The sequence below is a fragment of the Phyllobates terribilis genome, unplaced genomic scaffold (genome assembly GCF_046119375.1).
Source record: "Phyllobates terribilis strain yellow unplaced genomic scaffold, ASM4611937v1 Scaffold_12__6_contigs__length_324123572, whole genome shotgun sequence".
Lineage (NCBI taxonomy): Eukaryota > Metazoa > Chordata > Amphibia > Anura > Dendrobatidae > Phyllobates > Phyllobates terribilis.
In genome coordinates, this window is record NW_027362772.1 from 31,052,685 (window position 1) to 31,124,773 (window position 72,089).

General features: G+C 42.7%; 1 protein-coding gene across 1 annotated transcript; it reads right to left on the reverse strand.

Annotated features, from left to right (window-relative positions):
- Positions 1 to 6,456: 6,456 nt before the first annotated feature.
- LOC141172982 (phospholipase A2 inhibitor NAI-like) lies at positions 6,457 to 47,613 on the reverse strand. The gene is made up of 5 exons (XM_073657594.1): positions 46,865 to 47,613; positions 18,148 to 18,267; positions 16,936 to 17,082; positions 15,677 to 15,814; positions 6,457 to 7,020 (listed from the first exon to the last, which is right to left on the reverse strand). The coding sequence occupies exons 1-5, from the start codon at positions 47,043 to 47,045 to the stop codon at positions 6,827 to 6,829; spliced, it is 780 nt and encodes a 259-aa protein (XP_073513695.1). The 5' UTR covers positions 47,046 to 47,613; the 3' UTR covers positions 6,457 to 6,826.
- Between the last annotated feature and the right edge of the window lie 24,476 nt (positions 47,614 to 72,089).

Sequence of the window (72,089 nt, forward strand, 5' to 3'; positions counted from 1 at the left end):
TATGCACAGCGTTCCTGTGTATGTCACTGGTGACCACTGTATTACCTATACACTATACACAGAGCTCCTGTGTATAATGTCACCGGTGATCACTATATTACCTGTACACTGACACTATATGCAGAGCTCCTCTTTATAATGTCACTGGTGATCACAGTATTACCTGTACACTGACACTATATACAGAGCTCCTGTGTATAATGACGCTGGTGGTAATAACAGAGTTGTTAGTATTGTGGTTTATATTCATGATCAGTATTGTAGTATTTGGTCACTTTGTGGTGGTAATATATGGTCCGATCATGGTGTCGTATTATTTGTTCCTTGTATGTGGTATTATTCGGTCACTTAGTGGTGGTAATATGTGGTCTGGTCATGGTATGGCGATATTTGTCCCTTTTGTATGTGCTATTAATGGTGTTGGTATAGTGGATTGTGTTGGGTATGACGGTCATTTGTTCTCGTTGATATTAACTAGGAAAATAATTTTTTCGATTAGAACACAGCCCCACTATCAGTATTTGGTTAGTGTCAGGGTTTCACAGCGACAGGGGCAACACTAGGAAGATCACGCAATATCTCACCATTGCCGTCACTCTGTCAGGATTTCGTCAGGGATTCGCGAGCCCACGATCCCGACTACTTTCTACGTAGGAATCGGTAAGCGACCAGTGAGCGTATGTCATCACACCTCCAGATTCCAAAGCATGGAATATGTGTATATGCCCCGTACGGTCACTGTCAGCTTCACGATAGCCCAATTATTATGATTCGCTGCCTCCACCGCCCAAGTTTGAAATATGATACGGGCCTGGCCAGACGCTTGCATTCCGCTAGTGTATGGCTTTGTGGGAGGGAACGAGTACAGAGCAAAAGAAACAGAGCTATTAAATTTTATAATTAATTCAAAAGGGAGGGAGTGTCAAGAAAAATATACAAAGATTTTACAAAGGGGACAATACAGTACAGAATATACAGTTACACAAAATAAACAGAATTAAAAAATAAACTTACTCTATACAGTTCGCAGGGATGACTAAGTATCGGTGGAAGGAAGTACTCCGATGCCCGTTCAGCGAACGTGATCCGTGCTACACAAAATATGTAACTTCCAATATGAGTCCTGATCCATCCTCCGTGGATTCTTTTATGCCTAAGGGGAGACGTGCCCACACACTCCCTGTGATGACGTCATGGGGGCTGTTCTCCAGCCTTCATATTTTTATTAGATATCTTTTTTTTGCAATAACATATCGTGGGTTGATCGTAGAGGCCCGAAAGTAATACCATATTTTCCGTTATGATTTTACCTTTCTCCAGAGACCACACACATTATAGCTATTTTGTTACTGTTGTGCCACAGCCCCCCGGAGGGGCTCACAGCTACTGGAAAATATCCGTATTGTTCCTTAGCTGACCCTGTCGCTAAAAATATAGGTCTCATTATTATCGGAATTATGGAACTTACAATATTCAATATATCGTGTCGGTGCCCAAAGGTCTGGAGACCTCTGTTAGATTCCCTTTGATGTCCTGGGAATAGAACTTCCTCAGCTACATGTAAATTGTTGCAAGCCTGTGTCTAATTATCCCCTGAGTCTGTCAGGGGAAAATACACTTGCATTTTAATTGGGCAGTAGCACCTCTTGGCTGGCACTTGTTTACAAGTCACTACTGCTGTGTGTGTTGATTTGCATAGGAGCAGATGGTTCAAGTGTTAGCTCTTGGTCGTTTGACAATTACTATAGGGGAGGGGGAATAAGGGGTTTGGGAAAAATTGTTAATACTTTCTTACTATCTCCATGACAGTCAGTATTCGGTCAGTATTTTTTCTTAGGAGTGGGAGCCAAAACCAGGAGCGGGCGATAAATGCAGAATTGGTGACTTGTTTCTATTATACCATTTCTCTGATTGTTCCTCACCTGGTTTTGTTTCCCACTCTTGAGAAAAACACTGGCCAAATACTGACCAAATATTGATAGTGGAGCCGTGGCCTTAGAGATTAAATACCTTGACCAGAGCATCAGAATGCACTTACAAGGGTTCTCCGGTGAAAACAAGTAATCACCTCTCCACTGGATAAGTGATAGGTTATTGATTGGTGGGGTTCTGACTGCTGGGACCTGCACCGATTGGCAGAATCTGGAGCTTTTATCCCCATTAGACTCGTGCTCATGTGTGACTCGACCACTGATCCATTCATTACCTCAGTGGCTGCGAGCGCTGCTCTATTTTTGGAAGCCCCCAAGAGAATGAATGGAGCTGCAGTCATATGTCCCACCTGTCACTGCATTTTAAAATGGGGATAAGTGTTCTGTCAGGGATAAAACTTCCACATTCTTCCGATCGGTGTGATTTCCAGTGTTCGGACCCAAACGATCAATAAGTGATCACCTATACTGTGTAGCCCATGGATCGGTGATAACTTGTTTCAACCAAAGAATCCCTTTAATGCAAACTACCGGAATTGTACATCCCAGTTACAGATGTGCCATAATTCATATTCATAATATATACAATAAGTCAAAGTTGATATATAAAAAAATCTTGTGCAACAATATATAGATAATAAATATAAATTAATGTATTTATTTATTATCTATATATTGTTGGACAAGATTTTTTTTATATATTATCTTTGACATATTGTATATAAATTATGAGTATGAATTATGGCACATCCATTCTCCTCTATTTAATTTTCTTTTAAATGTTGTCTTTTGAGGTGTAAGTTTTTTAACATGTCAATTAATCAATAAAAGTGATTTGTGTAAACATTACATCTGCCTAATTTTTGAACACATTTTGTTGGACAATATTGAGTGCCCCTATAACAATAATACTGTAGCGTCGGCGTCCCTGCCTCCTGCTAGGCAGGGACGCTGTTCCCCTCACCTCCACTCCGTGCCTGGCGTCTTCTTCCCGCTCTGCTGGCAGCGCGCGCTCCTCCCCGGTCACTGTGCTTAGGGCGCGCGCGTGCGCTCCCCCTCTCTTAAAGGGGCCGCTCGCGCCGTCCTAAGGAGTCCCCGGCCAATGGCCGGAGGATCTCTCCATATATAAGGCACCTCCTCCAAAATGGAGATGCCCGAGCAATGTTGTAGCATAGTTCATCACTCTGCTTCAGCCCTCAGGTCCCGTTTCCAGTTACCTGCCAGTTACCTGCCAGTTTCCTGTCTGATACCTGCCTGACTCGTGTCTATCTGCTGTTATTCCTGCGGTCCGAAAGTCTGCCTACCAGCCCTGCCAGTCTGTCTATGGATCCGTCTGCCCGCTCACCTGGGAGCGCTCACCTGCTACCTGCCTGCCAGCCTACCTGGAGGCTCTGCCGTCATGTGCTGTGACCACCTGCCCATCCAGTGACTCTTGCCCGCTCACCTGGGAGCGCTCACCTGCTACCTGCCTGCTAGCCTACCTGGAGGCTCTGCCGTCACGTGCTGTGACCACCTGCCCGTCCAGAGACTCTTACCCGCTCACCTGGGAGCGTCCACTTGTTATCTGCCTGTTAGTCTACCTGGAGGCTCTGCCGTCACTTGCTGTGACCACCTGCCATAACAGAGACTCTTGCCCGCTCACCTGGGAGCGCTCATCTGCTACCTGCCTGTTAGCCTACCTGGAGGCTCTGCCGTCACTTGCTGTGACCACCCGCTTGTCCAGAGACTCTCGCCCGCTCACCTGGGAGCGTCCACCTGCTACCTGCCTGCTTGCCTACCTGGAGGCTCAGCCGTCACTTGCTGTGACCACCCGCTTGTCCAGAGACTCTCGCCCGCTCACCTGCGAGCATCCACCCGCTACCTGCCTGCTAGCCTACCTGGAGGCTTAGCCATCACTTGCCGTGACTACCTGCCCTCTTACCCAGAGACTGTCCCCGTCACTTGCCGTGACCTCCTGCCCTCTTACCCAGAGACTGTCCCCGTCACTAGTCGTGACTGCCTGCCTGCCTTCCCTGGGTGTCACCCGCTTCCTTACCAGGACTGCCCCTTTGTATAGTTGCTCTGTGGTTCCACCTCCCAGACTCGTTACAAATACTTCATAAGTGCCCCCATTTAAAAATGTCTTCTGAGTCCACCAATGTACAACTCCCCTATACACAGTATGATGAGCCCACAGCTTCCCTATACACAGTGTGGTGGGCCCACAGCTCCCCTATACAAATTATGATGGGTCTACGGCTACACTATACGCAGTTTAGTGCCGAAACAGCTCCCATATACATAGTATGAGGGGCCCACAGCTCCCCTAAGCATAGTATGATGTGCACACAGCTCCATTATATGGAGCATGATGGGCCTCAGCTACCCTATACACAATATGATATCCTCATTGCTCCCCCAAAACACAGTAGGTATACTGTCCCCCTACTGTAGTCCCCACACTGTATAATCGTCCCTACAGTAGGCCCCACACGATAGGATGAAGCCTTCATTAGTCTCTACACTTTATGAGGGCCCCAACACTTTAAGTGGCCCGCACAGTAGCCCACAAACTTTATAATGGCACTCACATTAGCTCCCATACTGTATAATGATGCCCCCACTGTATAATGGATCCCTCAATAGTCACCACACTGTATGATAGCCCCCACATTAGCTTTCATACTGTATAATGTCCCTCACATTAGCTACCACACTAGATAATGGCCCCAAACTCTATGATGGACCCCTCAATGGTTGTCACACTGTATGATAACCCGCACATTAGCTCCAGCAATGTATAATTGTCACGAGTGTGTCAGAGGTGACAGGCAGTCGTCCTGTAGTGGGTTGCAAGAGATCTCTACGTTTGGCATTGTAGACAGCTGCTTAGATAGGGAGCTGTCTTTAGGATTGAGCGGCTACCTTTCTCTTTCTAACTGGCTCTCTGGCCTAGGTGTATATATACCTGGTGTGTCTGAGAGGGCGTCGCCAGCTATATTCATTTCTACTTGTGAAGCTTAGCAGGAGCAGTACCTCGTCCTCTCTGGAGCTTATGGTCATGTACACATTTGGAGTTCATCTAAAGCTAAGCCATTTTCCCCTGTTTTGTCTACCCTTGTTGTCTATAAAGTTTAGTGGAGATTGACTAGTGCTCATCTCCTTCCATCCCTAGCCATAGCCTTACACCAGGGAAAGAAGGGTGAGGCACACGATCGGCAATTGCTCAGGAGCCAATATAGGGACGTCAGTTGAGACAGGGTGATGCTTGACCAGACTAGGAGGTCTCCACTTCCCCCTTTCCCTAGTGTTTGGGCTCCCTCTCCCTTTTCCCTCTGTGTTGCACTAACACCTGGCATGACAATAATGTCCCTCACATTAGCTACCACACTAGATAATTGCCCCCAAACCGTATGATGGCCCACACATTTGCACCCACGCTGTATAATGGCCCCCACATTGGCACTTAGACTGTATAATGGCACCCACGCTGTATAATGGCATCCACATTTGCATCCACATTGAATAATGTCCCCTACATTGGCACCCAGACTGTATAATGGCCCCCACATTAGCACCCACGCTGTTTAATGGCCCCCACATTTGCACTTACATTCTATAATAGCCCCCACATTTGCACCCAAGCTGTATAATGCCCTCCCACGCTATATAATATCTTCCACACTATAAGTAGTGCCCACACTGTATGAGGGCCCCCAACACTAGACCTTACAATGTATGAGTGACCCCCATACTTTATGATTCCTTGTACCACATGTTTTAATTAAAGTAAAACATCATATACTCACTTAAACCAGGATTCTGATGAAGCATCCTGCAAAGCGCCAGTGCGCGCACTGGACATCAGAGTCCCGGCGTGGTGCAATGACATCACTGTGTGTGCACTGGCGCTTCTGTAACTGCAACACTCAGCCCTTCTGTAGACCGCAGGTATAAAGCATCCTGGTGTCTACAGACTAAGGAGCGTTAGAGCAGAGAGATTGCGTCTAACGAGCTGTTAGTGCACCCAGAATGAAGAATAGAGGGGTCCGGCTACCGTACATTGTGTCACTGCACACAAAAATCCCGGATGGCTTCTGAGTGCTGTCCAGTTCTTTCACAGACCTATAGACTTGCATCGACGAATTTGATCTGACACTCAGATCAATGTTTGTTTTTCTGTTTATTCCCTTTTTTGGGAGTAATTTTGTAATCCAGATCTTTGTGGCTAATTCATTATTTTTTCTTATTTTATTTTTATACGACAAAACTTTTTGCACAAAAGTTAGCATTGCAAGTGACATTTTGAGGAATCCCATGACAATAATGAATACCAAAAGACAAGAGTGACTCAAAAGTGACTAAAAAAATAACATGCAAGTGATAAATCTGACCCTATGTGTTTGTTTTTTGGGGATTTTGGTTTCAGTGACTAGCTGTAAAGTATTTCCAAATAGGTCATAAATCAAGCAAAATACAACAAAAAGCGATTTTTTTTTTATTACAAACAACTTTATTAAAAAAAATGAAGACGGATCATCATGAAATGCAAGAGGTCAAGTAGAGAAGCTTTGGACAGTCCTAAATTGTTTTCCTGCATATTTCTTTCTTTTTTTTTTTTACGTACATTTGTTCCAAGTGACAACCAATATGGCTGCCATTACATTTCTTAAAAGGGTAATAAATCAAATTCTCTTAATTCCTGAACTGGAAAATCTGTCCATGCTGCTACATCAGTAGGATAGTTCTACATAGTCATGTTACCACCTAACTAGAATGCATCAAGCGTCCCCTTTGGTAGCTGTGATGATGGACATTGTGGTTGTCTCCACATTTTCAGAGCAGATATAATTGAGAAAGCTCTTAATAATGGGTCATGTTTTCTCCCATGAAATATAATTTGACAGTAAATTTCCTCAATCCTGGAGTAACAGCAGAACGAGAGCAATAATTACAGAAAAGTTCAGCCCTAAGTACACAGTGATGGCTCCACCGCTGCAGAGATAAGTCGATTCCATGCTAAGGATCCCAATACTCATATTCTGGTTTCCGATCTCACAGATGCTTCTTGTACTACATCCACGGAAGGATTCCACATTGTCTGGGGATTCTGTCCAGAAATAAAGAGATACGTATTAAGATGCAAATGAAAAACAATAAGAAACCACTACATGATTCGGACAAGCAACCAAAACTCCAAAGATATGTAAATGGGTTTCCACTGGACATGTGCTAATTTTAAGGTTGCATTTTTCTTATTTTGCAAAGGAACCAGAGCTCCTCTAGCAATTATGACTGGATGTGACTGCTACCTAAGTTCCTCGTATACCTACACATCTGACATCATGCACGGTAGTTATTATTCATATTGCTACGAACCTCCAAGATGGTTTAATGTTGCACCAACTTTTGGCTACTGCAAATCATACAAAAAAAGTTCAGTCCTTCAAAAAAATTATCTCCTGTCCACTTTGAAGGTCTAAACTTAAGGTCAACCACCGATTAGGGCAAAACACAACTTTGCTCTAGCTGCTCGGTCTTGGTTCTGTTGCTTAGGTCTTATTTAGCGAAACAGTGGCACTGGGTTGAGTTTTGTTGATCTGTTGATCATGGAAGTATCACTATCTTATCCCCACTGATCACAATTAAAGATGAGCAAACCTGAAGTTAAAAGGTCTGGGTTTGTACCGGACAGTTAGTGTCCGGTGCTAAAGGTCGAGCATGGATTTTCCCCCGAAGTGCGTGGCATTCTTCAGAGTTCCGGGGGAAGTCCGATACAGAGAGCGAGAGAAAATTTTTTCCAGCTCAAAAGTTTGGGTCTCCATTATTTTCAATAGGGTTCTGGTACTGGTTCAATTTGGGTACAGTTCTGGTACCCGAATCGAACTTTGGAAAAAAGTCCAGGTTGGGTACCAGAACCTGAACTTATATGGTTCCACTAATTCCTAATCATGATGGGTTGTCTTGCAACTAAAAGTTTTTTTTCCAAGAGGTCAGATTCGTTTAAACCAACCAAAGAAGCGCCTAAATGTCACCCATTCCATGTAGCATCTGCTCTGAAGTTAATGTGGTTCCCGCTGGTCTTTATTAGTGATGGGCGAGCACTAAAATGCTCGGGTGCTCGATGCTCGGATCGAGCACATTGGAATACTCGGGTGCTCGACCAGAGCAATGAGCCCAATGTAAGTCTATGGGAAACTCAAGCATTTTTCAGGCAGCTCCCGCCGGCAGTCTGCAGAGGGCCTAAATAATAATATAATAATCTTTATTTTTATATAGCGCTAACATATTCCGCAGCGCTTAAAAATTGCCCAAATCGAAAGTCACAAAGCCTATTTTTATAGGACCATCAGGCGGCCTTTACTATTCTTAAAGGGCCAGCAGTTGTCCCTCACTATTCTTAGAGAGCCATCAGCCGGCTATGTTTTATTGTTCCCATTACTAAAGAGTGGATTTCCTATACTGTTATTGCATATGCAGTGAGTGGCAGGGCTTCCCAAAATTTGGACGCACCCAAATACCTCTTTGAAAATTTGGATGCACCCCAATACCCCTTTGAAGAGACTTAGAGGAGGCCCTCCTGAAAACAATGTTCCCATTATTAGGAAGTAGGTCTCTTATTGTGTTTGCCTATGCAGTGAATGCAAGGGTTGCCGAAAATTTGGAGGCACTTCAATGACCATTGGAAGAGACGTGGAGGTCAGAGGGCCTCCTGAAAACAATGTTCCCATTATTCGGAAGTGGGTCTTCCATTGTGTTTGCCAATACAGTGAATGCAGGGGGTTGCCAAAAGTTAGGAGGCACTCCAATGCCCCTTGAAAGAGACGTGGAGGTCAGAGGGCCTCCTCAAAATAATGTTCCATTAGGAAGTGGGTCTCCCATTGTGTTTAAATATGCAGTGAATGCAAGGGCTGCCAAAAATTTGAAGGCACTACAATGCCCCTTGGAAGAGACTTATAGAAGGCCCTCATAAAAAAATGTTTCCATTAAAAAGGAGTGGGTCTCCTATACTTGTAATGCCCATGCACTAAGTGTATGGGCTGACAAACATTTACTCCTGGGGGGGTACACATGAACATACTGTATAAAAATTTTTTTTACGGGCATCATAAACACCCTTTAAAAAAATTATGTGGGTGTTGCATCACGGACCATGGTCACCCTGGTGATATGGTGGTGGAGGATGAGGATGAGGAGCAGGAGGAGGACAAGAGCAAATAGCCAAAATCAGGAAGCGTATACCCATGTTTGGGTGTGAAAAGGTGCATGGGAATACACCTCCCAAAAAAAGACACTGGATTTGTGTTTATGTTACTCTGCTATCATTCAGTGGTGTTGAGAAGTCTGGCCCAATCCAGCCCTTCTTCATTTTTATAAGAGTCAGTCTGTCAGCATTTTCAGTTGACAGGCGGATGCGCTTATCAGTTATAATTCCACCAGCGGCACTAAAAACCCACTCTGATAAAACACTGGCGGCAGGGCAGGCCAGGACCTCCAAGGCATATAGAGCCAGTTCAGTCCACGTATCCAGCTTGGATACCCAATAATTATAAGGCACAGAGGAATCATGGAGGACATGGTACGGTCGGCAAGTTACTCCCTCACCATCTTCCCAAACTTTACATTCCTTGTGAGAGTACCCCGCGCCTCAGGGCTTGTGCGATGGGAGGGGCTGAGAAAATTCTCCCAGAACTTTTACAATGTTCCCCTGCCTTTGTTGGATTGAAGTTGTGTCTTTCTCTCCTGTAGTCCTTGGTTGTCCAACGAAGTGTTACCTCTTCCGCCAGCGTTTTCAGATGGGAATTTTTTAATAGTTCTGCAACAAGGGCCTTCTGGTACAGCCCCATTTTTGTAGACCTGTCCGCCTCAGGAATAAGAGATATAAAGTTCTCCTTGTAGCGTGAGTCTAGAAATGTCACCAACCAGTAATGACTGTCACCCAAAAATTTGAGAACTCGAGGGTCTTGGTAAAGGCAGCCTAACAAACTCAGCCATGCGTGCCAGACTGTTAACAGGCAAGACTTCCGTGTAATCACCAAGAGGATGACTGACCATCCTCTCCTCCTCCTCCTCTCTTTCCTCTGGACATCCACGCTGAACAGACGGTATAACAGCTGTGCAGGTAGTACGGTCTATAGCGCATAAAACTAGTTCCTGTTCTTCCTCCTCCTTCTCCTCTTCTTCATTGTCACCCAATTCACGTTGGGATGAGATGAGGCTGGGCTGTTTGTAATCACCCTGTATGGTTCCCTGCTCCATCTCATCGTGCTCCTCCTGCAATGCATCCTCTTTGATTGTGAGCAGAGAGCATTTCAGAAGACAGAGAAGCGGGATGGTGATGCTAATTATTGTGTCATCGCCGCTCACCATCTTCGTGGAGTCCTCAAAGTTTTGGAGGATGGTACATATGTCTGACATCCATGTCCACTCCTGAAGTCTTATGTGTGGAGTCTGAACTGAATACCGACGGACTTGTTGATGCTGGTATGCAACAACTGCCCGCTTCTGCTCACAAATCCTTCCCAACATCTGCAGTGTAGAGTTCCAACACGTGGGGACATCACACACCAGTCTGTGAGCCGGAAGCTGCAAATACTGCTGAAACATGGCAAGGGCGGCGGAAGCTGTAGCTGACTTTCTAAAATGGGCACACAGGCAGCGTACTTTATCAAGCAGATCCAGAAGCTCCGGATAGGATTTGAGAAACCGCTGAACCACGAGGTTAAGCACATGGGCCAGGCATGGTACGTGTGTGAGCACGCCTCGCCTCAGAGCCGCCACCAGGTTCCGGCCATTGTCACATATGACCATGCCTGTCTGTAGGTTCAGCGGTGTGAGCCACAGATCTGCCTGCTCTTTCAGAGCTGTCCACAGCTTTTCAGCATTGTGCAGTTTGTCACCTAAGCATATTAGCTTCATCTCAGCCTGCTGTCGCTTGGCCGAGGCAGTCCTGCAGTGCTTCCAGCTTGTGATTGATGTGGTCATTTCGAAGATGAAGGATGAAGAGGAGGAGGCGGCTGAGGAGGATGAGGTGCAGGAGCTGTAGACTAAGGTGGCAACACTGATTGACCTAGGGCCCGCAATGCTTGGCGTCGGGAGGACATGTTCCGTCCCAAGGTCCGACTGGGTCCCGGCTTCCTCTATGTTAACCCAGTGTACCATCAGAGAGATGTATCGTCCCTGCCCACAAGCACTTGTCCACATGTCCGTGGTTAGGTGGACTTTTCCGGTAACTGCCTTGTTAAGGGCACGGCTAATGTTTTGGGACACGTGCTTGTGTAATATGGGGACCGCACACCGGGAGAAATAGTGGTGGCTGGGGACCGAGTACCGAGGGACAGCCGCCACCATCAGGTTGCGGAATGCTTCCGTCTCCACGAGCCTAAAAGGCAACATTTCGAGCGCAAGCAGTCGTGAAATATGGGAATTTAGTAGTGTGGCCTGTGGGGCGCTGGCTGCGTATTTGCGGTTTTGCTCCAAGGACTGGGGTATGGCAACTGAATGCTGCGCTGGGATAAGGACGTGGACGTGCTTCCTGATGCTGCTACTTGAGAGTGTGCAATGACAGGCATCTTCACATGCACCATGGACAGGGGATTGGCTTGCATGCACAACAGCGGAAGAAGCAATGGTGCCACCCGCAGACACTGTTCCTGGACCCTGGGTTTTGGCCCACAAAGTCAGGTGCTTTGCTGCCATGTGCCTGATAATGCTGGTGGTGATCAGGCTGCTAGTTTTGCCACCCCTGCTGATGCTGGCCTGGCAGGTGGTGGAAATTGCCTTTTTGGGGTTATCAGCAGAGTTTTTAAAAAACAACCAGACTAGGGAAGACCTAACAGTTGTACTGGCAACTTCGTTCGTGTTGGTGTTACGGGGAACGGTTGCCTGACTCCTGTCTGCGGCCACCACACTGCTTCTTCCTTCCTGTTGGGGTACTCAGCCTCCCTCCTCCTGTGTGCTGCTGTCCTCGCTCTGCATGTCCTCCTGCCAGGTTGGGTCAGTTATTATATCATCCACAACCTCGTCTTCCACTTCCGCACCCTGGTCATCCTCCTGACTTTTTTGCAATTGTGACTCATCATCGTTCACCTCTTGTGACACTTTCCCACCATCGCCTTAGTGTGATCTTGGCTGCTCAAATATTTGGGCATCGCTACATGCAATCTCCTCTTGCCCCGCTTCAAGTGGACCTGGCGAGAGGCCCGAATCTATACATTGAAAAGTGAACAGCTCTTCGGAGTGTCCAAGTGTGGGATCAGTTGTCTCCGGGCACTCGGCATGGTGGGAGGAAGGAGAATCAGGGTGAGGAATATGCGGTTCAGACTCACGGCTACTGAGACTTGACCGTGTGGAAGACAGGGTGGTGGTGGTGGTGGCTTAGTGACTGGAAGCATTATCTGCTATCCAACCAACAACCTTTGATACTGTTTTGGGTTCAATAGTGGTGTGCAGCGGCCCCCTTGGAATTGGGACAGGAAGATCAGGCGAGAAGATGTGGTTGTTTGTTGTGGCACAATTTCTGCTTGCCCTCGGCCTCGGCCTCTGCAGGCACCATCACCAGTCCAGTTTACCGTCCCTTGCCACGCGTCTTGCCTATTTTATATGGAGGACAATATCTTCCACGCTTACTATAAATGGCTGAATTTGGAGCAAAGTTATATGTAATCTGTGTGATGGAGAAACCACAGTTTTAAATACCTGGCCTGTAGGTAACTATTTTGAACAGCAAACCGATGCCAAAAACTTTGCTGACACACTGAAAAAAATTTGAATGGAGGCCAAAAATGGCAGTATTTTCAGCGCAATTATGTGTGAATGTGATCCGTGTGACGGAGAAACCAGTTTTAAATACCTGACCTGTAGGTAACTCTTTTGAACAGTAAACCGGTGCCAAAAACTTTGCTGACACAGTGAAAAAAAATTAGAATTGAGGCCAAAAATGGCAGTATTTTCAGCTAAATTACATGTGAATGTGATCCGTGTGACAGAGAAGCCACAGTTTTAAATACCTGGCCTGTAGGTAACTATTTTGAACAGCAAACCAGTGCCAAAAACTTTGCTGACACAGTGAAAAAAAATTTGAATGGAGGCCAAAAATGGCAGTATTTTCAGCGCAATTATATGTGATCCGTGTTACGGACAAACCACAGTTTTAAATAGCTGGATTTTTTAGCGCTGTAATATGGAAAGGACCTGGCTGTATTCTGCAGTGCCAACAAGCAAATGGCGCAGAAAAACGGTGTTCTCTGGATTGCTTTTTAAGCAAATAATGAGGATTAAGATCCAAAAAATTATTCCTGGCCCCTGAGATCTTGGCCTTTGTCTAGAAATATCTAATAGCAGCAAAAGGCAGAACTGGAATGGAGCCTCTTGTACTATATGCACTGTAATCTGCTATATACACTGCCTGCCAGCCTATATTCACTGCCTGCCTGATATCTCTGCAGATGGATTAGTCCTCAGAAGGACTGTTTGTTGAGATGGATATGTGTAATGTACTTATTTTCTCCCTACACTATGCAATACACAACCAAATCTCTCCCTAGCTCAGCAGCACCTCTCCCTACACTGTGTGATCTGGAGTGACTGTGACGAGCATGGCGGCGCCAGGTCTGGTACAGACCTGATGACGCTGTGCGGCCAGCCAATCACTGTAATGCCACAACCAACATGGCTGCGGCATTACAGTGAGTGGCAGGCAATCCCTGCATGTTGATTGGCATTCTAAAGAGCGACATGTAGGGAGGGGATCCGAGCATCCGCCCAAGCAACTCGCAAGTTCTCGGTACTGAGATGCTTGGGTGAGTACCGAGTACTTGCGAGTATGCTCGCTCATCACTAGTCTTTATCTCCCTGCCCTATCAGAACACGAAACACGAAGAAAAGGTAGAAATCTCTCTGTACATCAATATCTGGCTGCAAAAGTGACTCACTTAAGCCAGAAGAAGCGGCTCACCACTGCAGGGGATGAGTGCGAGTCGTTGTAAAGTTCTGAAGAAGCACAGTACTTTGTATAGATTACTATAAAGGTGACTATAAAGGTGATGAGGACTAAGCCCAAAACAAATCTATCCACAGAGGACTCTCCCTTGTGAGTTATTTCCAGTCTTAAAGATCTTTCCAAAGTTCAACATTGATTTACAAACTACATATCTAACTACAGTTGATTCCTGGCCAAAGAAAAAATGTCCTTCTAGATCAGTAATAATAGAAGAAATAAGGGTGTGGAGTTAAGTCCAAGTGTTGAAAGCCCCAATTTAGGCTTAAAGTTGATCTGTCACAAAACTTTTGTTGTCTAATCTGTTAGTAGCATGGTGCAGAGATAGAGACCTTGATTCCAGTGATGTGTCATTTATTGGGCTGCTTGCTGTAGTTGTGAAAAAAATCACAGTTTTCTCTGCTACAAATCTAGCAGTTCTTTGAAGGTTTTCTCTGCTGCAAATCTAGCAGTTCTCTGAATGTTGAGAACTGTATAACCCCACCTACACCACTGATTGGCTGCTTTCTGCCTATATACAGTATATACAGAGAGCAACCAATCAGTGGGTGGGGTTATACAGAGCTCAATATTTAGAGAACTGGTAGATCTTTAGCAGATAAATTGCTGATTTTAGCAAAACTACAGGAAGCGGCTCAGTAAGTGTCACAGCATTGTAGTCAGGGTATCTACTCTAAATCATGCTGTTATGAGATGGGGTGGCAAAAACCTGGTGACAGATTCCCATAAAGCCTTCTGAATCCATGATTTGTACCCTGGTACCTACAATTAATGATCCCTACCCATGACTGCCTTGAATCAGGTAACATCCTGTGGTAGCTATGCTCATAGAAAATTTAATGTGTTTTATATCCTGAGAACAGGATGCAAAATATTGTTAGGAAGCAACAAAAAAAAACATTAACTAATCTGTCTGTAAGAAAGTGGAGGAGCTGCCCATACTTTCTGGGAAGATGAATGTCACATAGAGATAAGGGACTTTGGATACCTCAAACTAGCGGCACGGTAGGCTATCTCTGTCCCCCGGATGGTGGAGACGCCGGGGTCTCGTACCTTGCTATGCTTCTGTCTTAACCCTTATCTGATCCCTCCCCCACCAAGAAAAGTGTGAGGCTGAAATGTACAGGAAACGATTAACCAGACAGACAGTGGAAAACAAACAGGGATAAAAGAAAAATACAATCATACAAAATACACTCATCAAACAACAGAGTGGGAAACAGAGGGGAGGTATAGGAAGGGGAAATAGGAAGGGGAAACCAAATGGAAGAGGATAGGGATAAACACATGCAAACCAACTACAAGCAGAAATCTCCAGAACAACTCTCTAACCGCCTCCTCCAAACATTGAACTTCTCCTTCAACTCCAAACCAGGAAGTGGAAAAACTGTAACTGGCATTTCCCAAGTGCTAATGGCAAGCAAATATAACAGAGTGGAGTGGCCAACACAGAACAGCTGAGACAATTCAGGATGGAGAGCTCCAGGAGATCAACTGAAATGATTAACCCTTGCCATGACAGAGCAAGGAAAACCTGCACTGTTTAAAAGGATGGTGAAGCAGTTCTACTCAATGCAGGAGTTTGTGTAACCAGATGCTGTGATCTTCTGGCCCCTCTCGGTCGCGGGATTCCCATGACAATGATTAACTCACCCACTGCTACAGCCCCGCGGCACATTACATGTTTGCAGGAGACATACACCCAGAGGGTCACAGTTACAGAGCAACCGTTTGTGGTCAGTGTGTGGCCTGAATAACATAATGTTACCTTTTATTCTAGTGACTTGGAGAAGACATTTACTCTCACTTCCGATACAGTCGATGGTTTTGGTTGCCGTGCATGCCTCATTGGTGTCAGAACACAATGGGCAAACTCTGCCATTTCTTCGGGTGCTGGAGGGGGGCACTGCAAATGTATAGGGCAATTATTTTTTTCATTTTATAATGACAAGTATCAAGATTACAGGATAGAGTGATAGTTGTAGGATTTATTATAATGTGACAATGTAACATAGAGATAAGTAAATAGAGACAGATAGAGAGAGAGATAATAGATACATATATGGATAATATATAGATAGATAACAAATAGATAGATAGATAATAGATATATAATAGATGATAGATAGATAATAGATAATAAATAGAAAATAGATAGATAGATAGATAGATAACAGATAGATAATAGATAGATAATAGATAGATAATAAATAGAAAATAGATAGATAGATGATAGATAATTGATATATAACAAATAGATAATAGATATATAATAGATAGATAATAGATAATAGATAATGATAGACAGATAATAGATAGATAATAGATGATAGATAATAGATGATAGATGATAGATAATAGATAGATAATAAATAGAAATAGATGATAGATAGATGATAGATAATAGATAGATATTAGGTAAATAATAGATAATTAGATAGATAGATAGATAGATAGATAGATAGACAGATAGATATGAAATAATCTATTGTAAAAAAAATATTTTCCCCTTTAAAAAATATTTTTCTTCTTTAAGAGATGATATATATTCAGTTTTGATATAAATGCTCTTTAAATATACGACACCCATTAATACCAAGGTGTCCACAATTTATCAGCTCATACCCACAACTGGTTTATTAATTTTTTGGTGCGGCTCCATTTTTTTCCATAGATAGATTGGAGTGAGAAGTCTGTTGGGTGGTCCCATTAATGGTCCTATTAGTATCTGACAGTCAGTGACTAGTGAAAGTATAAGAAATATGAGACCACACAGGGAACACACCTGGATCCATACATAGTTACTGACAGCAGATGGCGCTGTTGTGTTGCTCCCCCCATACAGCCTGTATTATGAGTCTCATCCCTGCGCTCATTATCTGCTGCTGCTCATCCGCTCGCGCTGCACAAACCTCTTTCATATTATCAAAGTGGATATTTTGCAAATTTGATCTATTTCCAATAAATAAGATAATCTGAATCTGAATCCAGCTGTAAATGTTCAGACACAGGCAGTAAAGTACGTACATGGAGGCAGTGGGGGGCTGCAGTTGTCAGTGGAGCAGCAGGACACCCCCAACTTGATACTTTTATTCACGGTGGTGAAACTTCCCGTCTTATCACAGTGAGTGGTCGGACCGCACGATCGGTACAAGAATTCACCAGTTTTGCCATCTGCAGATTATAAAGAAGTGATGACATTAATGCAAAATGATTTTTTTCTCTTTTAGGGATTTAATACAAATATTCAAACATAAAGAATCAGCATAAAGCGGAATATTCCTGGGAAGCTGAGAGACAACCGCTATGGCTGCTACTACCGACCTCCGAGAGTCCGACAATAGTCATAGAGCGATTCACCCACAACGCCTAGTGTTCCCTCAGCTGCTCAGGGTAAAGAAAAGAGAGATGGATAGAAAGAAAGAAAGAGAGAGAAGAAGGAAGGAAAGAAAGAAGGAAGAAAGGAAAGGAATGAAATAAAAAAAAGGAAGAAAAAAAGTGCAAAGAAAGAAAAAAAAGAAAGGATGGAAGGAGGGACGGAGGGAGGAAAAAAGAAAAGCAGGAAAGAGAGAAAATGAAAGAAAGAAAAAGGAAGGAAGGAGGGAGGGATGGAAGAAGGGGAGCGAAAGATAGATAGAAAAAAAAAGGAAAGAGAGAGAGAGAGAAAAGAAGAAAGAAAAAGATGAAAAGAAAGAAAGAAAAATAAAAAAAATAAAAGATAAAGTAAATGTTCGAAAATATGTGAGTTCAAAAGACAGATAGCTGGATGATAGATAGATGATAGATAGATAATAGATAGATAGATAATAGATAGATAATAGATAATAGATAATAGATAGATAATAGATAGATAATAGATAGATAATAGATAATAGATAGATGATAGATAATAGATGATAAATAATAGATAATAGATAGATAACAGATAGATAATAGATAGATAATAGATAATAGATAATAGATAGATAATAGATAGATGATAGATAGATAATAGATAATAGATAGATGATAGATAATAGATGATAAATAATAGATAATAGATAGATAATAGATAGATAACAGATAGATAATAGATAGATAATAGATAATAGATAAATAATATATAATAGATCGATAGATGATAAATAATAGATAAGATAATAGATAGATAAATAGATAATTAATAGGTAATAGATAAATTATAGATAATAGATAATAGATGATAGATATTGAAAAGATGGGGATTCGGGAAGATCTTACCCATTGTTGTTTGCTGATACAAACTGGTACAAACATGGCCGAGATGACAAGTGACTGTCGGCCCCTCTGTGCAGGAGGAAAGACCAAGAGCCATACACTGTGTGCACTGGAGAGCAGAACCTGTACGGTATAATAATAATAATCTTTATTTTTATATACTGTAGCACCATTAATTCCACAGCACTATACAGACATTATCATCACTGTCCCCATCGGGGCTCACAATCTATATTCCCTATCATTATGTCTTTGGAGTGTGGGAGGAAACCGGAGAACCCGGAGGAAACAGACGCAAACACAGGGAGAACATACAAACTCCTTGCAGATGTTGTCCTTGGTGGGATTTGAACTCAGGACCCCCGCGCTGCAAGGCTGCAGTGCTAACCACTGAGCCACCATACAGTGCTAACCACTGAGCCACCATACAGTGCTAACCACTGAGCCACCGCACAGTGCTAACCACTGAGCCACCGTACAGTGCTAACCACTGAGCCACCATACAGTGCTAACCACTGACCCACCGAAAATAACACAAAAGGTTTTACCCCGATAGTAATGGCTTCTATATAAAGATGTTAGCAAAACAATAAACGTTTGCACTGCGGATCATCTTCACAGTTGCATTATTTCCTATTACAGACCGCTGACTATACGGCTTGTCAGGTGTTGGGTCGTACATGGACCGATGTGTTTTTTGTAGTTGATTCGGAGCACACATAACCCCCTGTGGATGTTTAGATTACATTATATAGTTTTTATTTCTCATGAAGCTTTTTAGTTTTTCCCCTAGAAACCATTAGATAAATTGCTGATTTCCAGTCCTTGTGGGTTCTTTCACACAGTCTGGCCGTATTTTAGTGTTTGGCCATTTTATAACTGTCCCGGTATTTCCTCTCTGTAATCACAGAGGCTTTTCCTTTGATCTTCTGGAAGTCTGGGCTTATACTGTATAATGTCACAGCTGGACCCCCATAAATTCCTGGCAGCTCTGAGGACAATGGTGACGAAACAAGTAAAAACCCTTCCCACCTTTACAGGAAAAAACAAAAAAATCTAGCTTGGATGTAAACACTTGGGTCATTTATTAGTTACATCCTTTCCTGGGAAACAATTGTAGGAGGTGTCTACAGCTTCTCCAGACCTCCAGGATAAAAAGTGATTCATCTTGTGTTCATGTATGGTCCGGGAAAAGCTGTAGACAACCCTTGAGCATGGAGCTAAATTTCCACCAAACTTTCCTTGAAATACATTCCTGGAACTCAATGTCATGGACCAGGCATTCAATGTTAATGTCACTTACTTGACCCATTTTATCAATCAGTAAAGTCTCTGAAGAGTCCAAGTTGACCTAACCTTCTTTAAGTGTTGAGATCAGTAGAGCATCAACTCAATGGTCAAAGAAAGAGGTCAAGGCTACAGATGAGTGAGCCCAAACTTAAAAATTCGGGTTTGTACTAGACAGTTAATGTCGGGTGCTAATCACCGAATATGGACTTCTCCCAGAAGACCCTTGCAATGTTCTGAGTTCCGAGGGAAGGAGAGAGAAAGAGAATATATTTTCCACATCAAAAGTTTGAGTCACCATTGTTTTCATATGGGTTCGGATTCTGGTTCAAGTTTAGGTTTATTTCTGGTCCCCGAACTGAAGTTTCGAATAAAGGTAGGTAGCAGAACCCAAACTTCCACAGTTAAGGCCAAACAGTTTTTCTCCCAGCTGGACTAGCAGTGAGGTGTCCACCAACACCAGAAAGGTAGCTTAGATTTTTTTTTTTTTGGACCCCCATTCTTCTCTCTGTAGAACCTTATTTCATCACATACAACACACTACATTACAAAGAAAGAGGGAAAATTAATCAAGGCATTTGCAGTTATCTGGAGTTAAAAACTTCACATTTTGTGGAATGGTTTGTTATGACTACAGGTGAGCAAATGAATTCAAGACAAATCAGAATCTGAATTATACTAAAAATTAGACTTAAAGAAGTTGTCCACTCCTTTCACATTGATGCCCTATCCGCAGGATAAGGCATCAATGTATGATCAGCCGGTGTCCCTCACACGGCACCCCCACCATTCAGCTGTGATCGGTGCCGGCAGCGGCCACAGGCCGGAAGTCCTTACCTGCAATGCTTGGCCGTCAAGTTGTAGTGGCCGGCGCTTGTTACTGCACATCCGCCTCCTATTCAATTGAACGGTAGGCGGATGTGCAGTACCCTTTGGCGGCCACTACACTTGACGGCCAAGCACCACAGGCAAGCACTTTCGGCTTGCAGCCGCCGCCGGCACCAATAGCAGCTGATTGATGGGGGTGCCGCGTGCGGGATCCCGATCATACATTGATGCCCTATCCTATGGATAGGGCATCAATGTGAAAGTAGTAGACAAATCCTTTAAAATTGATTTGCCTAAATCAAAGATGCACTCCTATGAAAGTTTTTATCCTCTTAATATATTGCAGTCATTATATTATATAGCACTGTGTACCATATTTTTCGGACTATAATATGCACTTTCCCCCCCTAAATTTTGGAGGAAAATGGGGGGGTGCGCCTTATTGTCCGAATGCCGGCTTCTTGGGGGGTTGCGGCGGTGATGGAGCAGAGTACCTTCCTCAGGAAGCCGGCGGAGGCAGATGTGTGACTGTGCTGCGGGCCCGGTGTCGGTGGTGAGCAGAGGCCCTTCTCCACGCAATGCACTCTGCTCTGCCTCACCGCTGACACAGTGACTAGGTGTCAAGTGAGGTCATAACATCATGGCGCGACGCACAACAAAATGTCACGTGAAGCCTAGTGAGGAGCAGAGCCGATGACTGAAAATGGAAGAGAAAATGGAGGAAAAGATGGAAATGACTGAGGCGGGAGAGGAACAGTTAATGGGTGGGGTGAATGTAATTTCGCATCTGAATTCAACAGAATTTGGCAAATTAACTTTTGACCAATTCGCTCATCTCTAGATCTGACTTTTTCTTTTGCTTTTTTTGCTGCTTTGGGTTGGAAAGTGTCCAGAGTTAACTATGCAAAATAATTTCTGCCAGATTTATTAATTAACTGTTTAAGATCTCATAAAAAAGAAATCCCACTCCAGTAAACTACTGATGAATAAAAAGTGCAGAAATGGCTCGGACAGAAGTGTTATAGGAGTTATCCAACATCGCACAACACTTGGAGAAATTTGAGGCAAATAAGGACAATATAGTCCAAGCAATACTGATTCCTAAAAACTGTCTTCATGATAAATCTCCCCCAGAATGTAGTGCTGGACGCACAGATAAGAGGTACGACATCTAGCGGACATACCAGTCTTATTATTTTTAAATTTGGTGGCCATTATTTATATAAAATGTATGTGCTGTCAAAATAAAAGAAAGGTAAGAAAGAAAGAAAAGAAAGAAAGAGGAAGGAAGGATGAAGGGAGGGAGGAAAGAAGAAACGAAGGAAAGAAAGAAATGATGAAAGGAGGACCAGAGGGAGGAAAGAAAAAAATCAGGATAGAGAGAATGAAATAAAGAACGAAAGATGAAGGAAGGAGGGAGAGAGGAACGAAGGAAAGAAAGAAAGAAATGATGGAAGGAGGGACAGATGGAGGAAAGAAGAAAAGCAGGAAAGAGAGAGAGAGAATGAAAGAAAGAGAAAGGAAGGAGGAAGGATAGATGAAAGAAAGGAAAGAGAGAGATAAAAAAGAAAGAAATGATGGAAGGAGGGAGGAAGGAAGAAAAGCAGGAAAGAGAGAGAATGAAAGAAAGAAAAAGGGTTAAAAGAAGGAGGGAGGGAGGAAGGAAAGAAAGAAAGAAAACAAGAAAGTAAGAAAGAAAGACATAAAGGAGGAAAGAAAGAAAGATGAAGAAAAGAAGGAAGGATCGACAGAGGGAGGAAAGAAGATAATAAGGAAAGAAAGAAAAAGAAGGAAAGAAAGAGTATGGAGGGAGCAAGTGAGTGAGGAAAAAAATGAAGGAAAGAAAGAAAGAAAGGAAGGAAAGTAAGGGAAGAAACTATATAGACAAAGGCAGAAAGAAAAAAGAAAGAAGGAGAGAGAAGCAGAAAAAAATAAAGAAAAGAGAAAAAGGAGAATAAAAGAAACAAAAAAAGAAGGAAAGAAAAAAGAGAGGAAAATAGAAAAAAAGAAAGAGAAAAAGAAAAAATAGAATTAAAAAAGAAAAAAGAAAGAGACAGAAAAAAAAATAAAGTAAATGAATGGAGAAAGAAAGGAAAGAGAGAAAATAAAAGGAAAGAAGGAGAAAGAAAGAAAAGAAGAAAGAAAGACAGAAAAGGAAAGTTAGAAAGAAATAAAGAAGGAAAGAAAAGGAGGAAGGAAGGAAGGAAGGAAGGAAGGAAGGAAGGAAAAACAGCTGGAGAATATATAAAGAATTAAATTAATAAATAAATGAATAAAAAAATAGAAAATCTACCTGTTCTTGCAAGAGATGAGAGAAGGCAAAGCAATATCCAAGGTGAGGCCATGTCAGCTGTATTCGGTGATTGCTCTCCCCAGTGTAGACCCCCAACAGTTTATCAGTGGTAATGACCTTATTTATGGAGGAGAGAGATAAACACAGGTCTGGAAGGAAGGATGTGGGGGAGGGTCAAAATGTCCAATTAGTGACAGTATATAGACAGTATATAGGTGGACATGGAGAAGAAGTGCTAGGATATAGAAACTTTTTTTTACATTTAAGGATCTATTGATTTCTTAAAAAAAAAATAAAACCTTTAGCACAAAAGACATTTAATGATTAAAAGAAATAGGTTAGAAAATATTTATGGGAAAGTCTAATGAGATATTCACAGTCAGATTGTGACGTTTTATAAATATTCTAATTATTCAGTTACTCAGGGGTCGTGTAATATCACTGACAATTTTAAAGCCCCTTTTCTCTGCAGCGCTGATATTTAAATCAACTCTATCAAAGACTTGCACCACGTCTGATCAATCCGGAGTAACTTTAACTATAAAACCTCTGTTGTTTCTTCACTTTTTAATACCACCTTCTAGTGGACGGAGTTTGTAACTGTTTTTACCATTCATATATCTGAATATATGGATAAGTAGATACTTATTCTGTAGCTGATACGTATCTACAACTCATGCAGTTTAATAGTGACAAATTTATCGATTTTTTTCATTATAATTTTTGCTTTTTTGTAGGAGGCTGAATGAATTTTCTATTTGGGCCAATTAATTATTTCTATTATTTTATTGGTATTTTATGGGTTATCAGTTGGAAAATCTTTAACCCATAAGGGAAATTACAGTACAACCATCGAGGGTAGGGGGTTATGTCAGTATAGCAATATATGAAAACTAGCAATTTAGCCCCCACCCAAAAACAAAAAACATATAAATAAAATAAAAAAGAATTGATAATATTTAATGATAATAATTATAATAATCTGTATTTATACAGCGCCAACATAGTCCGGAGCGCTTTACATTATTTATTAATTTATTATTGAATAAAAAATAATAGAAACATTAAGTGGAGGGAACAGTGAAGAAAACACAAAGGAAGTGTCACCAAGGTGTCAAGAGGCTCCGAACAAAGAGACACATTGTATCTGAGGAGCTCAGAAGGATACAGGGACATCCACTTGTGTTATAGACCTCCAGATCATGATACAATATCAACAATTCTAAGGAAAAGTCCAGATTTAATGCTTATGCCCCTCTTATAAATGCAGAGGTGGACTTAAGACAAACGGGACAAATGACCAAGGATCCTGGAAAGGGCAAAGAAGAAAGAATAGACAGATAAAACCTTTCTGTGCAACCATATGTGAGAGCTATAAGATTAAGTAGTGAATAGCTACAGTGTGTGGGGGAGGGGAGATGGAGGGATTAGTATTATAATTAGACTGAGTTAGGGTTTAAGAATGATGAGGGATATATGAATAGACACAAGCAGAAATATATCTATGCTTCTATTTATACCTATGCGTGTATCTATAAAATCCATATTTAACCAAAAGGTATAGATCCAAATGTATGAGATAGATGATAGACAGATGATAGATAGATGATAGATATATAGATAGATAATAGATAGAAAGATAGATAATAGATAGATAATAGATAGACAGATAATAGATAGATAATAGATAGATAATAGATAGATAATAGATAGATGATAGATAGATAATAGATAATAGATAGATAATAGATAATAGATAGATGATAGATAATAGATAGATAATAGATAGATGATAGATAATAGATAGATAATAGATAGATAATAGATAATAGATAGATAGATAGATGATAGATAATAGATAGATAATAGATAGATAATAGATAGATAATAGATAGATTATAGATGATAGAAAGATAATAGATAGATAATAGATAGTGTTGGGCGAGCACTAAAATGCTCGGGTACTCGTTCCTCGGGTCGAGCACATTAGAATACTCGGGTGCTCGACCCGAGCAATGAGCCCAATGTAAGTCTATGGGAAACTCGAGCATTTTTCAGGCGGCTCCCCCCGGTGGTCTGCAGAGGGCCTGAAAATTGCCCAAATCGATGGGAACAGTGCTTAAATGGCATGGGGACATCATGGGGAAGACCCCTGGAAGCATTTCTGACTCCCAGGTCACTGCTGTCAGCAACGTTGTCAGAGTATTACGCCACTTTTACGGACTCACAATAAAACATACAAATACGAAAACAAAAAAAAATCCTGGAAAATATGTTAAGGAACATCCTTTCCAGGGTAATGACTTGCATATAAGGCAAAATAAATAAACAAAAACAAAATACTCCTCCACACCTTGGGCTATGTTAACACATATCGTTTTTAATGCGTTTTTGCACTTTTGCATTGCTTTCAACCGTAATAAATGCATTCACCGAGAAATGTAATTTTAACATTTTACAACCTTATCTGGCCATGTGGTGTGTGAGATATCATCAGACACATCCTGTTTCATTTATGAAGGAGGGACTCTGAAAGTCCCAAAGCCTATTTTTATAGGGCCATCAGGTGGTCTTTACTATTCTTAAAGGGCCAGCAGTCGGCCCTCACTATTCTTAGAGAGCCATCAGCCGGCTATGCTTTGTTGTTCTCATTACTAAAGATGTCTCTTATACTGTTATTGCGTATGCAAGTGGGAAGTGGGTCTCCCATTGTGTTTGCCTATGCAATGATTGCAAGGGTTGCCAAAAATTTGGAGGCACTCCAATGCCCCTTGGAAGAGACGTGAAGGTCAGAGGGCCTCATAAAAAAATGTTCCCATTATTAGGAAGTGGGTCTCCCATAGTGCTATCCTATGCAGTGAATGCAAGGGCTGCCAAAAATTGGGAGGCACTTCAATGCCCCTTAGAAGAGACGTAGAGGGCCTCATGAAAAAATGTTCCCATTATAAGGAAGTGGGACTCCCATAGTGTCGGCCTATGCAGTGAATGCAAGGGCTGCCAAAAATTGGGGGGCACTCCAATGCCCCTTGGAAGAGACGTAGAGGGCCTCATGAAAAAATGTTCCCATTATTAGAAAGTGGGTCTCCCATAGTGTCGGCCTATGCAGTGAATGCAAGGGCTGCCAAAAATTGGGGGACAATCCAATGCCCCTTGGAAGAGACGCAGAGGGTCTCCTAAAAAAATGTTCCCATTAGAAAGGAGTGGGTCTCCTATACTTGTAATGCTAATGCACTAAGTGTATGGGCTGACAAACATTTACCCCGGGGAGGTATACATGAACATACTGTATGATTTTTTTTTACGGTCATCATTAACACCCTTTAAAAATTATGGGGGTGTATCACGGACCACGGTCACCCTGGTGATATGGTGGTGGAGTATGAGGATGAGGAGAAGGAGGAGGACAAGAGCAAATAGACAAAATCAGGAAGCGTATACCCATGTGTGGGTGTGAAAAGGTGAATGGGAATACACCTCCCAAAAAAGACACTGGATTTGAGTTTATGTTACGCTGCTATCATTCGGTGGTGTTGAGAATTCTGGCCCAATCCAGCCCTTATTCATTTTAATAAGAGTCAGCCTGTCAGCATCTTCAGTTGACAGGCGGATGCGTTTATCAGTTATAATTCCACCAGCAGCACTTAAAACCCGCTCTGATATAACGATGGTGGCTGGGCAGACCAGGAACTCCAAGGAGTAGAGAGACAGTTTATTCCACGTATCAACCTTGGATACCTAATAATTATAAGGCACAGAGGAATAACGGAGAACGTTGGTATGATCAGCAAGGTACTCTCTCAGCATCTTCCCAAACTTTGCACTCCTTGTTAGAGTACCCCATGCCTGAGGGCCAGTGCGATGGGAGGGGCTGAGAAAATTCTCCCAGAACTTTGACAGTATTCCCCTGCCTCTGCTAGATTGGAGTTGTGTCTCTCTAGCCTGTAGTCCTTGGTTGTCCAACGAACTGTGACCTCTGCCGTCAGCGTTTTCAGATCGGAATATTTTTAATAAATCCGCAACAACGGCCTTCTGGTACTGCCCCATTTTTGTAAACCTGTCCGCCTTAGGAATAAGAGATATAAAGTTCTCCTTGTATCGCGGGTCTAGAAGTGTCACCAACCAGTAATGACTGTCACCCAAAATGTCTGACATCCATGTCCACTCCTAAGGTCTTATGTGTGGAGTCTGAACTGAATACCAACAGCATTGTTGATGCTGGTACTCAACAACTGCGCTCTTCTGCTCACAAATCCTTCCCAACATCTGCAGTGTAGAGTTACAATGCATGGGGACATCACACACCAGTCTGTGATCCGGAAGCTGCAAACGCTACTGATACACGGCAAGGGCGGCGGAAGCTGTAGGTGACTCTCTAAAATGGGCACACAGGCATCGTACTTTAACAAGCAGATCCGGCAGCTCCGTGTAGGATTTGAAGAATTGCTGAACCACGAGGTTAACCACATGGGCCAGGCATGGTACGTGTGAGAGCTCGCCTTGCCTCAGAGCCACCACCAGGTTTCGGCCATTGTCACACACGACCATGCCTGGCTGTAGGTTCAGAGTGTGAGCCACAGATCAGCCTGCTCTTTCAGAGCTAGTAACTAAGAAAATGACGGCACTTCCACTACAAGAAATAGGTGTGAACAGGTGCTTAATAAGAGGAGCTACCTCCATGTACAATGAACAAAAAAGTAGCACTCTGTAACGTTGAGTATATAAATATGAAGTATGAAATATGAATAGCATTACTGCTGTAGAAAATAGAAATGAATGAGAAGTCTTTGCGCATAAATTGGCCAATTCATGTGTACCTGACAGCCGCGATAAGGCGTTTTTCGATGTCAGGACCTAACAATGTGAATACCACTCTAAGGGACATCCGTCTGCTTATGTGCGGGAAAGTAAGATCCTGATGCAATTAAAACCACCTGCGGCATGGGGGTGGAGTGCTCAGTCAAAGCTTAAATCTAGTAACAAAGAAAATGACGGCACTTCCACTACAAGAAATAGGTGTGAACAGGTGCTTACGAAGAGGAGCTACCTCTATGTACAATGAACAAACAAAGTAGCACTCTGTAACGCTGAGTATGTAAATATGAAGTATGAAATATGAATAGCATTACTGCTGTAGAATATAGAAATAAATGAGAAATCTTAGCGCATAAATTGGCCAATTCATGTGTACCTGACAGCCGCGATAAGGTGTTTCTCGATGTCAAGACCTAACAATGTGAATACCTCTCTAAGGGTAAATGGACATGGAGGTAGCTCCTCTTTGTAAGCACCTGTTCTCACCTATTTCTTGAAGCGGAAGTGCCGTCATTTTAATTGTTACTAGATTTAAGCTTTGCCTGAGCACTCCACCCCCATGCTGCAGGTGGTTTAAATTGCATCAGGATCTTACTTTCCCACACATAAGCATACAGATGTCCCTTAGAGAGGTATTCACATTGTTAGGTCCTGACATCGAGAAACACCTTATCGCGGCTGTCAGGTACACATGAATTGGCGAATTTATGCGATAAGATTTCCCATTTATTTCTACATTCTACAGCAGTAATGCTATTCATATTTCATACTTCATATTTACATGTGCTAAAATTTCACATTTATTTCTTTTTTCTACAGCAGTAATGCTATTCATATTTCATACTTCATATTTACATACTCAGCGTTACAGAGTGCTACTTTGTTTGTTCATTGCTCTTTCAGAGCTGTCCACAACTCTTCAGCATTTTGCGGTTTGTCACCTAAGCATATTAGCTTCAGCACAGCCTGTTGCCGCTTGGCCGAGGCAGTGCTGCAATGCTTCCAGCTTGTGACTGATGTGGTCATTTCGGAGATGGAGGCTGAGGAGGAGGAGGCTGAGGAGGATGAGGTGCAGGAGCTGCAGACTGTGGGGGCAACCCTGATTGACCTAGGGCCTGCAATCCTTTGCGTCGGGAGGACATGTTCCGTCCAAAGGTCCGATTGGGTCTTGGCTTCCACTATGTTAACCCAGTGTTCCATCAGCGAGATGTACCGTCCCTGCCCACAAGCACTTGTCCACGTGTCCATGGTTAAGTGGACTTTCCCGGTAACTGTGCTGTTGAGGGCACGGCTAATGTTTTGGGACATGTGCTTGTGTAATGCTGGGACGGCACACTGGGAGAAATAGTCGTGGCTGGGGACCGAGTACCGAGGAATTGCCGCTGCCATAAGGTTGCGGAATACTTCCGTCTCCACGAGCCTAAAAGGCAACATTTCGAGCACAAGCAGTCTCGAAATGTGAGAATTTAGTAGTGTGGCTTGTGGGGCGTTGGCTGTGTATTTGCGCTAGCATTCCAAGGACTGGGGTATGGACAACTGAACGCTGCGCTGGGACAAGAATGTGGATGTGCTTCCTGATGCTGCTACTTGAGAATGTGCAATGACAGGTCCAGGGCAGGAGGCATCTTCGCACGCACCATGGACAGGGGATTGGCTTGCATGCACAACCGCGGAAGAAGCAGTGGTGTCACCCGAAGACACTGTTCCTGGACTCTGGGGTTCGGCCCAAAAAGTCAGGTGCTTTTCTGCAATGTGCCTGATCATGCTGGTGGTGGTCAGGCTGGTAGTTTTTCCACCACTGCTGATGCTGGCCTGGCAAGTGGTGCAAATGTTCTTTTTGGGGTTATCAGCAGAGTCTTTAAAAAACAACCAGACTCGGGAAGATCTAACAGTTGTACTGGCAACTTCCTTTGTGTTGGTGTTAGAGGGAACAGTTGCCTGTCCTCTGTCTGCGGCCACCACACTGCTTCTTCCTGCCTGTTGGGGTGCCCTGCCTTCCTCTCCCTGTGTGCTGCTCTCCTCGCTCTGAATGTCCCCCTGTCAGCCAGGTTGTGTCAGTTACTATATCATCCACCACCTTGTCTTCCATTTCCACACCCTGATCCTCCTCCTGACTTTCTGGCAATTGTGTCTCATCAATGTCCACCTCTTGTGACACTTTCCCACCGTCGCCTTCGTGTGACCGTGGCTGCTCAAATATTTGGGCATCGCTGTATGCAATCTCCTTTGCCCCGCTTCAAGTGGACCTGGCGAGAGGCCCGAATCTATAAATGGAAAAGTGAACAGATCTTTGGAGTGTCCAAGTGTGGGATCAGTTGTCTCTGGGCACTAGGCAGGGTGGAAGGAAGGAGGTTCAGGGTGAGGAATATGCGGTCCAGACTTACGTCTACTGAGACTTGACCGTGTGGAAGACAGGGTGGTGGTGGCTAAGTGACTGGAAGCATTATCTGCTATCCAACCAATAACCTTTTGCACACTGCTCTGTGTTCAATAGTGGTGTTCTGCGATCCCCTATTAAATCGAACAGGAAGGTCGAGCGAGAAGATGAGGGTGTTTGTTGTGGCACAATTTCAGCTTGCCCACAGCCTCGGCCTCTGCATGCACCATCACCATCACGTCCAGTTCCCCATCCCTTGCCACGTGCCTTGCCCATTTTAAATGGAGGACAATATCTTCCACGCTCATTACAAATGGCTGAATTTGGAGTGAACTTACAGTTAGGTCCATATATATTTGGACAGAGACAACATTTTCCTCATTTTGGTTCTATACATTACCACAATGAATTTTAAACAAAACAATTCACATGCAGTTGAAGTTCAGACTTTCAGCTTTCATTTGAGGGTATCCACATTAAAATTGGATGAAGGGTTTAGGAGTTTCAGCTCCTTAACATGTGCCACCCTGTTTTTAAAGGAACAAAAAGTAATTGGACAGATTAAACAATTGAAAATAAAATGTTCATTTCTAGTACTTGGTTGAAAACCATTTGTTAGCAATGACTGCCTGAAGTCTTGAATAGAGATGAGCGTTGTTCAACTCGAACTGTTCGCCAATCTCAAATTCGAGCTGTTTTGGGCGGTGTTCGAACGATTGGGCGAACACGAACGATTTGAAAAAAATCCGGCTGTTCGAGGTTATGTTCGATAACTGTTAGTGCACTAAAATCATAACTGGATTTTTTCACAGTAATGCTGATAATCAATGTTAATACGCAGTTTGAGTGTACAGCGGGGTGGGGGGAGGGGCAGGGGATGGATCTCTGCAGGAACAATGAAGATCTCCATTTTTTTTTTCTCTTTCCCGCATTTACAGTGGGGAGGTGCAATCTGTCAGCCTATCAGCAGCGCACACACGGAGCGAAGTGCTTTTTTTCACACAAGCAAGGGCATGTGTCATTGGCTGTGTATGTCACATGGCCTTGCCCTAGAAGACCCAGCCATTTTCCCCGTCGCCACCATTTTCTCACTGCTGCAGCTGCGTGTTAGATGGCACCACTGTTGCTGTGTGCACTCTAATTTCAGTGTTAATTTCAAGCCAATTTTCTCTGAAATATACAGATAGCTTGGGAGTAGGGAATAGTTGTGATTGCAGTCCTTTTGAGGAGTAGGTTACAACATTTCTTACGACTTTTAGCAGGCAGGTCTGTGCTCTGAAATAGATAGGTTGGGAGTAGGGACTAATTGTAATTGCAGTCCTTTTGAGGACTATTTTACAGCATTTCCTAGGACTTTTTGCCAGGCAGGTCTGTGCCAGTGCTGTGCAAGTGTTTTTCACAGCATTTGGCTAAATCTAGCTAAGCAAATCCTTTTAGGCCTCTTGCAGTGTGTGTTAGTCAGTGGAGTAGCGTATCTGTGTTGCAAGCTACACCACCTGTGTATAGAATACAATTTTTTTTTACTGCACCTAGCCAAGTAAAACCTTTTGGGCATAGCATCATTCTATTAGGCCATCTATACTAAGCTCCACCAGCTTGAAAATTAGTAATAATTTTTATCTGCATCTAGCTCGGAAAATAATTTTGGGCTTGTAGCAGTGTGTGGGACTTATTCTTAGTCCATCTATACTAAGCTCCTCCAGCTTGCATATTACAAATAATTTTTATCTGCATCTAGCTCGGAAAATAATTTTGGGCATAGTAGCAGTGTGTGGTACTCATTGTATTAGGCCATCTATACTACGCTCCACCAGTTTTGAAATTAATAATAATTTTTAGCTTCATCTTGCCTGGAAAATAATTTTGGGCATAGTAGTAATGTGTGGTACTCATTGTATTAGGCCATCTATACTAAGCTCCACCAGCTTTCAAATTACTAATAATTTTTAGCTGCATCTTGCCTGGAAAATAATTTTGGGCATAGTAGCAGTGTGTGGTACTCATTGTATTAGGCCATCTATACTAAGCTCCACCAGTTTTGAAATTAATAACAATTTTTAGCTGCATCTTGCCTGTAAAATAATTTTGGGCATATTAGCAGTGTGTGGTACTCATTCTATTAGGCCATCTATACTAAGCTCCACCAGCTTTCAAATTACTAAGAATTTTTAGCTGCATCTTGCCTGGAAAATAATTTTGGGCATAGTAGCAGTGTGTGGTACTCATTGTATTAGGCCATCTATACCAAGCTCCACCAGCTTTGAAATTGATAATAATTTTTAGCTGCATCTTGCCTGGAAAATAATTTTGGGCATAGTAGCAGTGTGTGGTACTCATTGTATTAGGCCATCTATACCAAGCTCCACCAGTTTTCAAATTAATAATAATTTTTATCTGCATCTAGCTAGGAAAATAATTTTGGGCTTGTAGCTGTGTGTGGGACTTATTGTTAGTCCATCTATACTAAGCTCCTCCATTTTGCAAATTACAAATAATTTTTATCTGCATCTAGCTTGGAAAATAATTTTGGGCTTATAGCAGTGTGTCGGACTCATTGTATTAGTCCATCTATACTAAGCTCCACCACCTGTGTTTGTAATAAAATTGTTTTACTGCATCTAACCTAGCCAATCCTTTTGGGCTAATACTACAGTTTGGCCACTCAGCTCTGCTCGGTTCCCATCCATCGTTTTTTGTGCAAACAACTTCAGAGTTGTCAATTAGTTAACCACCAAAATGAGTGTAGAAAGGCCTGCTGCTGGTGGAAAGAGGAATAGGCGTGTTGGGAAGGGAAAAAAAGGTTGTGCCTGTGGGGTAGGTGTTAAAGCAACAGTAACATCTGCAGAAGAAAGACCATCTTCCAGCCAAACTAAGATGTCTACTTCTTTTAGCGGACAATGTGATACGATCCCTTTCTTACGGCCACGCCAATCGCTACAAATTCCAGATGAGGCACAAAAACAGCAGGTGCTTCAATGGATATCAAGTGCTCCTTTAAGTGGGCTCTCCTCCACCTCAACTTCAACATCACAAATACTCCAGTCCTTAGAGGTGTCACCCCAATCACACTTGCTTCCTCACAGCTCCCAAGTCTCCAGCTGCCCATCTGAGTATGGGGTAGAACAGATGGTTGAGTCTGCAGAGCTGTTTACTCATACTATAGCCTGGAAATCAGAGGTCGGCTCCAGAGCTTCTGTGAATCCAGACGAGGAAATGATCTGCACTGATGCCCAGAATCTTTATGAGTCGGATCCAGGAACAGACGCAGAAGGTTCTGACCATAATGTAGACCCTCGTTCCAAAACTGTAACTCCTGTTGGTGGAGACAATGAGGAAGATGATGATGAGACTCAAATACCTGATTGGAATGACAACTTGAGTTTTTTGTCAGGGCAGGAAGAGGTTGGCTCTGAGGACGACGGGTGTGAGAACACACAGGGTGATGATGACGAGGTTGCAGATCCCACTTACTGTCAACCCACAGTCAGCCAGTCGATAAGGTCAGCAGAGGAGGTGGAGGAGGATGCTAGTGACGACAAGGTCAGGTTGCGCCTTCCTGGAGAGAGGCGTAGTACTGGAAGCACGTCAACAACTGCATCCTCAAACACTACTCTGCCTCTGACTACAAGTCGTGATGGCTCTTCAGGTCGCATGGGTGCTATGCCTTGCATAGCCTGGGCATTTTTTCAGATCGATAAGGATGACCCAACTCCTGTTATCTGTAACATTTGTCACCAAAAGCTAAGTAGAGGCCAAAAAATCCCTAGCTTGATTACTTCATGCATGAACTGTCACATGGATATGAAGCATAAGTTGCAGAGGGAAGCTCACTGTGCTACAATGCGGCCTAGCGGGCCGGGCCAACCACTGTCTGCCAAATCTTCTGCATCCGTGGCCTCTTCATCCTCTGTTACTGGGGGGGCAGCAGTCACATCTGTTTTGGGACGCAGACCTGCCACCTCTTTACCCGCAACAGCCAGCGTGATTGGCAGGTCATCATTTTCTTTGGAGGTGGAAACACCAGCTGGTGTTGAGCGCTCTCCGACATTGAGAGCACCACCTTTGGATCAAGGCAACCTAACATGTCCGCCTGCATCTGCCTCACAGACCGGCAGTTTGCCGGGGACACCCTTCTCAACCCCGTCTAAGCACAACAGCCAGCCCTCAGTCCCTCAGATGTGGACAAGTAAAAGACCATTTCCTCCTAGCCATGAGAAAGCAAAGAGGTTGAATTTCACCATCTGCAAGCTGTTGGCTACAGAAATGCTGCCTTTCCAACTGGTGGACACAGAGGATTTTCGTGACCTTATGTCCGTCGCAGTGCCCCAGTACCAGATGCCCAGTCGGCACTACTTCTCAAAGAAAGGTGTGCCTGCGCTCAACCAGCATGTCGCACACAACATCACCGCTTCTTTGAGAAACTCTGTGTGTGACAGGGTGCATTTCACCACAGACACTTGGACGAGTAGGCATGGACAAGAGCGTTACATATTGCTGACTGGGCACTGGGTAACTATGGTGACAGCAGGACAAGGGGCTGCTGTCGAAGTCTTGCCGTCCCCAGAAGTTGTGCGTCAATCCTCTTTATCTCAAAGTTCCTCCACTGCTTCTGCCTCCTCTACCTCCTCTCGGTCCTCCCCCTGCACCCAAAGCCTGTCTGGTCACGCCACACGCTTTCTAACGGCGCAGAAGGGATCCTGCACACCTCCTTACTAAGCTGGCAGCAGGGCTCAATGTCATCAGGTGGTTTTTTTCTTTGAAATGTCTGGGAAATGTGAGTCACACAGCTGAGGAGTTGTGGTCAGCTCTGGAGAACCAGTTTCATGAATGGATGTCTCCACTGGACCTGAAACCAGGGAAGGCCGTGTGCGACAATGCTGCAAACCTGGGTGCGGCCCTTCGCTGGGGCAATGTCACACACGTGCCTTGTATGGCTCACGTGTTGAACCTGGTTGTCCAGCAATTTTTAGCCCACTATCCTGGACTAGATGGCCTTCTGCAGAGGGCACGGTCGCTGTGTGCTCACTTCCGCCGTTCGCATCCCGCAGCTCAGCGACTTACATCTCTACAGAAGTCGTTGGGCCTGCCACTTCACCGGCTAAAATGCAATGTGCCTACCCGGTGGAATTCAACTCTGCACATTTTGCAGCGACTGTGGCAGCACCAACATGCCCTGGTGCAATACGTTCTGATGTATAGCCTGGGCCAACGGGATCCAGAGGTGTGGCAAATCACGCTGGAGGAGTGGTATCAGATCAGGGACCTATGCACCCTTCTGCACAGTTTTGAAATGGCGACGAAGATGTTTAGTGCTGACGATGCCATTATCAGCATGACTATTCTGGTGATTTACATGCTGGAGCACATGTTAAACAGAATTCGGAGTCAGGTGGTGCGGCGAGGAGGTGGAGGAAGTAGAGGAGGAGGAGTTGTATGCGGAAGGGCTAACATCTGCAAGGTCCAGACGGTCGGCAGCACCAAGGCGGCAGGCATGTGAGGGTGGGGGAGATGGATTTACCAGAGCACATGGTAGCAGCCAAACTAGTGAGGAAGGTGCAGGAGCCCAGGAAGAAGTGGAGGATGAACTAATGGAAGACTCATCAGATGAGGGAGACCTTGATCACATTTCTGTTGTGCGAGGTTGGGGGGAGAGAGCAGAGGAAGGAAGCATGATTGTTACTTCACCACCAACACAACTGGGACTTTGTGCTCCTGGATGCGCAAGACACATGAGTGCCTTCTTGCTGCACTACCTGCAACATGACCCTCGAATTGTCAGAATTCGAAATAATCCTGACTACTGGGTTGCCACACTGTTAGATCCCCGGTACAAAAGTAAATTTGCCGAAATAATTCCTGCCATAGAAAGGGATTCACGCATGCAGGAGTATCAGCAGAGACTGTTGCAGAATCTTACATGTGCTTTTCCATAAAACACCAGTGGTGCATGTAGTGAATCTCACAGTTCTAACTTGCCAACTGTGGGACTGTCGAGTGTTCAGCACTCAAACCGTAACAGAAACACAGTATCTGCTGGTAACAGCAATTTTGTGGAATCATTTCACAGCTTTTTTAGCCCATCCTTTGCAAGGCCACAGGAGACAAGAAGTCTGACACATAGTCAACGCCTAGAGACGATGGTACAGGAGTACCTCCAAGTAAACATCGAAGCCATGACTGTGTCACTGGACCCTTGCTCTTTTTGGGCTTCCAATCTGGATAAATGGCCGGAGCTCGCCACTTACGCCTTGGAGATCTTGTCATGCCCCGCAGCCAGCGTTCTCTCTGAACATGTGTTCAGCGCTGCTGGTGGTGTGCTGACAGATAAGCGCACGTGGCTGTCCACTGAGAATGTAGACAGACTCACGTTCATAAAGATGAACAAATCATGGATCCGCAAGGACTTTTCTACCCCTGTGTCTTACTGGGGAGAGTAAAAGCTTGAGCATTTCGTAAAATCACCTCACCAACTGTTTTAAGCTTTCAAATTACTAATAATTTTTAGCTGCACCTTGTCTAGAAAATAATTTTGGGCCTGTAGCAGTGTGCGGTACTCATTCTATTATGCCATCTATACTAAGCTCCACCAGCTTGCAAATTACTAATAATTTTTAGCTGCATCTTGTCTGGAAAATAATTTTGGGCCTGTAGCAGTGTGCGGTACTCATTCTATTATGCCATCTATACTAAGCTCCACCAGCTTGCAAATTACTAATAAATTTTAGCTGCATCTTGTCTGGAAAATAATTTTGGGCATAGTAGCAGTGTGTGGTACTCATTCTAACCAACCGTTTTAAGCAACTCTGGGGCAATTGATGCCACTTCACTGGTGTCTGTTCCACAAATTTTTGGAAAAAATGGAGACTCTTTTTGGAGTCCCCTTGCTTTGTTTTACGTGACGTTTCCATCGTCAATTAGAGGTGGGTTGGGTCTCCCCCCCCCCTTTTAACCGTAAGAAAATACATACACTATGGCTTGGGGTAACACAGATGGTTGAGTCTGAAGAGATGTTTACTCCGAGGTCTGCTCCAAAGCTTCAGTGTCTGCTAGTCAGCGTAGTAACCTAGCTGCGAAGCAAGCTGCACCACCTGTGTATCTAATAATGATTTTTAAATGCATCTAGCCTAGGAAGACTGTGGGGACCCCTAACCAAACCCAGACACTCAGCCCCCTAACGCCCCCCTTTCATTGACAATACAATCATGTAACTCTTACAACTGGATGGGTGAGGATTGGTGACAGCTTTATTAACTGTTTATACTCATTCCATTAGAAATACATTTTATTTCTAAAATAATTCAGCTTGTTGCAGCATGCCCTGTGTCTCCAGTCTCCACAACGGCAAGTTGGCCAACAAGTGTAACTCTCCAACATGTCCTTTCTATTTCCAGGCCACGGAGGATCCTGCTTACTCCTATGCAGGACTCCGACCCCCATCCATCACTCTTAACGCTTGTTCCACTCCGTCCTGGAGTCCTGACAGGAATATGTCCAGTCCAATATCAATTAAGTGAACACCGTCGGGCCGTATGAGGCCTGCTTTATCTCCTTCCAGTTGTCGGTGTCGTATCAATACACAGCCTCTGTCTCTTATAAATTTTGCCATCCGAATATTTATTACCTGCCTTGTCCGTTCGATGGCCGTGATGTCTCACGCACTTTACCATACCGTTCTCGGCACAATCTCTGACCATACTATAGTTAGTTTTGTGAAAAATTCTCTGAAGTGCTCAGTGTCTAGTTTCATTATAGCCATTGCTCTTTTGATAAGCTATGTCGTTTCCCCTGGCCTGTATAACTAAGATGACTGGACCTCTTGCCTCTCTCCCTACCTTGATTACCTCCATTAGTACCTGTGGCCATTGCAGGCCTCTAATACCTCTCCAGTTCAAATATGTGTTATGAAACTCCAATTTCCTCCCGCCTAGGCAGATTTTCACCCTTCTTTCTGCACAATATATACACGAGTACTTAATCATTGCATAGCAAAAAAAACAGCAAGGAAGTGGTATTTATATGTCATGTCCTGCTATGCACCTGTTCATCAGAAATTTAAACACACATACCATGTTAAAATCATATAGCATAGAAACAATGCATATAAATGTAAATAATCAAAAAGAAAAAGAAAAGAAGAAAAAAGGAACATATATAATAATAATCTATAAATGATCACTCATAATGATACATCAAATCATGTCTGATGTTTAAACCCGCTGGTACACATGTATTTAAAGTATAAATCCACCAACTTTCTCTATTAAGGAGCATTCTTCTAAAATCATCCACCAAATCTCCACCAATCGCCATGGCCCACGGAGGGACCACCACAGTCAGTGAATCCTTCCTTATTTAGTATAGAGTCTACCAATACTTTGGGCGTATTAGCCCAGCTGCGAAGCAAGCTGCACTGCCTGTGTATCTAATGAGAATTTTTAACTGTATCTAGCCTAGGCAGACTGTGGGGACCCCCAACCAAACCCAGACGCTCTGCATCTAACCCAGCCAATCATTTGATAGTATTGCTAGTAGCAGAGTCGCATGGCCTCTAAACCTTGCATAGCCTGTGCATTTTTTCAGATCGCTAAGGATGACCCAACTCGTGTTATCTGTAAAATTTGTCACCCACCAAAAGCTAAGTAGAGGCCAAAAAATACATAGTTTGAGTACTTCATGCATGAACCGTCACATGGATTTGAAGCATGAGTTGCAGTGCGAAGCTCACTGTGCTACAATGCGGCCTAGCGGGCCAGGACAACAACCATCTGCCCCACCTGTGTCATCCTGGGGAGACTAAAAGCTACTGCGTAGTCTTTTCCAAAAATTTGAGGGAATTACCACGGGAATGGTTTGGAAGAGGTATAAGAGTTTAGGTAGGACGTTCATTTTTAGTATTCTTATTCTGCCGAACTAGAAAAAATCCTTCACCGTCCAAAAAGTAAGATCTTTATGGAGTTGTTCAATAAAGGGCCCAAAATTAAGATAAAATAGACGGGAGAGGTCTCTATGAATACAAATTCCTAAGTATTTGATACCCTGTGAGGCCAGGCAAAGGGAAAGTTGGACTGGATGGAATCCTGCATGGATTTGGGGAGGGAGACATCGAGGGCCTCAGACTTCGCTGCATTGATTTTAAAATTTGACCATGTAACAAAGTGATCTATTTCAGCCATAACAGCAGGGATGGATATGTGTGATTGAGTGATATATACTAGGACATCATCAGCAAATGCAGAGCACTTGTACTCGGTGCCTCCCACCTCAATCCACCTAATATTGGGGTTATCGCGAATTTATGAGAGCAGGTGCTCCATCACTAGGATGTATAAGAGAGGGGACAGAGGACATCCCTGCCTTGTCCCATTGGTGATTATGAAAGGTGATAAAATGTTCCATTTATCTTCAGCCTAGCTGATGGATTGCGATACAGGGCCATGATTTTGGCTATAAAAGGGTCCACTAGACCCCTACCCCAAGCTTTTTAAGAGAATAATATATGGCGTGCCAGGAGACTCTATGGAATGCTTTCTCAGCATCCAACGAGAGTATCTAATTACAAATTTTTATCTGCATCTAGCCCAGGCAATACTTTGGGCCTAATAGCAGTGTCTGCTAGTCAGCAGAGTAGCCACCGCCTGTAGATCTAATCACAAATTTTTAACTGCATCTAGCCCAGGAAATACTTTGGACCTAGTAGCAGTGTCTGCTAGTCAGCGGATTATCCCACCTGTTAAGCAAGCTCCACCACCTGTAGTTTGGACGCTTAATTTTTTCAAAGGAAATGCTTCGGGCCCCGGGACACTTAGTGAAGAGCATCGGGGAGGCACCCCAAGGCACAGCATCTGGGACTGGCGGTAGGACGCCTTGCGGTGGACTGCCAAGCTCGATCCTTATAAAAGCTTTTCAACTGCAGCAGCTTAAGTGGACGCTACTGGAGCTGGAATTCCCGTGGCTGCTGGCATCAGACTTGCCCTCCAATAGATCCTTGTAAAAGGATTTAAAGTGTACTCATTCAAATTACAGAGACAATTTAAATTAAAAAGCTTAGACCTGCCTCCACTGCAGGGGGTCTCGCTCGACCCACCAGCGGACAGGCACCAGTATTAGGAGAGGGGGGCTGGCAGTCAGGGTCCACCGCAACTCTGGCACAAACCCGGCGACATGGAGGTCGCACGGGCAGGAACGGACTGGCAGTGTCAGCTTCGCACTTTTTTGGTTTTAGAAGGGCATGACATGCCTATATCTGTGCCTCCCCCTCCTTTTACTCCTCCACCTTTTTTCTTTTCGCATGACTATATGTACATGTCACTTTTCCATGTGTTAGTTGTGTCTTCTGAGCAGTTTGTCAGCTTTTGGACACCTTTGAAGGTGTTTTCTATGTGTTACTATGTGTTTTTGTTTGCTTGCCATTGGTTTTAACGGTGTTCGAAGGTGTTCGACGAACAGTTCGACAAACAGTTCGACGAACATACGGGTGTTCGACGAACCGAACCGAACTCGAACACTACGGGGGTGGCTCAACTCTAGTCTTGAACTCATGGACATCCCCAGACACTGGGTTTCCTCCTTATTGATGCTCTGCCAGGCCTTCACTGCGGTGGTTTTCAGTTGCTGTTTGTTTGCGGGCCTTTCTGTCTGAAGTTTAGTCTTTAACAAGTGAAATGCATGCCCAATTGGGTTGAGGTCAGGTGACTGACTTGGCCATTCAAGAATATTCCCCTTCTTTGCTTTAATAAACTCCTGGGTTGCTTTGGCTTTATGTTTTGGGTCATTGTCTATCTGTAGTATGAAACAACGACCAATCAGTTTGGCTGCATTTGGCTGGATCTGAGCACACAGTATGGCTCTGAATACATCAGAATTCATTCGGCTGCTTCTGTCCTGTGTCACATCATCAATAAACACTAGTGACCCAGTGCCACTGGCAGCCATGCATGCCCAAGCCATCACACTGCCTCCGCCGTGTTTTACAGATGATGTGGTATGCTTTGGATCATGAGCTGTACCACGCCTTTGCCATACTTTTCTCTTTCCATCATTCTGGTAGAAGTTGATCTTGGTTTCATCTGTCCAAAGAATGTTCTTCCAGAACTGTGCTGGCTTTTTTAGATGTTTTTTAGCTAAGTCCAGTCTAGACTTTTTATTCTTGATGCTTATGAGTGGCTTGCATCGTGCAGTGAACCCTCTGTATTTACTTTCATGCAGTCTTCTCTTTATGGTAGATTTGGATATTGATACGCCTACCTCCTGGAGAGTGTTGTTCACTTGGTTGGCTGTTGTGAAGGGGTTTCTCTTCACCATGGAGATTATTCTGCGATCATCCACCACTGTTGTCTTCCGTGGGTGCCCAGGTCTTTTTGCATTGATGAGTTCACCAGTGCTTTCTTTCTTTCTCAGGATGTACCAAACTGTAGATTTTGCCACTCCTAATATTGTAGCAATTTCTCGGATCGTTTTTTTCTGTTTTTGCAGCTTAAGGATGACTTGTTTCACCTGCATGGAGAGCTCCTTTGACAGCATGTTTACTTCACAGCAAAACCTTCCAAATGCAAGCACCACCCCTCAAATCAACTCTAGGCCTTTTATCTGCTTAATTGACAATGACATAATGAAGGGATTGCCCACACCTGTCCATGAAATAGCCTTGGAGTCAATTATCCAATTACTTTTGGTCCCTTTAAAAACAGGGTGGCACATGTTAAGGAGCTGAAACTCGTAAAACCTTCTTCCAATTTTAATGTAGATACCCTCAAATGAAAGCTGAAAGTCTGAACTTCAACTGCATCTGAATTGTTTTGTTTAAAATTCATTATGGTAATGTCTAGAGCCACAATTAGAAAAATGTTGTCTCTGTCCAAATATATATGGACCTAACTGTATATGTGATCCGTGTGATGGAGAAAACAGAGTTTTAAATACCTGGCCTGTAGGTAACTATTTTGAACAGCAAACAGGTGTCAATAGCTTCACTGACACACTGAAACAAATGTTTAATGGAGGCCAGAAATGGCAGTATTTTCTGAAAACGTATGTGTGATCCGTGTGACGTGAGAAAACACGGTTTTAAATAGCTTGATTTTCAGAGCTGTAATATGGAAAGGACCTGGCTGTATTCTGTTGTGCCAACAAGCAAATGGCGTAGAAAAATGGTGTTCTCTGGATTGCTTTTTATGCAAATAATGAGGATTAAGATCCAAAAAAAAATATTCCAGGCCCCTGGACCTATTTCTAGAAATATCTAACAGCAGCAGCAGACAAAACTGGAATGGAGCCTCTTGTGCTATGTGCACTGCCATCTGCTATATACCCTGCCTGCCTGATATCTCTGCAGATGGATTAGTCCTCAGAAGGACTGTTTGTTGAGACGGATATGTGTCTCTAATATAGTTTGGTACACCTACACTAACTAGAAACAAGCAAATCTCTTCCTATCTCAGCAGCAGCTCTCCCTACACTGCCTGTTTCCGGACTGACTATGACGAGCATGGCAGCGCCAGGTCTGATATAGACGTGATGACGCTGTGCGGCCAGCCAATCACTGTAATGCCACAACCAAAATGGCTACGGCATTACAGTGAGTGGCAGGCAATCCCTGCATGTTCATTGGCTTTGTAAAGAGCGCCAAACATGCAGGGAGGAGACCCGAGCTCGCTCCGAGCAACCACAGAAATACTCGGCGAGCGCCGAGCATCTCGAGCGGTGAGATGCTCGAGCGAGCACCGAGCAGTAGTGAGCATGCTCACTCATCACTAATAATATATCGATAATAGATAATAGATAGGTAATAGATAGATGATAGATGATAGATAGATAGATAGATAGATAGATAGATAGATAATAGTTTATGTAAGGAGACGGTGTTCACACCGTGCAGTAACTGAGGCAGTGACCCAAGCAAGTCCAACAGAAACAGCTTTTATTCAGCAACTTACGGCTAAACAGAAAGTTCTCCGGTTCGCAGCCGGGTTAACTTAAGTCCATAAATAACTGTTGTGATGGGCAACGGCCGCGCCGGGCCGCTTAGAGCCTGACAGGTGCAGAGCCTTCTCAGGCGTGGGTTCGGCTACAAAAAGGCCCACCGAGCTTTCCTGCTATACTCCTAGCAGGTCCCAACACTGAACAACGCTAATCCTTAATGCAGTGTTTTTAAAGGACCTGTGGGAAAAGCAACTGGAATACCCGGGTTGGAGGGAGGAGGCCGTCCCACTGCATTCCTGTAGCCTCCTCCAAGAAATGAAGGCCCTGCCGGGTTTTACTAATCTGCCTTATCAGATAGCCTGACCAGGTCAATGTTCACCTTCATTCCTGCATTGCACCTCAGGTGTGTCTGTGACTGCAATGCACTTCAAACTTCCCTGGGCAATGTTCTACAGAGAAACTGAAATTTTGAAGTGACAGAAAACACCCGGTGACTCGCGCATTCCTCTCCTTGGCGTTCCTCATCCATATCAAGGGTGAGCGGTCTGTCACCAAGCGGAACTGACGCCCGAGTAAATAATAACGTAGCGATTCCAAGGCCCACTTAATAGCCAAACACTCCTTCTCTACCACGTTTAAGTTTTCTCTGCTGGGATAAGGTTTCTACTCAAGTTGGTGACCAGGTGCTCTTCACCATTTACTTTCTGTGATAATACCGCCCCTAAGCCTACCTCTGAGGCATCTGTCTGTACAATGAAGATTTCCTTGATGTTGGGGCTGATGAGGACCGGCTGTCCACAAAGGGTCAACTTCATTGACTGAAAGGCTTCTGCTGCCGGAGGGTTCCACCGAACTATTACCGATTTTTTTCCCTTTCACGAGATCGGTCAGGGCCGCCGTTCTCCCAGCAAAATTAGGTATAAACCAGCGGTAATACCCAAGGATGCCAAGGAACGCCCTCACCTGGTTTGTACTTGACGATTTAGGCCTGCTTTTTATGGCCTCACCTTTATTGATTTGGGGCATGATAACTCCTCGGCCAATCACATACCCCAAATATCAGGCTTCCTCTAGTCCTATCGCACATTTTTTTGGGTTTGCCATTAACCCTGCGGCTCTGAGAGAATCCAGCACAGCTTGTACCTGGGATAGGTGCGTATGCCAGTCGGTGCTAAAGATGATAATATCATCTAGATACTCGGACGCGTACTCCTGATGAGGTTTGAGCACTATGTCCATAAACCTCTAGAATGTAGCCGGGGCCCCATGTAACCCAAAAGGTAAGACTACATAGTTATATAGACCCTCCGGAGTTATGAAGGTGGTCTTTTCCTTCGCCGATTCCGTGAGAGGTACCTGTCAGTAACCCTTGGTGAGATTGAGCGTGGTAAAGTACTGGGCCTGACCCAGTCTCTCAGTCAGCTCATCCACCCTGGGCATTGGACATAGGTCAAATTTCGACACTTCATTTAATTTCCGGAAATCATTACAGAAGCATAACCATCCGTCTGGTTTCGGAATCAGTACGATGGGGCTAGCCCACTCACTCCATGATTCCTTGATGACGCCTAACTGGAGCATTTGTTTTACCACAGCCATGATGGCTTGCCTCCGGGCTTCGGGTACCCGGTACAGTCTCATTCGTACTCTTACCCGAGGTTCAGTGACAATGTCATGTTGGAGAACCGTAGTCCTACCCGGTAGCTCTGAAAACACGTCGGTATTCTGCTGCACCATCGAGCGAGCCTCCCATCGCTGCAACTATTTAGTGAGAGCATCACTTATCCTGACCTCCTCTCCTCTGGACGCATCCCTGGCTGACGGTAGAGAATTCTCTGGCGGCATGCCCGAAGTGACGTCTGTAACGAAGCACTCTCGATCTTTCCAAGGTTTTAGCAGGTTTACATGATAAAGCTGCTCTGGTTTCCTCCTTCCGGGCTGATACACCCGGTAATTTACCTCCCCCACGTTTTCTCGAACCTCAGTTGGCCCTTGCCACTTGGCCATGAACTTACTCTCAGCTGTGGGTACCAGTACTAACACCTGATCGCCCTTGTTAAAAGACCTGACTTTGGCTCTTTTATTATATGTGTGCCTCTGTGCTGCCTGGGCATCTAACAGATGTTCTTTCACGATGGGCATGACCGCTGCGATCCAGTCCTGCATACTAGCCACATGTTCAATTATATTCCTATGTGGAGTCGGCTCTTGTTCCCATGCCTCTTTGGCTACGTCCAATAGACCCCCTAGGGTGTCTGCCGTACAATAACTCAAAGGGCGAGAACCCTGTGGAAGCCTGGGGTACCTCACGGACGGCAAAAAACAAATAGGGTTGCAACATGTCCCAATCCCTTCCGTCCTTAGAAACCACCTTTTTTAACATGGACTTGAGGGCTTTATTGAACCGTTATACTAGCCCGTCGGTTTGAGGGTGGTACACCGAGGTGCGCAATTGTTTTATTTTTAGCAGTTTGCACAGTTCACTCGTTACCTTGGACATAAAAGGGGTCCCTTGATCTGACAGGATCTCCTTAGGAAGCCCAAGGCAGCAGAACATGGCAAACAGCTCCCGTGCAATCAGTTTCGCCGAGGTGTGGTGTAGTGGCATAGCCTCCGGGTAGCGGGTAGCATAGTCGACGACCACAAGTATATGTTGGTGGCCATGAGCGGATTTTACAATGGGCATTACCAAATCCATTGCAATCCGCTCAAAAGGTACCTCTATCACTGGCAGAGGTACCAATGGGCTATGGAAACTGGCGGTGGGTGTGGTCAGTTGACATTCGGGGCAGGATTCGCAGTACTTTTGGACCTCCGCGTAAATCCCAGGCCAAAGGAACCGCTGCAAGATACGTTCTTGCATCTTTTTAACCCCTAACTGTCGACCCAGCAGGTGTGTGTGTGCCATCTCCAGAACCGACCGATGGTACGACTGAGGTATCACTAACTGTTCCACAACCTCGTCCCTGATTTTGTCTACCCTATAGAGCAACTCACCGTTGACTGCCATGCGTGGAAATGCAGAATCTGCACCGGGCTGTTGAGCTACACCATTTACCTCTAACACCCTTTCCCGCGCCAGAGTCAGGGTGTGATCCTGTAGCTGAGCTGTCCCAAACTTGCCCCGGGACACTTCCAGCTTGGGGATCGATGGGGTCTCCTCGACCTCTCCTGCCAGCACCTCTAGGGTAAACCTATCAGGGTCACACTCTGTCCCTAGGTTTGACACCCCTACGGCAGGTTCCCCTGACTCGGGTTCGTCGGGTACAGCGCCTGTAATAAATTTTACCGGGGGAGAGTGGATTTTGTTTTTCCACAGAGTCCAGAACAGGGGCAAGTCTCTTCCCAACACAGTCCCATAGGGAAGAGTTTTTACCACCCTCATCACATGTTTTATGTTGCCACATGGCGTGGATAAAACTACCTCCGCGGTTGGGTACTCTCTGAGGTCCCCATTGATACACACAACCCCGACTGTCCGTCCACTGGGGTTGTCTCCTGCCACCAGCAACCCATGTACCAAAGTCACTGGGCTCCCCGAGTCTAGGAGGGCCTCCGTGGGGTACCCATTAACCAGTACCTGGAACAGTTGGGGTTAACTGTCCGAGGGGTCGGCACTCGCAGTGCAGATGATCTGGGCGTACATTGAGACCCGGCAGTTATCCCCTCAGTCCATGTGCTCCGTAGTCAGGGGGCAGTTAGCAACCACATGTCCCAGCCCTTGACACCGACAGCACCTAATGGTGGGGGTAATGTTAGTTCTTATGACCGTTTGGGAGGGAAACGGTCTCCTGCTACCCTCACTCCGGGGTACCACTTCATCATGGGTACGGTGCTGACTGTCCTCAGCAGAGGGACGCGACCCCCTTCCCAGTTCTTGGGTTGGCACGGATCGGCGTGACAGCAGCGAGTGGGCAGAGTCCCGGACAAAGTCCTAAGTGGCCGAGTGGCGCTCGATCAGGCTGACCACCTGGTCGAGGGTGCCGGGGTCCCCTTGCCCCACCCAATGTTGGATAGCGGCCGGCAGAGTCCTTACTAGCCGGTCGACCACCACCCTCTCCACCATCTGGGCTGGAGTCACCTCTTGACCAGCTGCAAAAGGTCATAAGCCTGAGACCGGGCGAATCGGGTCTCCACAAAGGCCCATGAAAACATGTGCTGAGCCCTCACATACGTATTGACCCCCAACCGGGCAAAGATCTCACCTTTGAGCCTCTGGTAGTCCTGGGTGTCCTCCCGACTGAAGTCGAAGTAGGCCTTCTGGGCATCGCCGACCAAAAACGGAGCCGCCACTTCCGCCCACTGGCCGGCTGGTAGGTTTTCCCCCTCTGCTGCTATGCATTCGTAGACAGTCAGGAAGACTTCCACGTTGTCCTCCGGTCCCATCTTCCTCAAAGCTGAGCGAACCTTGTCCCGGGCCTCACAACATTCCGGAATTGGTGTGGTGACCGTTTCCCGCAGGGCAGCAATCTGTGGCAGGAACAGTTCATTTGTTTTTTGCTGCTGCTGGTACAGTAGCTGCTGCTGATTATGCTGCTGTTCCCGCTCCTGCTGTTGCCACTGAGACTGCAGCTGCTGCTGCTGGGTGAGTGACAGCTGTTTTTACAGCTCCTCCATTTTGTCTACGGGGTAGGGCTGAAAGGTGGCAGGCCGGATTGTGGTCATGCAGCTGCCAGTGGGGTATGCCTCAGTCAATATGGATGCATTCTCCACCAAGCTGTAAGGCGGCGGTGTTCACACCGTGCAGTAACTGAGGCAGTGACCCAAGCCAGTCCAACAGAAACAGCTTTTATTCAGCAACTCACGGGTAAACAGAAAGTCCTCCGTTTCGCAGCCGGGTTAACATAAGTCCATAAATAACGTTTGCCGTGGGCAACGGCTGCGCCGGCCTGCTTAGACTCTGACAGGTGCAGAGCCTTCTCAGGCGTGGGTTCAGCTACTCACAGATCCGCCGAGCTTTCCTGCTATGCTCCTAGCAGGTCCCAACACTGAACAACACTAATCCTTAATGCACTGTTTTTAAAGGACCTGTGGCAAGAGCCACTGGAAAACCTGGGATGGAGGGAGGAGGCCGCTCCACTGCCTTCCTATAGTCTCCCCAAAGAAATGAAGGCCCTACCGGATTTTACTAATCTGCCTTATCAGATAGCCTGACCAGGTCAATGCTCACCTTTATTCCTGCATTGCAGCCGCAGGTGAGTTTGTGACTGCAATGCATTCCAATGGATTTAATAGGTCTCTGTACACATATAAGATTCCCGTCACTGCCTCACAATAGATAGATAATAGAATGATAGATAATAGATAGATAATAGAATGATAGATAGATAATAGATAGATAATAGATAGATAATTGATAGATAATAGATAGATAATAAATAATAGATAGATGATAGATAGATAATAAATAATAGATAGATACATAATAAATAGATAAATATATAGTTAGATAAATAGATAGATAATAGATAGATCTTGGAGATGGGAATACCCCTTTAACCCTTTCGCCCGAGTATACTCGGCGAAAGGGTTAAAGGGGTATTCCCATCTCCAAGATCCTATCCCATTATATAGTAGGTGTAATAAAAATAATATTTGCAAATACCTCCAATTAGAAATGTAGTATAGTATTTTTTGATTCGCTATGCCATCTATCTCATGTGCAGGCAATACAGGACCTTAGGTATCCATGGTTACGACCACTAGCAGCTAGCTAACTAACTGTCACTTTATCAGTGGTCGTAACCATGGATACCTAAGGTCCTGCGATGCCTGCACACGAGGAACGAGACATAGCGAATCAAAAATACTATACTACATTTGTAATTGTAAGTATTTGCTAATATTATTGTTATTACACCTACTACATATTGGGATAGGATCTTGTAGATGGGAATACCCCTTTAACAAAACATACTCGCTCATCACTAATAATAGATAGTAGATGGAGCAAGAACATAATGTAGCACAGTCTTCAGTAGTGTGTGCGAGCTAGTCCTTTTAGGAAGACTGCCAAATACACATGCAGGGATATAAAAAGCAAAAATATTTGTAGCACTTCATGGATTAAAGGTCAAAGTAAGCGGGTGTGTTCACAAAGGGTGAAACAGTTCAGCTGGACAGACCAGGCAGATAGATAGATAGATAGATAGATAGATAGATAGATAGATAGATAGATAGATAGATAGATAGATAGATAATAGATAGATAATAGATATATAATAGATGATAGATAGATAATAGATAGATAATAGATAGATAACAGATAGATAATAGATAGATAGATAGATAATAGATAGATGATAGATAATAGATAGAGGATAGATAGATAGATAATAGATAGATAATAGATAGATAGATAATAAATAGATAGATAGATAATAGATAGATAACAGATAGATAATAGATAGATAATAGAGAGATAATAGATAGATAATAGATAATAGATAGATAATAGATAATAGATAGATAATAGATAGATAATAGATAATAGATAATAGAGAGATAATAGACAGATAATAGATAATAGATAGAAAGATAGATAGAGAGATGATAGATAGATAATAGATAATAGAAAGATAGACAGACAATAGATAGATAGATGATAGATAATAGATAGATGATATATAATAGAAAGATAATAGATAGATAATAGATAGATAATAGATAATAGAAAGATAGACAATAGATAGATAGATAGATAATAGATAGATAATAGATAGATGATAGATAACAGATAGATAATAGATAGGTAATAGATAACAGAGAGATAATAGATAATAAATAATAGATAGAAAGATAGATAGATGATAGATAATAGATAGATGATAGCTAGTAGATAGATAATCGATATATAGATGATAGATAATAGATAGATAATAGATAGATAATAGATAGATAGAGAGATAGATAGATAATAGATAGATGATAGATAATAGATAGATAATAGAAAGATAGATTGATAGATAATAGATAGATAATAGATAAATAATAGAGAGATAATAGATAGATAATAGATAATATATAGATGATAGATAGATAATAGATAGATAGATAATAGATAGATAATAGATAGATAATAAATAGATAGATAGATGATAGATAATAGATAGATAATAGTTAGATAATAGATAACAGAAATATAGATAGATAATAGATAATAGATAGATGATAGATAATAGATAGATAGATAATAGATAGATAATAGATAATAGAGAGATAATAGATAATAAATAGATAGATGATAGATGATAGATAGATAATAGATAGATAGATAATAGAAAGATAATAGATAGATAATAGATGATAATAGATAAATAGATAGATAATACATAGATGATAGATAGATAATAGATAGATAATAGATAAATAGATAGATAATAGACAGATAGATAATAGATAATAGATAGATGATTAAAAGATAATAGATAGATAGTAAATATATAGATAATAGATAATAATTAGATAGATAATGGATAATAGATAGATAATAGATAGTAAATAGATAGATAATAGATGATAGATAGATAATAGATAGATAGATAGATAGATAATAGATAGATGATAGATAATAGATAGATAATAGAGAGATAATAGATAGATAATAGATGATAGATAGATAGATGGATAATAGATAGATAATAGATAATAAATAGATAGATGATAGATAGATAATAGATAGATAGATAATAGATATATAATAGAAAGATAATAGATAGATAATAGATGGATAATAGATAAATAGATAGATAATACATAGATAATACATGGATAATAGATAGATAATAGATAAATAGATAGATAAATAGATAATAGATAGATAATAGACAGATAGATAATAAATAATAAATAGATAGATGATAGATGATAGATAGATAATAGATAGATAGATAATAGATAGATAATAGACAGAAAGATAATAGATAATAGATAGATAGTAGTTAATAAATAGATAGATGATAGATGAAAGATAGATAATAGATAGATGGATAGATAAATAAATAATAGATAGATAATAGAAAGATAATAGATAGATAATATATGATAATAGATAAATAGATAGATAATACATGGATAATACATAGATAATAGATAAATAGATAGATAGATAATAGATAATAGATAATAGATAGATAGATAATAGATAGATGATAGATAGATAATACATAGATAATACATAGATAATAGATAAATAGATAGATAGATAATAGATAATAGATAGATGATAGATAGATAATAGATAGATACATAATAAATAGATAGATAATAAATAGATAGATAATAGATAAATAGATAGATAATAAATTGATACATGATAGATATTAGATCGATAATAGATAGATAATAAATGGATAATAGATAGATAATAGATAATAAATAGATAATAGATGATAGATAGATGATAGATAGATAGATAGATAGATAGATAGATAGATAGATAGATAGATAGATAGATAGATAGTCAGACAGGCTGACGAGGGCCCATCAGTAACATTGACTTCATTACCCGGATTCACACATTTGCCCTGGTTTCTATATAATTATAAACTTGGTAGTTTTTTACATAAATGATTTGATTCTGCCTTTGTCTGTACACGGTGAATCAAGTATATTGTGCTATGTACCGCTCATATAGTATAGTAGGGTGGGGAGCCCACCAGAGGATTCCCCTGTTCTCCTGAGGGCCAGTCCCAGCCTGTGTACATAGATAAATAGGTAACTTCTGTCTTGTATTTCGCTCTCGTATTGTAGCTGATATATTTTTTACACCGGACACATCTTGTTTATACAGAATGTGATAATATGTCTCCTCTCTGCCAAGTTTCCCTTTTCCTGGTTATTTCAGGGAGATAAATACTATATTCAGCAGCTTTGTGGAAACTGTGTAGATCAAATTATGAAATGATGAAGGATGAAAATAAGTTCCACCAAATTATAGCAATGATGTCAAACATAATATATAATCTAACGCTGAGCTATAATTACTGCCGAGTCCATACATTGTATAGGATGAGGTCTGGAGTCCGGTCTGCGCCTCTCCAGCTGTGATACAGCACAGGAGCTCAATGCTTTGCACAGCTGCAGGTGCAGAGACCTCTGTGCGGATTCCACCAAGGGTTACTTTGGCATGAGTTGTTGGCCTCCTCAGCGTTCTTGAGGATTTCCTTCAGGTTCTCGGGTTACTTCACAACTCCATACACATACTGATGGCTACTTGAGTACAGATGACGTGGAGGAATTACATCGTAACTGATGAGAGATCTGCCAATTTCAGTACAGCGCTCTGCAATACGTTGGTGCTATACAACTGCAAATAATGATTCTGAACTGTACATACAATAACCAGACACTAGGTGGCAGTGTAGAAAAAAAAAAGTTTCCATTCTAATTATTAAATTTTTATTCTCATTTTGGATAAATCCCTCCTTAAATTCTTTCCTTTTTTTTATTTTATTTGGAGTTATTTTTATTTTCCGTTGCAGTTAGATACTTGTGTGCTAAATTCCCAAAATAGAAGATCTATTTTTGCTACTATTTTATGCTTTTTGTTGTCATTCCAGCACAATCAATAAATGGCCTACATCCGATCACTCGCTCACTCACGTCACCTGCACCTCAGAAACATCTCTAGAATCTGACCTTTTCTTACCTTTGACTCTGAAAAAACTCATACTGTCACTCTGATTCATTCTCATCTGGACAATTCCAACTCTACTAATCGGTCTCCCTCTTACCAAACTCTCCCCTCTCCAATCCAATCCATCCTGAATGCAGCAGCAGGATCATATTCCTGTCCAGCCACTACACTGATGCCTCCACACTGTGCCAGCCATTGCGCTGGTTACCCATCCCCTATAGAATACAATATACACTTATCTCTCTCACCCACAAAGATCTCCACAGATCAGCACCACCCTACATCTCCTCCCTCATCTCTGTCTACCACCCTGCCCACGACCTCCTTTCCACTAATGACCTAAGACTACTCTTCTCTATAATCCAAGCCTCACACTAGTATCTCCAGGAGTTCTCTTATGCTGCAGCAGTTTTCCGGATTGCACTACCCCAGACAATCTTTTAAATTCTCAGTATCCACAGTTTCAAGCGTGTCCTACAAGCTCAGTTCTTCAGGCTAGCCTATCACCTCACTAATCTGACTAATTCCCTGTTGTCTCTGCCACGCACCTCTAACACTTTGTACTGGAACGTCTACACATAATGGCTGGTGACTGGTCATGCAGCATTATTTAAATGTCCCTATTTATTATATTGATGACTGAACTGTATATCACAGGCACTTTATTTTAACCTTTTGTGTCCCCCCTATTTCCGCAGAGATTTTACGCTTCCAAGCTGGGCCCCCACCCTTTTTGGTAAGCATTGAACTATGCTTTACTCTGTAATTCCTTATCTTATTTGTTCAGGTACCGAATGTATTGTAAAGTCCTACGGAACATGGTGGTGTTATCGAAATAAAAAAATATTATTATTATTATAAAAAGTCCAGAGCCTCTCACCTAGCCAAATCAGTTCTCATACTTTGCACTGACAAAGGCCAATTGCCTGCAACACTGTCTGCAAACTGAGATTCTGATTTGGCTATTATCCTAGGTCATATTGCAAGACTCGTTAAAGGGTCGATTGTGACTTGTAGGATTGCTAGTTCCAACCGGTGGCGCTATAGAGTTCAAGTCCTTTTCATCTCGAAAAAATTTGTATATTATTCTAAAAAAAAAAAAATTCCTCTTGTACATAGGAGCAGTGTTATAGTACATATATTATTGAACATTGGGAGCAGTATTATATTAGTTATGTTCTTGTACATAGGGGCAGTATTATAGTACATAAATTCTTGAACATTGGGAGCAGTATTATAGTAGTTATATTCTTGTACGTAGGGGACAGTATTATAGTAGTTGTATTCTTGTACATAGGGGCAGTATTATATTAGTTATATTCTTGAACAAAGGGGCAGTATTATAGTAGTTATATTCTTCTACATAGGGAGCAGTATTATAGTAGTTATTTTCTTGTACATAGGGGGCAGTATTATAGTAGTTATATAGTTGTACATAGGGGCCAGTATTACAGTAGTTAAACTCTTGTACATAGGGGCCAGTATTATAGTAGTTATATTCTTGTACATAGGGGTAGTATTATAGAAGTTATATTCTTGTACATAGGAGCAGTATTATAGTAGTTATATTCTTGCACACAGGAACAGTATTAAAGTAGTTATATTATGGTACATAGGAGCAGTATTATTGTAGTTATATTCTTGTACATAGGAGCAATATTATAGTATTTAAATTCTTGTACATAGGGGCAGTATTATAGTAGTTATATTCTTGTACATAGGGGCAGTATTATAGTAGTTATATTCTTATACATAGGAGCAGTATTATAGTAGGTATATTCTTGTACATAAGGACAGTATTATAGTAGTTATATTCTTATGCATAGGAGCAGTATTATAGTAGTTATATTCTTGTACATAGGGGCAGTATTATAGTAGTTATATTCTTGTACATAGGGGCAGTATTATAGTAGTTATATTCTTGTACATATGGGCTGTAATATCGTAGTTAGATTCTTGTACATTGGGGGCAGTATTATAGCAGTTATATTCTTGTACATAGGGGGCAGTATTATAGTAGTTATGTTCTTGTACATAGGAGCAGTATTATAGTAGTTATATTCTTGTGCATAGTGGGCAGTATTATAGTAGTTATATTCTTGTACATAGGAGCAGTATTATAGTAGTTATATTCTTGTGCATAGTGGGCAGTATTATAGTAGTTATATTCTTGTACATAGGAGCAGTATTATAGTAGTTATATTCTTGTGCACAGTGAGCAGTATTATAGTAGTTATATTCTTGTACATAGGAGCAGTATTATAGTAGTTATATTCTTGAACATAGGAACAGTAATATAGTAGTTATATTCTTGTACATAGGAGGCAGTATTATAGTAGTTATATTCTTGAACATAGGGAGCAGTATTATAGTAATTATATTCTTGTACATATGGGCAGTATTATAATAGTTATATTCTTGTACATAGGGGCAGTATTATAGTAGTTATATTCTTGTACATAGGAGCAGTATTATAGAACATATATTCTTGTTCACAAGGGCAGTATTATAGTAGTTATATTCTTGTACATAGGGGGCAGTATTATAGACAGTTACATTCTTGGACATAGGGAGCAGTATTATAGTAATTATATTCTTGTACATATGGGCAGTATTATAGTAGTTATGTTCTTGTACATAGGGGCAGAATTATAGTAGTTATTCTTGAACATAGGGAGCAGTATTATAGTAGTTATATTCTTCTATATAGGGGCAGTATTTTAGTAGTTATATTCTTGTGCATAGGGGCAGTATTTTAGTAGTTATATTCTTATACATAAGGTCAGTGTTATATTAATTATATTCTTGTACATAGGGGGGCAGTATTAAAGCAGTTATATTCTTGTACATAGGGGCAGGATTATAGTAGTTATATTCTTATACATAGGAACAGTATTATAGAACATATATTCATGTTCACAAGGGCAGTATTATAGTAGTTATATTCTTGTACATAGGGGCAGTATTATAGTAGTTATTCTTGAACATAGGGAGCAGTATTATAGTAGTTATATTCTTCTATATAGGGGCAGTATTTTAGTAGTTATATTCTTGTACATAGGGGCAATATTTTAGTAGTTATATTCTTGTACATAAGGTCAGTGTTATAGTAATTATATTCTTGTACCTAGGGGGCAGTATTAAAGCAGTGATATTCTTGTACATAGGGGCAGTATTATAGTAGTTATATTCTTGTACATAGAAGCAGTATTATAGAACATATATTCTTGTTCACAAGGGCAGTATTATAGTAGCTATATTCTGGTACATAGAGGGCAGTATTATAGACAGTTACATTCTTGGACATTGGGAGCACTATTATAGTAATTATATTCTTGTACATATGGGCAGTATTATAGTAGTTATATTCTTGTACATAGGGGCAGTATTATAGTAGTTATTCTTGAACATAGGGAGCAGTATTATAGTAGTTATATTCTTCTATATAGGGGCAGTATTTTAGTAGTTATATTCTTGTACATAGGGGAAGTATTTTAGTAGTTATATTCTTGTACATAATGTCTGTGTTATAGTAATTATATTCTTGTACATAGGGGGCAGTATTAAAGTAGTTATAGTCTTGAACATAAGGAGCAGTATTATAGTTGTTAAATTCTTGTACATAAGAAGCAGTATTATAGTAGTCATATTCTTGTACATAGGGGCAGGATTATAGTAGTTATATTCTTGTACATAGGAGCAGTATTATAGAAAATATATTCTTGAACATTGGGAGCAGTATTATTGTAGTTATATTCTTGTACAGAGGTGCAGCATTATAGTATTTAATTTCTTGTACATAGGGGGTAGTATTATGGCAGTTATATTCTTGTACATAGGGGCAGTTTTATAGTAGTTATATTCTTGTACATAAAGGACAGTTTTATATAAGTTATATTCTTGTACATAGGAGCAGTATTATATTAGTTATATTTTTGTACATAGTAGCACTATTATAGTTGTTATATTCTTGTACATAGGAGCACTATTATATTAGTTATTCTTGAACATAGGGAGCAGTATTATAGTAGTTATATTCTTCTATATAGGGGCAGTATTTTAGTAGTTATATTCTTGTACATAGGGGCAGTATTTTAGTAGTTATATTCTTGTACATAATGTCAGTGTTATAGTAATTATATTCTTGTACATAGGGGGCAGTATTAAAGCAGTTATAGACTTGAACATAGGGAGCAGTATTATAGTATTTAAATTCTTGTAAATTGGAAACAGTATTATAGTAGTCATATTCTAGTACATAGGGGCAGTACTATAGTAGTTATATTCTTGTATATAGGGGCAGTATTATAGTAGTTATATTCTTGTGCATAGGAGCAATATTATAGCAGTTATATTCTTGTACATAGGGGGAGTATTATAGTAGTTATATTCTTGTATATAGGGGCAGTATTATAGTATTTATATTCTTGTACATAGGGGCAGTATTATAGTAGTTATATTCTTGTACATAGGAGCAGTATTATAGTAAATATATTCTTGAACATTGGGAGCAGTATTATTGTAGTCATATTCTTGTACAAAGGTGCAGCATTATAGTAGTTAAATTCTTGTACATGGGGGGTAGTATTATGGCAGTTATATTCTTGTACATAGGGGAAGTTTTATAGTAGTTATATTCTTGTACATAAAGGACAGTTTTATATTAGTTATATTCTTGTACATAGGAGCACTATTATAGTTGTTATATTTTTGTACATAGGAGCACTATTATATTAGTTATATTTTCGTACATAGGGGGCAGTATAATAGTAGTTATTTTCTTGTACATAGGAGCAGTATTATAGTAGTTATATTCTTGTACATAGGGGGCAGTATAATAGTAGTTATATTCTTGTACATAGGGGCAGGATTATAGTAGTAATATTCTTGTACATAGGAACAGTATTATAGAACATATATTCATGTTCACAAGGGCATTATTATAGTAGTTATATTCTTGTACATAGGGGGCAGTATTATAGACAGTTACATTCTTGGACATAGGGAGCAGTATTATAGTAATTATATTCTTGTACATATGGTCAGTGTTATAGTAATTATATTCTTGTACATAGGGGGCAGTATTAAAGTAGTTATAGTCTTGAACATAGGGAGAAGTATTAAAGCAGTGATATTCTTGTACATAGGGGCAGTATTATAGTAGTTATATTCTTGTACATAGAAGCAGTATTATAGAACATATATTCTTGTTCTCAAGGGCAGTATTATAGTAGTTATATTCTTGTACATAGGGGGCAGTATTATAGACAGTAACATTCTTGGACATTGGGAGCAGTATTATAGTAATTATATTCTTGTACATATGGGCAGTATTATAGTAGTTATATTCTTGTACATAGGGGTAGTATTATAGTAGTTATTCTTGAACATAGGGAGCAGTATTATAGTAGTTATATTCTTCTATATAGGGGCAGTATTTTAGTAGTTATATTCTTGTACATAGGGGCAGTATTTTAGTAGTTATATTTTTGTACATAATGTCTGTGTTATAGTAATTATATTCTTGTACATAGGGGGCAGTATTAAAGTAGTTATAGTCTTGAACATAGGGAGCAGTATTATAGTAGTTAAATTCTTGTACATAGGAAGCAGTATTATAGTAGTCATATTCTTGTACATAGGGGCAGTACTATAGAAGTTATATTCTTGTACATAGGAGCAGTATTATAGTAAATATATTCTTGAACATTGGGAGCAGTATTATTGTAGTTATATTCTTGTACAGAAGTGCAGCATTATAGTAGTTAAATTCTTGCACATAGGGGGTAGTATTATGGCAGTTATATTCTTGCGCATAGGGGCAGTTTTATAGTAGTTATATTCTTGTACATAAAGGACAGTTTTATATAAGTTATATTCTTGTACATAGGAGCAGTATTATATTAGTTATATTTTTGTACATAGTAGCACTATTATAGTTGTTATATTCTTGTACATAGGAGCACTATTATAATAGTTATATTCTCGTACTTAGGGGGCAGTATAATAGTAGTTATTTTCTTGTACATAGGAGCAGCATTATAGTAGTTATATTCTTGTACATAGGGGCAGTATTATAGTAGTTATTCTTGAACATAGAGAGCAGTATTATAGTAGTTATATCCTTCTATATAGGGGCAGTATTTTAGTAGTTATATTCTTGTACATAGGGGCAGTATTTTAGTAGTTATATTCTTGTACATAATGTCAGTGTTATAGTAATTATATTCTTGTACATAGGGGGCAGTATTAATGCAGTTATAGACTTGAACATAGGGAGCAATATTATAGTAGTTCAATTCTTGTACATTGGAAACAGTATTATAGTAGTCATATTCTTGTACATAGGGGCAGTACTATAGTAGTTATATTCTTGTATATAGGGGCAGTATTATAGTAGTTATATTCTTGTGCATAGGAGCAATATTACAGCAGTTATATTCTTGTACATAGGGGGAGTATTATAATAGTTATATTCTTGTATATAGGGGCAGTATTATAGTATTTATATTCTTGTACATAGGGGCAGTATTATAGTAGTTACATTCTTGTACATAGGAGCAGTATTATAGTAAATATATTCTTGAACATTGGGAGCAGTATTATTGTAGTTATATTCTTGTACAGAGGTGCAGCATTATAGTAGTTAAATTCTTGTACATAGGGGGTAGTATTATGGCAGTTATATTCTTGTACATAGGGGCAGTTTTATAGTAGTTATATTCTTGTACATAAAGGACAGTTTTATATTAGTTATATTCTTGTACATAGGAGCACTATTATAGTTGTTATATTCTTGTACATAGGAGCACTATTATATCAGTTATATTCTCGTACATAGGGGGCAGTATAATAGTAGTTATTTTCTTGTACATAGGAGCAGTATTATAGTAGTTATATTCTTGTAGATAGGGGGCAGTATAATAGTAGTTATATTCTTGTACTGTACATAGGATCAGTATTATAGTTCATATATTCTTGAACATTAGGAGCAGTATTATAGTAGTTATATTGTTGAACACAGGGAGCAGTATTATAGTGGTTATATTCTTGTACAGAGGGACAGTATTATAGTAGTTATATTCTTGTACATAAGGGGCAGTATTATAGTAGTTATATTCTTGTACATAGGAGCAGTATTATAGTAGTTATATTCTTGTACATAGAGGCAGTATTATAGTAGTTATATTCTTGTACATAGGGGCAGTACTATATTAGTTATATTCTTGTACATAGGGGTAGTAATATAGTAGTTATATTCTTGTACATAGGAGCAGTATTATAGTAGTACTATTCCTTTATATAGGGGCAGTATTATTATTTTTATTTATATAGCGCCATTGATTCCATGGTGCTGTACATAAAAAGAGGTTTCATACCAAATACAGATATCACTTACAGTAAACAAACTAACAATGATAGACTGGTATGGAGAGAAGAGGACCCTGCCCTTGTGAGCTTACATTCTACAGGAACGGAGAAGGAGACAGTAGGTTGAAGGGTTGCAATAGCTCCTGTGTTGTTAAGGTGGCAGGTCATGGCAGGCTTTAAGCTTGTTTGAAGAGATGGGTTTTCAGGTTCTGTCTGAAGGATCCAACTGTGGCGGATAATCGAACGTGTTGAGGCACAGAATTCCATAGGACAGGGAATATTCTGGAGAAATTTTGGAGGCGATTGCATGAGGAACGAATAAGTGTGGAGGAGAGAAGGAGGTCTTGGGAGGACCGTAGATTATGTGAGGGAATATAGATGTGCAAGGTTTCTGCGGAGGTGTGCTAGTTGCTGGACATGGGTGACAGGTGAGGAGGAGAGGGATGAGAAAGTGAGTAGATGGTGGTCAGATTTGGGTAGGGGGGAGGTTGTGAGGTTAGATAAGGAGCAGAATCAGGTGAAGATGAGGTCTAGTGTGTGTTCCTCTGTGCGGGTGGCTGAGGAGGACCACTGAGTAAGTTCAAAGGATGAAGTAAGCGACAGGAGTTTTTATGCTGATGACTGGCGAGTGTCAGTGGGGATGTTGAAATCGCCTGTGATGATTGTAGGAATGTCCGCAGAGAGAAAGTAAAGTATTATAGTAGTTATATTCTTGTACATAGGGGCAGTATAATAGTAGTTATATTATTGTACATAGGAGAAGTATTTTAGTAGTTATATTCTTGTACATAGGAGCAGTATTATAATAGTTATATTCTTGTACATAGGAGCAGTATTATAGCAATTATATTCTTGTACATAGAGGACAGTATTATAGTAGTTATATTCTTGTATAAAGGGGCAATATTATACTAGTTATATTCTTTTACATAGGGGAGCAGTATTATAATATTTGTATTCTTGTGCATAGGGGCAGTATTACAGTAGTTATATCCTTTTACATAGGGGAGCTGTATTATAGTAGTTATATTCTTGATTAAACTAAGCAGTTTAATAGCAGTTTTAATTTTGTACATAGGGACAGTATTATAGTAGTTATATTTTTGTACATAGAGGCAGTATTATAGTAGTTATATTCTTGCACATAGGAGCAGTATTATAGTAGTTATATTTCTGTACATAGGGGAGCAGTATTATAGTAGTTATATTCTTGTACGTAGGGGAGCAGTATTATAGTAGTTTTATTCATGCACAAAGAGAGCAGTATTATAGCAGTTTTATTTTTGCACATAGGGGCAGTATTATAGTAGATATATATTTTTACACAGGAGCCTGTATTATAGTGGTTATATTCTTGTACATAGGGGCAGTATTATAGTAGTTATATTCTAGTACACAGCGGGCTGTATTATAGTTGTTATATTCTTGTAGAGAGGAGCAGTATTATAGTAGTTATATTCTTGTACATAGGAGCAGTGTTCTAGTAATTATGTTGCTGTACATAGGGGAGCAGTATTATAGTAGTTATATTCTTGTACATAGGAGCCGTATTATAGTAGATATAAGCTTGTATATAGGAGCAGTAATATAGTAGTTATATTCTTGTACAAAGTGTGCAGTATTATAGCAGTTAAATTCTTTTACATAGGATGAGTATTATAGTAGTTATATTCCCGTACATAGGGGAGCAATATTATAGTAGTTAAATTCTTGTACATATGGGTCAGTATTATAGTAGTTATATTCTTGTACATATGAACAAGGAGCAGTATTATAGTAGTTATATTCCTGTACATATGGGAGCACTATTATAGTAGTTAAATTCTTTTACATAGGGGGCAGTATTATAGCAGTTATATTCTTGTTCATACGGGGGGAGCATTATAGTAGTTATATTCCTGTACATAGGGGCAGTATTATAGTAGTTATATTCTTGTACATAGAGGGCAGTATTATAGCAGTTATATTCTTATACATAGGGGGCAGTATTATAGTAGTTATGTTCTTGTACATAGGAGCAGTATTATAGTAGTTATTTTCTTGTACATAGGAGCAGTATTATATTAGTTACATTTCTGTACATAGGTGAGCAGTATTATAGTAGTTATAGTCTTGTACAAAGGGGAGCAGTACTATAGTAGTTATATTCTTGTACAAAGTGAGCAGTATTATAGCATTTTTATTTTTGTACATAGAGGAAGTATTATAGTAGATATATCCTTGAACACAGGAGCCTATATTATAGTGGTAATATTCTTGTACATAGGGGCAGTATTATAGTTGTTAAATTCTTGTACAAAGGGACAATATTATAGTAGTTATATTATTAAACATAGCGGGCTGTATTAAAGTTGTTATATTCTTTTACATAGGAGCGGTAATATAGTAGTTAATTCTTGTATATAGGGGCAGTATTATAGTAGTTATATTCATGTACATAGGGGCAGTATTATAGTAGTTATATTCTTGTACATAGCGGGCAGTATTATAGTAGTTATATTCTTGTACATAGCAGGCTGTATTATAGTTCTTATATTGTTGTACATAGGAGCAGTATTATAGTAGTTATATAATTGTACATAGGGCAGTATTATTGTAGTTATATTCTTTTACATAGGAGAATTACTATAGTAGTTATATTCTTGTACCTATGAACAGTATTATAGTAGTTTTATTCTCGTACATAGGAGCAGCATTATATTAGTTTTATTCTTGTACATAGGGGGCAGTATTATAGTAGTTATATTCTTGCACATAGAGTGCAGTATTATAGTAGTTATATTCTTGTACATAGGAGCAGTATTATCGTAGTTATATTCTTGTATATAGGGGGCAGTATTATAGTAGTTATATTCCTGTACATAGGGGGCAGTATTATAGTAGTTATATTCTTGTACATAGAGTGCAGTATTATAGTAGTTATATTCTTGTACATAGGAGCAGTATTACAGAAGTTATATTCTTGTACATAGGAGCAGTATTATAGTAGTTATATTCTTCTGCACAGGGGCAGTATTATAGTAATTATATTCTTGTACATAGGGGCAGTATTATAGTAGTTATATTCTTGTCAATAGGAGCAGTATTATAGTAGTTATATTCTTGTACATAGGGGCAGTATTATAGTAGTTATATTCCTGTACATAGGGGGCAGTATTATAGTAGTTATATTCTTGTACATAGAGTGCAGTATTATAGTAGTTATATTCTTGTACATAGAGTGCAGTATTATAGTAGTTATATTCTTGTATATAGGGGGCAGTATTATAGTAGTTATATTCCTGTACATAGGGGGCAGTATTATAGTAGTTATATTCTCATACATAGGGGCAGTATTATAGTAGTTATATTCTTGTACATAGGAGCAGTATTATAGTAGTTATATTCTTGTACATAGGGGCAGTATTATAGTAGTTATGTTCTTGTACATAGGGGGCAGTATTATAGTAATTATATTCTTGTACATAGGGGGTAGCATTATAGTAGTAATATTCTTGTACATGGGAGCAGTATTATAGTAGTTCTATTCTTGTCCATAGGAGAGGATAGACGTGTGCTTGAGAGCTCTCAGCAGGGCGGAGGCATGGCTTCTGACCCAGGTGGAGGGGAGGGGAGCTGGGCTGATGATCCAGGGAAAGCCCCTGGTCTGGAGTCTGGCCTGCAGCCTGCACCTGATGGTAATGGAAAGCTGGAGATGGTGGCTGGTGAGTCTTCTAAACCTGCTTGTTATGTTGGAGGATTAAATGCTAAAGTTACAAGGCAAAGTATATTTAAGCTGGAATTGCTTATCAGCAAACTAAAAGAAGAAATGAAGAAAGAGACTGATCCTAAGGTAAAGCTGATGAAGTGTGAGTGTCTGGATGATTGCAGCCGAGAGCTGCTGATCAGGAAAGAAAAACTGGAGAAAGGTTTAAACTCTGTGCCCAGAAAGGAGACTTGGGCTAAAGAGAGAAAGAAGGAATCCAGAGCCCAGACTGTGAGCAGAAAACGCTTCATAGGGAATAAGGACATTAAATATAAAACTGTGTACAGCATTGTGGAGCAAGGAAGCCCAGTGAGAAGTGCAGCGCTGATATCAGGAGCACAATGTGAGGGGTCCGAGACACCAGAAAGTGCTGCAGAGGAAAGTGTGCCAGCAAACGAGGGGTTAACTGCAGTGACCTCTCTATGCAGCAATGAAGTGAGCTCAGCTGCTGAGAGTGAGAAAGAAAGTGCACCCTGTACTGATACTGTGAGTGAGACCCCCCTCAGCGCTGTGAGTGAGACCCCGCTCACTGGTGCTAGCGAATGTCTGTCTGCAACAGATAATACAAATGTTATAATGGACTCTGAACCCTCCATGTCAGTGAATGGAGATAATACTGTGCAGCAATCAGTGGTAATGGACTCTATGTCATGTATGTTATGTCAGTGGATGGAGACCACACTGCAGTGGTAATGGACTCTGAACCCTCCATGTCAGTGAATGGAGATAATACTGTGCAACAATCAGTGGTGATGGACTCTATGTCATGTATGTCAGTGGATGGAGACCACACTGCAGTGGTAATGGACTCTCAACACTCCATGTCAGTGAATGGAGACAATACTGTGCAGCAATCAGTGGTAATGGACTCTATGTCATGTATGTCAGCGGATGGAGACCACACTGCAGTGGTAATGGACTCTCAACACTCCATGTCAGTGAATGGAGATAATACTGTGCAGCAATCAGTGGTGATGGACTCTATGTCATGTATGTCAGTGGATGGAGACCACACTGCAGTGGTAATGGACTCTCAACACTCCATGTCAGTGAATGGAGATAATACTGTGCAGCAATCAGTGGTAATGGACTCTATGTCATGTATGTCAGTGTAACATACCTGGCGGCGTCCTTGCATAGTGGTCCATCTCCCACTGTGCAAGAGCGCGCACTTAATCTCCTGTCCAGAATGTCTCTCTGGCTTCCCTCCATGCTGTCTGTTTGTGTCTGTTTCTGCTGCTTAAGGGCGGCGCCCGATCACTTCCTGCTTTTTGTACCTGCTGTGGGTCACACCTCTTGTGCGTCCTCAGCCTATTGCTGTCTGTCACCTGGTATATAGCTCAGCTGCGCCCATCTATCCCTGCCTGAGCATAGTGTTTCTTTCAGTGTGTGCTTGCACTCTGAAGGTGCCAGGTCCCGTTCTGTGTTCTCTTGTCTGCCTATCCTGGAGGCTGTATTTCCAGGCCTGTCTGAACACGCTCCTAGCCTGTTCCTCCTGCCTTCCAGGGGCCGATTACCTAGACCTGTTCCTGTATCTTGTCTGACCTGTCTGAACACGCTCCTAGCCTGTTCCTCCTGCCTTCTAGGGGCCGATTACCTAGACCTGTTCCTGTATCTTGTCTGACCTGTCTGAACACGCTCCTAGCCTGTTCCTCTCGCCTTCTAGGGGCTGATTACCTAGACCCGCTCCTGTATCTTGTCTGTCCTGTCTGAACACGCTCCTTGCCTGTTCGTCCTGCCTCTCTGGGGGCCGTATTCCCAGACCCGCTCCTGTATCCCGCTGCAGTGTCGGTCTCCTCCGTACACTCAGTTCCAGTCTGAACTCTCTCCTATCCTTTACCTGTTTTGCCTCTATGTCCGTTCCCTTCCTTTTTCTGCAGAGTCTGAACTCGTACCTAACTCCTGCTTGTTGTCTCTGTACTCCCGTTTGTGAGTTTGTGGTCCACTCGCTACTTCACTGCAAGTACCCTGTGGGTGTCTGGCTCTGCCTTTCCCTTCCTGTCTGTTCCGTGTGAACAGAGCCCTGTCCCCCCTACTCAGCCTAGCCTGCTCTGACTCCTTTGCTCACCGCTCCGGCGGTTCTAGCCTGCTCTGACTCCTTTGCTCACCGCTCCGGCGGTTCTAGCCTGCTCTGACTCCTTTGCTCACCGCTCCGGCGGTTCTAGCCTGCTCTGACTCCTTTGCTCACCGCTCCGGCGGTTCTATCCTGCTCTGACTCCTTTGCTCACCGCTCCGGCGGTTCTAGTCTGCTCTGACTCCTTTGCTCACCGCTCCGGCGGTTCTAGTCTGCTCTGACTCCTTTGCTTACCGCTCCGGCGGTTCTAGTCTGCTCTGACTCCTTTGCTTACCGCTCCGGCGGTTCTAGCCTGCTCTGACTCCTTGCTCACTGCTCCGGCAGTCCTGTCCTGCCCTGCTTCTGCCCGCTGCTCCGGCAGTCCTGTCCTGCCCTGCTTCTGCCCGCTGCTCCGGCAGTCCTGTTCTGCCCGCTGCTCCGGCAGTCCTGTTCTGCCCGCTGCTCCGGCAGTCCTGTTCTGCCCGCTGCTCCGGCAGTCCTGTCCTGCCCTGCTTGTGCCCGCTGCTCCTGCAGCCCTGTCCTGCTCTGTTCTTGCCCACCGCTTCGGGCGTTCCCTCTCTGCTGTGGTTGTCTACTGCATCTGCGGTTCTGTGACCCAGTCTGTACTGGGTCTTAACCTTTCTGTGCTCCAGCCCGTCCTTTCGGCCAGTACCTCCCTGCCTGCATACTCGCCTGTATTACCTAGACCTGTTCCTGTATCTTGTCTGACCTGTCTGAACACGCTCCTAGCCTGTTCCTCCTGCCTTCTAGGGGCCGATTACCTAGACCTGTTCCTGTATCTTGTCTGACCTGTCTGAACACGCTCCTAGCCTGTTCCTCTCGCCTTCTAGGGGCTGATTACCTAGACCCGCTCCTGTATCTTGTCTGTCCTGTCTGAACACGCTCCTTGCCTGTTCGTCCTGCCTCTCTGGGGGCCGTATTCCCAGACCCGCTCCTGTATCCCGCTGCAGTGTCGGTCTCCTCCGTACACTCAGTTCCAGTCTGAACTCTCTCCTATCCTTTACCTGTTTTGCCTCTATGTCCGTTCCCTTCCTTTTTCTGCAGAGTCTGAACTCGTACCTAACTCCTGCTTGTTGTCTCTGTACTCCCGTTTGTGAGTTTGTGGTCCACTCGCTACTTCACTGCAAGTACCCTGTGGGTGTCTGGCTCTGCCTTTCCCTTCCTGTCTGTTCCGTGTGAACAGAGCCCTGTCCCCCCTACTCAGCCTAGCCTGCTCTGACTCCTTTGCTCACCGCTCCGGCGGTTCTAGCCTGCTCTGACTCCTTTGCTCACCGCTCCGGCGGTTCTAGCCTGCTCTGACTCCTTTGCTCACCGCTCCGGCGGTTCTAGCCTGCTCTGACTCCTTTGCTCACCGCTCCGGCGGTTCTATCCTGCTCTGACTCCTTTGCTCACCGCTCCGGCGGTTCTAGTCTGCTCTGACTCCTTTGCTCACCGCTCCGGCGGTTCTAGTCTGCTCTGACTCCTTTGCTTACCGCTCCGGCGGTTCTAGTCTGCTCTGACTCCTTTGCTTACCGCTCCGGCGGTTCTAGCCTGCTCTGACTCCTTGCTCACTGCTCCGGCAGTCCTGTCCTGCCCTGCTTCTGCCCGCTGCTCCGGCAGTCCTGTCCTGCCCTGCTTCTGCCCGCTGCTCCGGCAGTCCTGTTCTGCCCGCTGCTCCGGCAGTCCTGTTCTGCCCGCTGCTCCGGCAGTCCTGTTCTGCCCGCTGCTCCGGCAGTCCTGTCCTGCCCTGCTTGTGCCCGCTGCTCCTGCAGCCCTGTCCTGCTCTGTTCTTGCCCACCGCTTCGGGCGTTCCCTCTCTGCTGTGGTTGTCTACTGCATCTGCGGTTCTGTGACCCAGTCTGTACTGGGTCTTAACCTTTCTGTGCTCCAGCCCGTCCTTTCGGCCAGTACCTCCCTGCCTGCATACTCGCCTGTATCCACCCATCTGCATACCTGCCGTGTTTGCTTATATCCACCAGTCTGTGCCAGCCTAACCTGCCTGTTCCTGAGTCCCAGTGTGTACTGGGTCCTATCCCGCCTGTGTTCCTACCTGCTAGTGCCTCCCTGTCTGCACTCTAGCTGTGCTTGCCTGTACCCCTCTACCTGTATTGTTCCTGAGTCCCAGTGTGTACTGGGTCCTATCCCGCCTGTGTTCCTACCTGCTAGTGCCTCCCTGTCTGCACTCTAGCTGCGCTTGCCTTTACCCGCCTGCCTGCATACCAGTCGTGCCTGCCTATACCCTCCAGTCTGTGCGCCAGCCTAACCAGCCTGATCCAGTAATCCCTGTGTGGGTCAACCCCCGTGTCCGGAGTTTGACCTGGAGTAGCACCTGGTCCCTCTGCCCGGTTTCTCCCTGGTGCACTGGCGTCGTATGCCGTCGTGCCATCTTGGTCGGATCGGCCAGATACTTAGTCACGCCCCTCCAGGCACTCTCCGGTTCATGGTCCAGTGGAATCACTACAATCACACGCACACGCCGCTCAGCCCGGGCGTGTGCATAACAGTCAGCGGATGGAGACCACACTGCAGTGGTAATGGACTCTGAACCCTTCATGTCAGTGAATGGAGACAATACTGTGCAGCAATCAGTGGTGATGGACTTTATGTCATGTATGTCAGTGGATGGAGACCACACTGCAGTGGTAATGGACTCTGAACCCTTCATGTCAGTGAATGGAGACAATACTGTGCAGCAATCAGTGGTGATGGACTCTATGTCATGTATGTCAGTGGATGGAGACCACACTGCAGTGGTAATGGACTCTGAACCCTCCATGTCAGTGAATGGAGACAATACTGTGCAGCAATCAGTGGTAATGGACTCTATGTCATGTATGTCAGTGGATGGAGACCACACTGCAGTGGTAATGGACTCTGAACCCTTCATGTCAGTGAATGGAGACAATACTGTGCAGCAATCAGTGGTAATGGACTCTATGTCATGTATGTCAGCGGATGGAGACCACACTGCAGTGGTAATGGACTCTGAACCCTTCATGTCAGTGAATGGAGATAATACTGTGCAGCAATCAGTGGTAATGGACTCTATGTCATGTATGTCAGCGGATGGAGACCACACTGCAGTGGTAATGGACTCTGAACCATCCATGTCAGTGAATGGAGATAATACTGTGCAGCAATCAGTGGTGATGGACTCTGTCATGTATGTCAGTGGATGGAGACCACACTGCAGTGGTAATGGACTCTGAGCCCTCCATGTCAGTGAATGGAGACAATACTGTGCAGCAATCAGTGGTGATGGACTCTGTCATGTATGTCAGTGGATGGAGACCACACTGCAGTGGTAATGGACTCTGAACCCTTCATGTCAGTGAATGGAGACAATACTGTGCAGCAATCAGTGGTGATGGACTCTATGTCATGTATGTCAGTGGATGGAGACTACACTGCAGTGGTAATGGACTCTGAACCCTTCATGTCAGTGAATGGAGACAATACTGTGCAGCAATCAGTGGTAATGGACTCTATGTCATGTATGTCAGTGGATGGAGACCACACTGCAGTGGTAATGGACTCTGAACCCTCCATGTCAGTGAATGGAGACCACATTGTTCCACAAACAGTAATGGATCTGGGGGTTGTTGCAGCACAGTCAGGTGTAAGTAATCATGGAGCTAGCGAGAGCTTCTGCAGTGATCCTCCAGCAGCGGTGGAGATCTTCAGCACTGATCCACCAGCGGCTGGGGAAAGCTCCAGCAATGATCCACCTGCGCCTGGGAAAAGCTCCAGCAATGATCCACCTGCGGCTGGGGAAAGCTCCAGCAGTGATCCATCTGCTGACCATCAGTTCAGGAGACTGTTCTCTAATGTCACCAGACATTAGAGGAGGAACACAATCAGGATAAAATACACAGGACCAGAGGAGAACATCCCATCCAGAATTTACTTTTGGAAAGTTCTCCTGAAAGAGTTCATGAAGTTCAATGCGTCTGAGGTCTACGCTCTGATCCATATCCCATCCAGCAGGATCTATGACCTCAGCTTTAAGCTCCAGTGCGATCTGGATTTGTTCTGGAATATTTATAATGACACCAGAGAAGATAAGATCTGGAATCGCATGCATTGTATCCAGCTGTCTAAGCCGCAGGAAATAACGGCCATTGTCTTGTTCCAGTCTGAAGTGGTGGCGCTGGCGGATCTACAGCACTGGCTGAACTGGCAGTGCATAGTGAGAAGTCATCCCGACAAGATCTATGATGAGGAGCAGATATGGAATGGAGGATATGCGGTAAGAATCCAGCTGATACAAGAGAGCGGTGTAACCAGACACCTGCCGCACTCCTTCTACCTGGGCTCAGAGAGGGGGATATGCTACTACCCTGGTCAGCCACGTCTGTGCCATAGATGTGGGGGCCGGCACCTCGCCATAAACTGCTCTCGTATCACATGCTCATTATGTGGACAGTTCGGTCATACAAAGGACAAATGCACAGGACTCGTCATCTGTAATCTGTGCTCAGAACCAGGGCATACGTTCCGGGATTGCCGGCATGCAGAACACAATAAATATAATGGCCAGACCTCCTCAGAAGTTATACAGGAAGATGTCACCAGAGGTTCTGATGTTGTCCCAGAAGCCGGTATGGATGAGGATAGAAGTGATAGTATCAGTGAACCTGCTCCAGAGTCTCATGTACTAACGGATGCTGCACTACTAGGACCACCAGCCACTGAAGAACCACCTAAAGGCCCACCAGCCACTAAAGAAAGACTTAAACCACCATCAGCCACTAAAATAAGACCTAAGCTTCGATCAGCCACTAAAGTAGGGCCTAACATGCCAGTTGTTAAAGAGAGGCCTAAGGTGTCCAGAAAGCCTGTCACCAAACCAACCAAGCATCAGCCCTGTACATTTGTGGAAGCAGTTAGTCTGCCTGAACTGTCCAGTGTGGATGAGGAAGGCTTTGTGACCATAAAAAGAAAAAATGCATCTGTGGATTCCACCAGAAAAGTCACAATAGTACAGAAAACTGATGGTGATGGAGATGTGATGGTGATAAGTCCTGGACGTTACAATGTGCTGGGAGAAGATGACCAAGAAGAAGAGGCACAAATGGAGCAAAGTCCTTCATGCATCTTAGAAAATGTCTCTGATGAGGTGGATCCTGACTCTCCCGTGTCCATGAAGAGATGGGGCACTGCAGGTGACAGCAGTGGAAGGAGGAAGAAGACAAGAAAGTCTAAGTGATCAGGATGAGGCTGAGAATAAGCTCCATTAATGTGAACAGTGTGAGGACTGCGAGCCGGCAGCAGGCGATTTACCAGCGTTTGTCTGACGAGAGAGCTGACGTCTTCTTCTTGCAGTAGACGTATCTGAAGTGTAATGCCGATGTGTATGCAGCCAAGAGAGACTGGAGACTTGGGCCATCATACTGGTCCTTCGGTCTGGAGAGAAATGACCGTGTGAGGATCGTTTTTAATACCATGAATGTCCAGGTGGACAGAGTCCTGGAGATCTGTCCAGGCTGCTGTCTGATGCTGGACTTTACATTGGACTCCATCCATTATAGAGCAATTAACATTTATGCTCCGCAGACCAGGAAAAAGCGGAGGGAACTATTTGATCACATGAAACCATACTGTTTTACATCTAAAGTATTTATATTGTGTAGGGACTTTAATAATGTGTCCTGTAATGTGGACAGATCTAGCAGTCATAAGAAACTAAGGTATGATGAGACGTTCCTTAATAATATAGTCCAGCAGGCCCACCTAGTAGACCCCTATGGGTCTCATCATGCCAGTAAGACATACACTTACCATAAGGGTGGTAATGCCAGTAGGATAGACTGGGTGAATATAAAGAGAGAGGTGAGATGCTCTCAGCACAGGATCAGCCCCCTGGAATATTCGGACCATTGTATGGTGAGTGTGACGCTGGATCTGGCCCAAGCTGTGGTTTGCGGAAAGGGGTATTGGAAGGTGAACAGCTCTGTAGTCCAAGATCCACAGTTCAGAGAGGCCTTCACCACATTCTATAATGAACGTAGGACCACCCAATGTATGTGTGAAGATACAGCTGAGTGGTGGGAGATCATGAAGAGTGACATCATGCAGTGTATTATACAAGCAGCCAGGAGACGTAGTAATATGGATTATATGAGATACACAGCCCTGAGACTGCACCTCAGCCGGCTATACAGCAGGATGAATGGTGGTGAGGAGGTGGACGGACGGAGCGTCAGCCATATATAGCAGCAGATGAGGGAGCTGCAGTACGATCGCCTCAAGTCTCTCAAGGCGGAGGGACAGTTTGATAGTTGGGGTGTCCATAATCCAGTTCCCTTTATTGCCTGTAAGAACAGGGTCAGTAAGAAGCTGATCACTGGCTTGTTAGATGAGAATGGGGTGGAGCAGTCAGAGCCGGAGAAAGTCCAAAGGATCATTGGGGATTATTATAGAGATCTGTATAAAGGGGCTCATATTGATAGGGATGCCATTAAAGCCTATCTGAAGGGGGCATCCCTACCAATGTTAGACCCGGTGCAGGCAGATAGTATGGCCGACCCCATAACTGAGGATGAGGTGAAGAGGAGTCTTGACTCCTTAAAGGCCAACAAGAGCCCAGGGCTGGACGGCCTGACCAGCGAGTTATATAGAGAG

What these genes read in the sequence shown, in the direction of transcription:
- LOC141172982 (XM_073657594.1), bottom strand. Translation starts at nt 47,045, where the DNA reads ATGGGACCGGAGGACAACGTGGAAGTCTTCCTGACTGTCTACGAATGC. An exon ending in GTATCAGCAAACAACAATGG is followed by an intron (nt 17,083 to 18,147) that starts GTAAGATCTTCC and finishes TATAATCTGCAG; the next exon opens with ATGGCAAAACTGGTGAATTC. An exon ending in CCAAGTCACTAGAATAAAAG is followed by an intron (nt 7,021 to 15,676) that starts GTAACATTATGT and finishes ATTTCTGGACAG; the next exon opens with AATCCCCAGACAATGTGGAA.